This window comes from Dipteris shenzhenensis, chromosome 30 (assembly GCF_047967505.1).
Source record: "Dipteris shenzhenensis isolate YYH24624 ecotype China chromosome 30, Dip_SZ_1.0, whole genome shotgun sequence".
Classification (NCBI taxonomy): Eukaryota; Viridiplantae; Streptophyta; class Polypodiopsida; order Gleicheniales; family Dipteridaceae; genus Dipteris; species Dipteris shenzhenensis.
The window spans coordinates 39,824,914-39,897,002 of NC_141625.1; the positions used below are offsets into that span (position 1 = coordinate 39,824,914).

General features: G+C 43.3%; 1 protein-coding gene across 1 annotated transcript; it reads left to right on the top strand.

Annotated features, from left to right (window-relative positions):
* Positions 1 to 4,893: 4,893 nt before the first annotated feature.
* On the top strand, positions 4,894 to 44,411 carry PME31 (pectin methylesterase 31). Its single transcript, XM_087401558.1, has 6 exons — positions 4,894 to 5,384; positions 5,489 to 5,593; positions 26,464 to 26,541; positions 26,653 to 26,840; positions 43,399 to 43,575; positions 43,708 to 44,411. Exons 1-6 carry the CDS (start codon positions 5,124 to 5,126, stop codon positions 43,877 to 43,879), a joined length of 981 nt encoding a protein of 326 aa, XP_087257684.1. The 5' UTR covers positions 4,894 to 5,123; the 3' UTR covers positions 43,880 to 44,411.
* The last annotated feature ends 27,678 nt before the right edge of the window (positions 44,412 to 72,089 follow it).

Consider the following 72,089-nt stretch of genomic DNA (forward strand, 5'->3'; position numbering starts at 1 on the left):
TTTGATATCGTGCCATTGCTTTCCTCAACCCGCAATTTGTTCCTTGTGCCTTGACCAAGCTTTTCAGCTTTCCTGTCTTGCAGCCTCTGCCTTCTTGACTCAAATGGGCGTGCATCACTTTAGCACAACATTGGAGGCCCGTTGACCCATACCTAATGTTCTCATTTAGGTGTGTCCTTGGGTTGAAGAAAAGCTCACATAGTGTACTTTTGAATGATTACTTGGTTGCATGTATGTATAGAACAAAATTTTGATGTTTTTGAATAAATTGCTATATCCTATAGGCTTCACAGGATGCATGCAACATAGCACTTGTAATGCTTTAATGGTCTCATTCCTAATCGTTATTCCATAATTTTTTGCTCTCATGTTCAATTTGGAATGGGTACTACAACTTCGAGACAAAGTTTGCCGAATTTCGTTGAGCAATGCATAAGTTATGGGTCATGCAAGATACCTATCTATAGAAAATTCCCTAAACCTCACTAGAAGTGGCTACACCTAAGCAAACAATTACCCAAAATCATTCATGCACTGCCCTCACTCCACCCTCAACCATCATCTGTGCAAGATTTTGCGCATCGCTTTCACCATAGTTGAAAGCAGTCTCAATGACGTCTTGATCGACATTCATTAAGAAGTGCACGTTCTCGTTCTTCAGCACCTTCTTTTCAACTTTAGTGAGATTAGGCCTTATACTCTCTCCCATGTGAGCCATGAAGTGCAACAATGAAGCTGCGACATAGAATTCGAAATCGATTTAGTGCCAGTAATGACAAATAACAAAGCATGCAATTTCACAGTTGCTCAAGCTACATTTTGACTCATCTAAAAACACAATCAAATCACAACAAATCAATGTATGAGACCTTGTGAATGTGTTGACTAACTGTTCATGTACATCTAATACTAGGCTTTAATTGCAACACATAACTATCAAGGGACAATTGAGTGCTAGACCTATAGTATCTATGAACACATCGCATCATATCAAGCTTAGACTATAGCACACAACTCTCAAGAGAGACATGAGTGCCATACTAAACGTCTATGAAAACATCTCTAAACTTAGACTGCAACACACAACTCTAAAGATTAATAAGAGAGATGAGTGCCCGACTAAGCATCTATAAAAATTGATATTGCAACACACAACTCTAGCAAGAGAGATGAGGGCCGGTCTTAGATAAAATACAAAATTAAAATCAAAGCGGAGTACTACAACACACAACTCTTGCCGGCGGTCTTAGATAAAAAACAAATATTAAAATCAAAGCAGAGACTACAACACATAACTCTTGTAAAGAGATGAATGCTAGCACCAAATGCAAACATGAATATTGAAATCGAGACTGCAACACACAACTCTCGCAAGAGAGATGAGTGCCAGCCTTAGATAAACAACAAACATTAAAATCAAAGCAGACACTACAACACACAACTCTCATAAAAGAAATCAGTGCTAGCCCTGAACGCAAACATGAATATTGAACTCAAGACTGCAACACACAACTCTCAAAAGATAGATGAGTGCAAGCCTTAGATAAAAAACAAACATTAAAATCAAAGCAGAGACTGCAACACACAACTCTTGTAAAAGAGATGAGTGCTAGCCCCAAATACAAACATGCAAACATGAATATTGAAACCGAGGCTGCAACACACAACTGTCTTAAGAGAGATGAGTGCCAGTCTCAAACATGGGAGATGAGTTTACCTGTGTAAGAGCAAAGTTGGTGTAGTGGTAGGCAAGTGGAGGGCACTAGTAAAGGATAGGAGTATTCATCTGAATACAGGCTGCAAATGAAGGTCTATTTTCTTTATAGTGCTTGTATTTGTACGAAAAAATTGTGTTATCTGTACAAATCAATTTATTAACGAATACTGAGTTATTCACACGATTAATTCGTACGTATAAAACATGATAATTTGGTTACTGCGTTTTAAATCGGAAAGAACACATATTTGACCTGTTTTTTCAGGGGAAAAAATTTTGGAGGAATTAATGCAACTTAGATGAAGATTTTCTTAGATAATATTTTCTTAGTAGTTTTTCAGTTTCCAAGTTTTAAAAACTCAAAGCGTATATCTATGATTGCATCTCCACCTTGCATGAAAATGATGTTCACATATGTAAATAATGTAAAAAGCACTTGTGCTTACACAAAATGCAACCGTTGGATGAGACAAATACCATCCAATGATTTTTTAGCATATTTTCTTTACAATGATATGTTTGCAAAACATTTATCGAATTGCAACATTAAATTTAATGATACATATGTGATTAATTAATAGATACAAACCCTCTACAAACCATGATGACATGTTTGCCTTTCAAAAGCCCAAGATAAACAATTGATTTTGTTATGAGATAGCAATTAGCAGTCTAGAAGTCATGATAACCAAATGCAAATGTTTATTATGAGATAGCAACTAGCAATCTCCAAGGAATGATGACCAAATGAAAATATTTGATCCAAGTGAATGAGAACAATGACAAGGACAACTAGAAAAATGACAACAATCATATGAGAAAAGTGTCAAGAACCATGACAAAGGTATTCAAGCCTATCATTTAGGTTAGCCAAACTTTTCACTGTAAAAAATGTAGTATATACACTTCATTAATGATACAAACTCATTTTATGATGTTGATCTTTCAAGCAAGTGTTGATGATGACAATCTCAAAAAGTGATCATATGCAATTAGGCAATGCATTGTATGAAAGGCATAATTCCATGCAAGTAGTTCTATATACAAAAGGTCAACTCTACATGGCACGTATTGAAGAAAACCTATCTTGCATGCAAGAGAAAACCCTACTCATGCTTAAAGTAGCCTTGTCTATCCACCTCTCCAAGCATAATATCTTGGTACTAGTAGTGGCAGGCTATCATCCATGCAAGTTATCATTAGGAGGTCATGTACATTTAGTCTACGCTCGATGCCCTCTCACTCTCCGCCAACTACTTCCTATGTGCTTCATGAGTGCTTTGACATTTTGGTGGCCCCTATATGTAACGCCTTCAAGTGAAAAACTCATATTGAGAAAAGCTGAGGGGTGAAAAGGAAGAGGGCAAGTGCATGATTAAACTAAGGGGGAGGTGGAGTAAAGGGGAGGCATGCCAAGTTAAGGGGAAGAGGGAATAATGGAGGGGACATTAATAAACGGGGCATTAAGGAGGGAGGGGAGTGAGATTGGGAAAGAGGGGTAATTCTTTTATAACTTAGTGGTAGGGCTCACACGTGGGAAGGAGAAGATCAAGAGTTCAATTCTTTTCTTGAACTTTTGGGGAAGAGTTGCATACCCTTCTGCTCTTTCCCCTCTAGGCAAGAGATGTGTAAACCTTCTCCCCTCCCCCTGTCTAAGAGTAGTGTGAATTTCAAACCCAAAACTCAAAGACTCTTAAACATAGGATTACAAGAAACAATGCTTAGAATAAATTAACTTATGCACAAACATAGGTTTATTAGCCTCCATAGTGTAAAAAAAAATATGAGACCCATTATTTTCCCCCTATAACAACTCACGAAATATTTCTATCAAGAATCTTTTCATGTGCCATTGAGTAGGGGCACTTGGTGCAAGCTCTTCAGAAAATGTCCCTTATAAGGATTATTACGAATAACATTGACAAGTTTGATGATTCATGTATTATTTGGTGGTCCCTTATAAGGATTACTAGGAATAGCATGGACCCTTATAAGGATTATTAGGAATAACATGGACAAGCTCATCAAACCATGTATTAGTAGATTCTTGTCAATATATCACGAAACATTTTTATCATTACCAAAATTGAACTCTTAGTTACATTTTACAAAACCTTGTGAATCTAGACAAAAATAATGTTGATTTAAATCACGTGTACTATTTGTTTATGATGAAATTTCCTTCACGAGGCCCTTGATGTTGTGAAATTGAACGTGATGTGATGCAAATGTCCTCTCACTCTAGACAAAGGCACTTTATTTAGTGTGAATGGCATCTTCTCATCTTGGACAAGGATATTATGCCTTTGCTTTCCAAAAAATCTTAGTCCCTTTTTCTACCTTTGCTTTCGTCTCGTGCAATATGTTGATGGCATTTGGCTCTTAGTTTTTATCTTTATTGATTGTTTCATTTACTTTTTACCTCATGTCCTTTGTTTTTTTTCCTCAAGTGTTTTGTAAAGTGAATTTTCTTGAAACAAATGAATATAAATGCGAAACATAAAGTGCCAAATCTTTGAATGATTGAACAAAATCCAAGTTTTCTTGTAGCAACATGATAGTGGAAAGCATTGCATCATTTGCTTATTTGAATGCAAACAAAATAATGGGGAGGAGAAAGAAAGAAGATGCATGTGCAAAGGTTGTGTATAGTTTCTTTTGAAAGTCTCAATCTATAAACAATAATGCCATAACTCTTAAAATTTCTTCCTCTAAAAAGATACATGCTTTGGTTAGGTGGGATCATGCCGCCCATGCGTCCCCCTCCCTTCCCCCAACTCATGCGGCCTTCATTGACCAGACTAAATGACCATGTTGGATGCACCTAAAATCCTACGAAGCCATGTGGCACATTCTAAGCCGTTAGATCAAAAGGCTTATTATGAGCTACTTTCAATATACTGAGCAGTTGGCCAAGCATTCAAGTTCGGGTAATGTATTGCAGGGCCGCCAAGGGTTGAACTCACGCGCATGCGCGGTAAGCGTGCACAAGGCTAGGACTGCATAGGTAGGAAGACAACAAGGCTTGAAAATGGGAAGGCCAGGTCGTACCTAAGATGTGGCAACATGGGTTAGAGGACAGGTGGAGGCATGTGAGTCGTTGATGAGGTGGAAAGTTCCTAGGCCGGCTACTCACGAGGAGCATTCAACACTTAACCAAATCGACAGAAAAAAACCAGCACTGCACTTCATCCAATTCTTTATCAATACAGAGATCGTCTCTCTCCCTCCAAATTCCTTATATATTGCTACCACATTTCATTGTTTAGCTTGCCATCGATTTGTAGCTTCCACCCACCTCTCCTCTCCTCCTAGTTCAGTCTTTCTCTCTCTAGCCACTCTGGAGTCCCCATCCCTCTTGACCAAAGTGCAGCAGCTGCTTTCCTTCACCCGCCAGCCCAAATCAATGGCAGACGCTGCCCGTAAACCAACCAAGTCATTGAGAGTCTCCCAGGATGGATCCGCTGACTACAAGAGCGTGCAGGATGCTATCGATGCTGTGCCTCTCTGCAACAAAGAGCGCACCATAATTCATGTCCTGCCAGGTGTTTACAGGCAGCCCATTTACGTGCCCAAGTCCAAAAATATGATCACGCTTCATGGAGAGTGTGCTGAGACTACGGTGCTCACGTGGGGCAATACTGCCACGAGCATAGACCACCACCAAGTAAGGGACTCTCTTTTTAACAATTGAGCACCAGATTAAGACGTTTTACACAAGCATGCACTACATTTTAAGTTGACTCGTGCTAATTTATGAATTGCAAATAGGCACCACGTGTGATTGGGACCGGTACTTTTGGTTGCGGCACTGCTATAGTAGAAGGAGAGGATTTCATAGCTCAGGGTATTACTTTTGAAAACACCTCTCCAAAGGTATGGTCATGATATCTTTCAGTTCAGCGTCATTTGCCTTGATCCCCTATATATAATCCTATAAGTCTGTATAATACAGTCTATAGGATCGCGGCAATCTTGTGGACTTGAGTCAAGGATTTTCCTAGGTTATGATGCACGCACTGATCGCCTAGAAGTATCACCTGAGAATGAAGAGCTCCAATGGGATATCTGATCCTATTTTCAATGAGCTACGAAACTATGCTTAACCCTGAAAGCAGTTTTTCAAAAATTTTGTGTATGAATCATCGGTAAAGTCATTTACGGCTTGCTGTTAATATCTTGGTGGCAAAGGTTATATCGTCCAACCAGCACTTTTTGAGTTATACTTGATTACTAACTGCTTGATTATCACGTCCAGAACACAGGCAGTTAACCTTTATTAACCTTATTAGTGTTTACTGTTAGGAAAGAGCTAAACAGATGGTATTCCAACACCCACAGATCAGGTACTAAATTGAATTGATAAGCTTTGTATGCGGTCTTCCAACTTGAATAACAGCATATTGAAAAGGAGGGCTGCAGGTGAGAGGTCAGGGAGGCTTCTGTTATGAAGTAAATCCCCTGCATTGAGTCGGTTAACCAACAGTATTGTCTCTAGAGGGAGTGGAACTCAAGAAGCAGAGTGATTAGCTAGACACCAGGCGCTTCATGCCTTGTGGTAGTTGACTAGCGTTTATGGTTGGCCTTGGACTGCTGCTACGTCACACTCTCTTCCACCAAAACTGCAGCCATGATCTGCATGTGCCTCCTGATAGGCTCAAAGACGTCTGTTGTCATGCTTTCTGTACTTTGGGGGGTGCATCAAGTCTGTCTAAAGTATTCAGGCGGAGTCAGGATCAACAGCAGATCCTGGATGCGTGCATCCATCTTTTTTAGATGACTTCCTCCTCTTATGCATGATCATGGGATAGAGCTCCTTCATGAGGATATTCCACAATCTTCCAGATTGCATGACAAGGTACCAATTGACTGAACTCAGATGACAGATCCAGGAGTTCTTTTTCAAGTGTGGCATTCAATGATGATTCACTCCAGCCCTTTTCTGTGTGTAGTGAGTCTCAGATCTTGTTGTAGAGGAGGATGGAACTCATGTGTTGACCATGGGCATTTAGTTACATACTCCACTGAAGAACAAGTTTCCACTGTTGAGGCATGTTGACCTCCTGTCGAGTGTCACATGGGATACGCTGGGCCTTATGCCAATTAGGCTCCCTAGCCTCTCAACTAGCTCCTCCCATAGATGGTCCATTGATTAGGAACTAACAGAGCCTAGAAAATATATGGTAGCGTCTACCCATGTCCCTATTGTATATGGAACTAAGGCTTGTACACTTGTCATGAGAGGGTGAGGGGCATATTGTCCTCCCTCATTTTGAACACTCTTCCTTGACCTGAAGCCAAGGGGTGCAAGGAGGATTGGTCTACTTCCACACTGTCTGGGGTCTGTGCCTGCCTACAGCATACTTGCGGCCCTGTGGCCACCTATATGCTGCAATAGTGCATGCTGGGTCTCGTATTTCAGTTTAGCCAGTGTCAACCTCTCCAGGATGCACCCCTGATTATCCAGCACACACCTCGAAAACCCCCTTCTCCAACAGAGTCTCCACTGCTGACTTTGGAGATGCCTGCTAAGCACGACGGATGACTGTCTCAGCTGGCAGATCACCTAGATTGTCTTGTTCTGAGACACTTGTTGCACTATCTACATTTCTTCAGCACCCAGTGCCTCCTCTGCTGGACTTCCACGGTGGTTCCATCATGCTCTCACACTACCTGCTCCTTTCTTTCCTTCGTCCAGGATGATAGATATCAGAGAGCTGCGCACTATTGGAGGATGATGTGATGGACCAGAGTGCAGCTAGTCCATGCTCAACCCACAAGAGGCTAAACGATGTTATCATCCCTACACTCTTTGGCACAGCATTGACTTCTCTATCCACAAGAGATGTGGACTTATACCCACCAGTAGATCAGCAGATTTAGGAGAGTGTGTCAACTTTGTGTCTTAGCTCTAGCAGTTTCAGACATCCAGATCCAAAGCCAGTATGGTACAGGATGACATCATAGCTCCATTGGACATAACAGACAATACTTTCCTCTCTAGGGTAGAGAACTTTTGATTTTGTGTTCTTTATTCTCTTTGCAAGATTCAAAAAAATGACAATAAGAATGCAAGCCACGGAATGCATTATACAGGCTGAAATAGGGCACAGTACCAACGGATCAACAGCTATTTCTCGGAGATCAGTCTTTCTTACAGCCCATAGGAAGCCATTCTATACTTCTTTAGAGGGGTCAGAAGGATGATCATTATTTTCTCTGTGGATGATTTGATTATTGCTGTTGATCTTAAAGAGAAGATCTAGCAAGTTAAGATATTCTCAAGAAGCAGTTCAACATGATGGATTTGGGACAGGATTTTCATCTCTCATGAGAACTCTTGTTATGCAGTTCTGTAGAGATTCCAGATGGAGGGCTGTGTGGAGGCTGCGACTCCGACAGAGGTTGGGGCTAAACTGAGCCATAGGATTCAGAAATAAGAATTTGACTCAGTTGGTGGCTACTACAAAGTATAAGGGTTGGTGGGTAGCTTGTTTGCCTTGACTAATACTCAATCTGACATCAAGGTGTAGCAAAAGTGATATGCAATTGTTGTCCAAGTAAAGTGACGTTCAGTGCAAGACTCTTATAAGAGTACTAAGGTACCTTAAGGTTACATCTATTAGAATATAGAGGCTTGTTTGCTACAGCCAAACCCTTGCATGCAAAAATGTTGCTAGGGATTACAATCACTCGAGATAGAATTCAATATGTGTTTCAATGCAACCAAGTAGATTGTTCAAGAATAAGGAGGAGGGAGTAGCCATTTTGCAGCGAGAGAGGAAGTAGAAAAGCTGCCAAATTTTTTACAGGAATCACGTCGCAATTCTTTACATAGATATGTTTGGTACCAAAAATGGCAAGCGCTTTAACATCTATGTCCAGTCTGCAAATCACTACTTGGAGAAGAGGCAAGAGATACCTGAATCAAGGCAAATCTGCACTTTTCAATCGCAAATTTCCAACCAGTGTTATCCTGAAATTGGATTCTGATTCATGAAAACTAGCTCCAGTGTAAGGTCTTGGCCACCAGTAGAATCTACCATATGTAATATATGTTTGACTACGAAAGATATCTTCGGTCGTATATTGACAGATCGTCTAAGCAGAAGCATGTTCGTAGCTAAGTGTGGAAGTGTAAACAAAATTGAAAGACAAGTACTGACAGGGAAAGATATTGAAGTGAATGTGAGAATATTGCATAACAAAGGATTGGACTATGTGAAAGATGGAGGAGCTGCTCGGTGAGCTCCCCCCCTCTGCCTGCGGTGGCCTGTAGGCTGCCCGCAGCCTGTGTGCTCCCCCGCTGCCCGCCCTACCCTCCTCGCCTTGCCCTCGCCCTTGCCTTCGCTCCGCCTCCCCCCTCCTCCCTCTCCGCTCCCTGCCTCCCCCGCTCCACCTCCACCCACCTCCGCCCCCCGCTCTGCTTCCGCCCGCTCTACCTCCCCCGCTCCACCTCCGCCTTCCCCCCTACCCTCTGCCCTCTCTGCTTCCCCCCGCTCCACCTCCGCCCACCTCCGCCCCCCGCTCCTCCCTCTCCACCCCCGCCATCTACCCCGCTCCACCTCCGCCCCCCTGCCCTGCTCTCTCTGTTAGAAAATACCCAACAGAGGGTACACGCAGCGGAAGACTTATAGTAATGCCCAGGAGTTTACACAGTGTGCGGTGTGGGTGTGGAATCACAAACTCCTTTACTTATGTGCATACAATAGGTGTGCAGACTCATCAATAGACAATGAACCAACCAGATAGAGAAACCACCAAAATATATATTTCTGTCCACAACTATGGACACAATACAAAAGAGACAGATCCAGAGTCCCACCAATGATGTGGTCCTCTGATCTTACCACAAGGTCCTTCTCCTATCTGCTGGCTATCTCTAGACTCCAGCCCGCGTGCTCCACCTCGAGTGTAAGTAGACTTTCCGTCTAGAATGATCCTCTCCACCTTGCTGTCTAGAAACCAGCCTAGGTGGGCAGCCTCCTGCAAGCTAGGTCTGCAGCACAAGGTACTTCTTTCTCCTCCTGACTATAGGCCCAAAGGTAGCCCTGCTGGTGCTCCTACTGGTGGATTGGCTGCTTCAGATGATGTAGTGATCTCAGCACCTTGCTGCCCTAGATGACAGCCAAGGTCCCAGCCCTTTCCTGGCTAAGTCTGCAGCCCTTCAAGCACCTCTCTATCCTCCTGAATGTAGGTCCAGAGGGTGGCTGTCTGCTGCTCCTTTCTGCCCTGGATCTGCTGGAAGCTGGATGTGAAATGAGGCCTGAGGCCTCTCCTTTTATAGGGCCCAAGGCCCCCCTTGAACCAACCGACCAGCCAGCCCTAAATGGGCCGACTGGCTGGTCTGTAGCAGCCCTAACCAACCGACCAGTTGGTTGGCTGGTTGGCTGCCTTTCCAGCCCTATTTAGGGCCCTTTGCTGGCCCTTTGTTCCATGCAGGGTCCAGCCCCTTTGCTGCTGCTGTCCTGCCACCTGCCAGCCCTTCTGATCTGCCTACTTGCAGGTCCATCTGTACATGCCTTGCCACGTGGCATTGTGCCACTGGTCCAGGCCCTATGCGCCCTATTGCGGCCCTTCCTGCAGGCTCCAGCCTGCCCTCAAGGCATGCCTCTGCTCCTGCTATGCTGCGCCATGTGCCAGCTCTGCTTGCAGGTCGTGTCCCTGCCTGTAGACACCTGGCATGTTAGACGCCTGTACCCCGGGATACCCCGCCATCTTGTGCTGCTCCAGATATGTCTCTTCCAGGCCAGATCTATGCCATGTATGCATCGCCATCTGCCATGGTCTCGACGTCATGTGTTGCAGCCACTTTGATGCGTCCAGGTACTTTCCTTTTTCTCTCTGATCTCTGCCCCCATGGCAGCCATCTTGCTGCCCATGTGGCCATCCCTCAGAACCCAGGTCCACCTCCCCCATGCTCTCCTCATATGGGGGCTTACAGATGGGGAGGTGACCTTTCCAACACTCTCCCCCGCTTCACCTCCGCCCCCCGCTCGCTGCCTTCCCCGCTCTGCCCCACCTCCCCTCCTCCTCCCCCCTCCTTCTGCCTCCTCGCCTCCCCTCCTTTCCGCCTCTCACCTCTTCCCGCCCTCCTGCCCTCCCGCCAGCGTGCCCCCCCGCCATTCCGCCTCCTCCCACCTTTTTCTCCTCCTCTCCCGCTTCTCCTGCCTCCTTCCTTTTCTTCATTCCTTCCTCCTTCTCCTCCCCTTGCTCCCTCCTTCCTCCCCTGCCCTCTCCTCTCTCCTTTGCCTCTCCGCCCCTTTTTCATTTGCCTCCCTGCAGCGGGAGCACTCGTGTTTGTTATGGTGAAAGAAAATCTTGGTGGTGACCTTTGGTCTGGCCAGAGGGGCTCTATGGCGGCACCCTCGACTCCCATAGCCGTTAAGGTTCTTCTTTCCCCAGCTGACAAGCAATAGGTACAACAGGCAGTCCAGTCCCTCCAAGACAAGGCGCTTGTGGGCAGAATTGTGGGCCTCACGCCTACACGGAGACAGGTACGAGAGTGGATCCAGGCGAGCTTGACATTAGAGGGCGACCACATCTAGGAGGTCACCATCTATGGACGAGGTGTTTTCCTCATCCAGTTGAGCTCCCCTGACACCGCCTCGACACTTGTGGAGTAGAGCCCCATTCTCCTTAGCCTGCACCTTGTCTACCTCTTTCCTTGTATCATGGGTTCACTGTGGAGGACATGTATACCACACACCATGTTCCACAGTTTCCGATTACACTCCGCTTTCCAGGGCTTCCTAAATATATCGAGCCATTCTCCCTTCCATTGGCCGGGCATTTGGCACAGTGCTCGAGTCCTCGCCAGAGACGGCCGCCTCCGTCCTAGCAGATGATGGAATCCCCAGGATCAGACTGGTGGTGGAGAGCCCGGAGTCCCTCCCAGAGCTGATCCTTCTCAAGACCTTGGAAGGGGGCACACTTCGCCAAAGGGTGGAGATCTTTGGGCTACCAAGCGAGTGTCTTTTTGCAGACAGATGGGTCACCTCGCCAGAGATTGCCCCCGTGGCCACCCTTGTGCGCCTCTCCCTCCTCCTCCACAAAGTAGGCAGAGTCAACAGGCCCGAGTTCAGCGCCCTCTCAAGCAGGAGTAGTAGGAGTCCCAGACTCCATGGGTTATCTCCTCAGAAGGGAAGTGGACATAGGTTAAAAAGAAAAAGAAACTAAGCAAGCAGGCGCACAAACGCCGCAGAGAGAGGGCCAACCGCAAGGAGAGGAACAAGGTTGACCGAGAGGCCTTGAAAGAGGAACAGCAGGAGTCACCTCCCCTAGCAGCAAAGGCCACTGCCCATCCAGTCGATCCTCCAGCTTCGGAAGGTCAGCCTCCGCACCCACCCTTGCAGCGGCAGAGAGCCCCAGGAGCTCCAGATGTGGCATTGGCGGAAGATGCAGACGCTAGCTCAACGAAGGCCGTGAAGGAGCCGATACAGAGCCCCGGCAAGCTTGATCAGCAGGGGGGCCTGTGGTCGTCCTTTTCCCTCCTCCTCCCCCTTCCCCCCCTCCCCCCTCCCCCTTCCCCTCCTCCTCTTCACCCCCTCCCTCCCCAGGGTTCCCCCCGCCCCCTCCCCCCCCCTCAGCCCCCCCTTCTATGGTCACCCTCACTACCCGTCCCTCGTCCCCTGTCCCCCGCGTCCCTACCTCTCACTCTCCTCTCCTCTCCCACCGCCCCCCTCTCTGCTTCAGTAGCAGCCTCTTCCACTTTGACACCCCTGCCATCCGGCAAGGGAACGATGACGCCCCCTTCTGCTTCCTCATCGCAGCAGCAGGTCCGCTCAAAGAGGGATCTTGAGGGACGAGGCTCGTCTTCCCGACCAGTAGCTCCCAACTTCCAGCCCGGGCGTCCCTTACCGCGGGACTTCTGGAGTTTAGGACCGTGGAACTATCTAGAGATTCCAGATGCATACCCTTTACCATTGGAGGTCATGCTCATGGTCCTCTAGCACCGAAAGGGGGATTTGATCGGTGCAATGGGATCTCAGACACACCCTGTTTGGAGATTTCCGTTTGTCTCCACAAGGTTGGAGAAGTGGTCCGCTGAGGTGTTTGACGCTATTTTGGGTAATCACATTATGCTCATGATGGACGAGTGGATGGGACCACAGGGACTAGATCTTTGGTACGCCCATGGTGCGGAGGTGAACTTTTAGTTGAGCTTCACGCGCGAGAAGCCGGTGTGTGGTTTGGCGACAGGAGTTATCAGATTGCCGATGGAGGCAAAGGTGGAGCAGGCACACTTATGGCCCCTCTAGACGTGCGCCGAGTTGCTCGGGGTGGAAGCCTCCTTCATAATTGAGTGGGCACGGAAGATCGATATTGAGCCGGTGTCCACCCTAGTAAGACGCCGCACAGACATTGACTACTCGCCCTCCAAACCCCCGGCAAAATCACATAAGGCAATCTTTTTAGGACATGCACCCACTCACAGGAGAGCCTTGTTCCCGACTCCCCCGTCCTCATGAGTTGGACCATAGTGAGCTAGAACGTACATGGGCTCCACGACCGTGTTCGTAGTCAGCCGTAGTACATGTTGCTCCGGCGGGAGTTACAAAGGGTAGTGGTAGGGTGGGTAGTGGACATCCTTATGATTCAGGAGCACATGTTTTCAGCAGCAGACATCAGATGACGCCATCACCTTCTCCCAGGGAGAGGTCCGGAGGAGTGGTCTCCCGCAGTAGGACGGAGCGGAGGGGTCTGCATCTCAATCTCACAAACTTTGGCTCCAGAGGTCTACGATTAGGGCGAGGTCATTCCAGGACGGGCAGTTTGGATGGGAGTTCAGACGGGAGAGTCTAGGATTGGATTCCTGAACGTGTATGCCTTAGCGTGTAGACAGCACCGCTCGGCTTTTTGGAGGAGGCTGTCAGAGTGTCTTCTGGATGTTGATTCCTGGATTGTTGGAGGGGACTTCAACAACCTGGAGTTTGGGGAGAACAAGCAGGGCAGTGCCTCGTTTTAAGAGATGCCAGTAGCAGAGCGTAGCACCTGGGAGCAGTTCATTTTCATGATCAGTGGCAGAGACCCGTCGAGAGAGCCAGAGTTTAGCAGGACTCCTGGCAGCCTTCTCTTCTCCTTTGGACAGAGGAGACACGATGGATTGCTCGAGAGATTAGACTGCTTCTATGTTGGGGACTGGGCATTACACAGAGGCGGTTCTACTGGGACTTTGGTAGGTACCACGATGTCCGACCACTCTCTAGTGGTACTTCACTTGGATCAGCCCCGCCAAGGTTTGCTCCAGAAGGGGGTCCGCATTCTAGAGGACCTCTTGCAGGATGAGGAGATTCAACAGGTTATGGCAGAGATCTGGGAGCACTCAGAGATGGCACCGAGTGAGGGCTGGGCTGTGTGGGTGGCCGATGTGATTACAGAAAGGACATATGTAAAAAGTGGATGGGACACAAGGTGTTTAGGAGCACATCATACACATGGCTGTTAGCCCCAGTTCCCGAGATCCCCTAGGCAGTGAGCTGGGCTTCTCTGGAACAGGCCGGTTTTTCTTTCAGCCTTTTCCGGTTTTTTCATACTCAGCACCTTTGGGGCTGTTGTATCTTTCAAGCATTAATAGAAGGTTCCTTTCTTTGGAAAAAAAAAACACAGGATTGGGTTGGAATGCTCCCTTGTGAAGAGAGTTCACTTTACTTTTGGCACAATGTGGGCAGAACATGGAAGCTGCTTGTCAATGGGTGCCTCCTGTTGGAAGAACAAGGATGCTTAACGTGCCCACATGAAGCGTGCAGCTGGAAAGGACTTTGGGATGTTGTTTTTCTGTCGTGTGGCAATGAAAGACACCTCTTGGACTAAGATGGAGAGGAGTTTGCGCTTTGGTACTGGCCGTACTGAAGTTTGTTGCTGCAGTCCTTGCTGCTGTGCAAAACTGAGATAGTGTCCCACCCTATGAGCGTGAATTGCTGACCATGGGGAACACTAGATTGTTATAGATTTGCTGAATCTTTTTTTGTGTGTGCAAAGAAAGGAACCTTCTATTAATGCTTGAAAGACTTCATACAAAACAGCAGCCCCGAAGGTGCTGAGTATAGAAAAAAACCAGAAAAAGGCTGAAAGAAAAACCAGCCTGTTCCAAAGAAACCCAGCTCACTACCTAGGGGATCTCTGGTATAGGGGCTAACTGCCAGGTGGGGGGACTATACAACTAGTGAATCCCTCACGAGTGAAGATGTAGAAAACTTATGCAGGCCAAGCCTTGCAGAAATGAGCACGCCTCTCGATAGTCGCTCTAGAGCCTAGAGTCCCATGCTTCCAGGTGGAGTGTAGAGTGTAGATGATATCCTGCCAGATGGCAACCAGGGTAGCCGAGGGTGGAACTGGATGCTCACCCATAAGGAGATTGCAGTGAGCCACCCAAATGTTCCACGTAGTGATACTGGCTACCACCTCCCAAACGCTGTCTTCCGGAGGTGAAGGGGGAGCTAGGCTATCAGGAGGGACTGCCTCATGGAGCGCTATCCTCTGAATGCTCTAACCCTGTATCCACTAGGCTGGGGAGATCTCATCAATCTAGAACGCGTGTCCTCCCTCTGTCAACTAGGCCACCATCCCCCAGATGTAGTCCCTCTAAAGACTCTGCATACGGGTCATGATCCCGAGGGCTCCCATCCTGATCCTCGCTGCTCTACGACAGCTCCAAAGGCAATGTGGGATCGTCTCCAGGAAACCAGCAGAGCAACAATGGCACTGCCCCTCCACTCGCATCTGCTCCAACCACGATCCGATGGGCAAGCCTCCATGGGCAGCTAGCCAGAAGAAGCAGGATATCTTCCTCGGCCGCAAACTGGGACCATGTGTCCAAAACCTGGAACAGACGTTCCGGGGCACTCTCTAGGTCACCCAATGCTGCTCCCTCGAGGGGGTCCACCTCAAAGAGTCCATCTAAAGCCTCCTGCCAAAACGTGTGGTGTAGGAAAAGAAGGGCACCTCGTCCATCTGCTCGGCAAGGCCGCCTAGAATTTGTTGAATCTTGCAGAGGCTGGTGCTGGTCTATCTTCAAACTTTACAGAGGATAGACTGAACTGCTACTGAACTGCCACTGAAGGCTGATGGATGGATTGACGCCCAGGGCCTCCTTTTGGCAGGCATTAGACTGGGCCGACCTTGCCTGTGACAGCCCGATTAGGTCTACAGATCTGCGACCTGCTATAGGGCCTGTAAATGGCCCGGACCTTCCTTAGACTGCTCTTACCTCTGCCTGCCCTGTTGCAAACTACTCCTGCAGTCAGCCAACTGCTCCGAAGACAACCAAGCTTCTCCAAAGGGCTGCTGCGTACTGATCTGGTCTGCTCTAGGTGCTTGCTATACTGTCCTAGGCTGCTTCAGGTGCTGCCGTAGTGCTCTGTACCTGACAATGCAAGTCTGCCGTCCATGCTCAGCCTGACTGGTGGCCCTAATCTACTTTCCTAATCAAACGGCAAAGACCAACCTTTGTCCCATTAATGAGGGCTGACAACCGGTGGTCTGCCCTACTTCCGTAGCCATGCCCTAACTTGACACCCTAGCTTAGGTTATGAGACAAATCCATGATACACCCAAAACATGCATTTTCTCCATCTTTTTCGAGGTGACTCATGGACTGAATGACGTTGCCAGCCCTTGAACCGACACAATCACTTGTCTAAAGCAAAAATGAAATTAAGAATCACACAATTGAAACGATGCTTTCATCTTCAGCTTTCTCCAAAGGGTGGCTCTACCTCTGATAGAATACCCGGTTAAACAAAGCACAAGGTTAGATGACAAATTGTAAGCTCACCTCCCAATAGTAGCCCTAGAATACACTGAAGGTCTAAGCCTCTCAAGTCTTGGATTGCAATAGGATGCAATGTGACACGAACTCTAACTAATCCGTCAGTTTTTTTCGTCAATCACAGGCAAGCCAGATTCACACATCTCTCTTTCATTTCGTCGATCACAGGTAAAAACATAGTCACAGGCGTAGGCATCCGTATTTCCTCCCAGCCTATCTCATGGATGGCATGCTCACAAAACATACGTAACTTTATTTCCTTCATGCTTATCCACAAGCCCTCAGTTCCCTAGATGGTTCCCTCTGCCATATGTCATCATTCTAGACCTTTAGCTTGGTACACCATTTACCCCTCTCTTGGGGCACAATTAAAACATTTGCCCCTTGGCATTATTACACATTTAGGTGCACCTAGGCCTGAGCACTTAGAACCGCCTAGTCGATGCCAATACACCCTCACCTAGGACCTTGGCAGTTACTTCCCTTGACCATTTTATTTACGCACATAAAATATTACAAAAGTCGGTCGTCTAAGAGAAATGGCCCACCGATCTTCCCGAGGTCATGCTATCTCGGCTAGAGCATAACATTCCTTTCCTCTTCAAGCATCATCGTCCTCGATGATGAAATCTGGGAATACTCTCCGTAGCTGGTATACGGATTCCCAAGTAGCTTCTGATAGAGGTAAACGATGCCATGTAACCAACAATGTGGGTATCTTCCGATTTCGCACTTGCATTGTTCCTCGGTCCAGGATTCTTGTTGGTTTGCGTCTTGCATTATCCTCTATCTCTTGAAACAAAACAACACCTTCGATTAGTGAGTCACCAGTATGCAAAAATTTCTTTAAACGAGAAACATGAAACATTGGGTGCACCTTACACCCCGGTGGTAATTCTAATTTATAGGCTACCTTGCCTATTCTTTTTAGAATTAACCATGGCCCACAATATCAAGGTGATAGCTTAGCACACTCTCCTACAATCAAAGACTTAGAGTGCGAAGGAACTCTGAGAAAAACTTTTTCTCCTTACTTAAATTCTCTAGCGGATTGGTTTTCATCCGCATACGCCTTAGCTCTATCCATAGCTTGGCGGATGTTAGCTCTCGCAAGTGCTAGCATCTCCCGCATTTGAACCACAAAGTTCGCGGCACTAGGCACTTTCTGAGGTATTTCAACTATAGCTGGATTCGTTGGTCTATAACCATAGTTCAGCTCAAACGGACTGAACCCTGTAGAGGAATGTTTTCTATCATTGTAGGCAAACTCCAACAATGGCAACCACTTGTCCCATGTATGTTGCCTCAATGACACATATGCTCTAAGCATATTCTCTAAAATCTGGTTGATTCTTTCTGTCTGACCATCCGTCTCTGGATGATCCCACTACTCATTCCCAACTCAGTCCTTAGTGTCTCAAATACCGCAGTCCAAAAGTGACCGATAAATTTGACATCTCTGTCTGACATTATGGATCTGGGTAATCCATGCAGACGAAATATATGTCTAATAAACAAATTCGCCACTTGCGGGGCACTAACAGACTCTCTAGTTGGAATGAGGTGAGCCATCTTGGTAAGACGATCAACCACCACAAGGATAGAATCATAACCACCTTGTGTCGTAGGCAGTCCTACAATAAAGTCCATGGAAATGCTCTCCCACTTACTTAGTGGTATCTCCAAGCGCTGTAAAAGTCCGGGTGGCTTCATTCGCTCGGCCTTACTTACCTGACACGAAAAACAACGTCACATATTCATGAGTATGCTTTTTCATCTTTGGCCAAAAGAAATCTCGCTTCACGAGATCACGTGTCTTCTCGACTCCTAGATGTCCCGCACATGGGCTATCATGGCACTGTTGAATGACTCTCTGCCTGAGATCATTCTGATTAGGTACTACTACCTTGCCATTTCTTTTCAGCATACCATCCCTTATGGTATATCTTGCATAAGTTTGGCCTTTTCTAGATGCCAGGTCATCCTTTTCGTTTTCCCCGAGTTTTAACATATGAGCTTTAGGCCATAGACTCTAGACAAACTTGTCCACCTTTTGAGTTTCTCTAATTTCAGCCATTAGAGCACTCTCTAATACCGTGAAACTCATGTTATGCATAATGCGTGACAACGCATCAGCAACTTTATTATCTTTTCCATTTCGGTACCGAATTGTCAAATTAAACTCCTGCATGAGTTCTGCCCACCTAGCTTGGCGGCCTCTCAAGTCAGGTTGTTTAAAAAAATGTTTCAGAGTATCATGATCAACATCCACATAAAACTCTGATCCATACAAATAATGTCACCATGTTTTCAAAGCATGGACAACAGCATACAACTCTAATTCATGAGTTGGCCAATTTCTTTGAGAGGGAGAAAGCTTCTTGCTTTCAAAGGCTACTGGCCTTCCCTCTTGGAGGAGAACTGCTCCTACCGCAATGGCACTTGCATCGATTTCCAGGAACAACGGTTTCTGGGGATCAACTATTTTTAACACCGGTCCTGTGACCACAGCTTGTTTTATGGTGTTAAAACTTTCTTGTTGATTCTGTCCCCATATAAAAGGTACTTTATCTGAGGTCAGATCAGTCAATGGCGATACTATTTCGGAATATCCTTTGATATGCCTTCGATAAAATTGGACAAATCCCAAGAATGATTGCAAAGTGGTCAGACTCTGAGGGATTGGCCAAGTCAGTATCGCAGCCACTTTCTTTGGATCCATTTCTACCCCCTCTGGAGTAATTATGAATCCTAAGTATTCAAGTCTAACCATACACAGTATAGTTTTCTTCTTATTTACATAAAGATTGGCTTTCCTCAAAGTATTGAACACTATTCTTAAGTGTTCGCGATGCTCAGTAATACTTTTACTGAATACCAGAATATCGTCAATAAAATGTACTACAAACTTTCCGATATACGGACGTAGTAAATCGTTCATAAGCATGACGAATGTAGCTGGAGCATTGGTAAGTCCAAAGGGCATTACCAAAAACTCATAATGACCAAACCTACTTCTAAAAGCGGTTTTATGCACATCCTCGGCTCTAATGCGGATGTGATGGTACCCACACTTCAGATCTATCTTATTGAAAATTACGGCCCCGTGCAATTCATCTAGCAAATCATCGATCCGAGCCATCGGATACTTGTGCTTAACAGTGATATTATTCAATGCTCTGTAATCTATACAGAGACGAAAAGTATAATCTTTCTTCCTCTTTAATATCACTGGCGAAGCAAAAGGTGAAAAACTGGGTTGAATCTGCCCTAGCTCGAGGCATTCTTCCAGTTGTCTTCACACCTCAGCTTCTTCTGTAAAGCTCAATCTATAGGGAGGTCTATTTACAGGTTCTGCCCCTGGGATAAGCTCAATTTTATGTTAAACATTCCGCTCTGGAGGTAACCCATAAGGTAACTCATCCCTAAAACAATCAGAGAACTTCTCCAATATCTCTTTAGCGAACTCGGCCATTTCCCCATCTTGGGTAGCCTCAGTGCTAGCCGATGCATCATCAATCGACTCTACCGATGCTATACACAGACACAGAAACTCTTTCGGAGTCTTCTGAATTTTCATGGCTGAAATCAATGGTCCTCGAGGTAAATCCTTTTCACCTCGCAAAACATATTCTACCCCGTTCATCTTGAACTAGTAAATATGCTTTTTCCAATCAATGGCTGGATTTTTCCAAAAATGCCAAGCCATACCTAGGGCTATATCTGCGTGAGCAAGCTTGGTCAGTTCAAAGTCCAGCTTCTCAACATAGTCCTGAATTCGAAGTTCCAAGTGGGTAACCCTTTGGTCCCATACTTCAGTTGAACTTACGTCCGCCATCCTGACCGTATAAGCATAGTCAGACGGACTAGTTTTCAACTTGAGCCTCTTAATAAGCTTCGAGTTAATTACATTGTGCGTTGACGTTGAGTCAAACAACACAATCACATCATGATTGGCTACTTGCCCTTTCATTTTAATCAACTCGGGCTCATTGAAAACCGTATACCCCGTTGCTGCGGGCTTTGAAAGGATGTTATCAGGTGCACCGCTTACTAACTTAGTAACAGACACACTTAACAACACTGGTACTGACCTCTGAGAAGGTCCCGCCAATTGCATCTGCATATGTTCCGCATTGGGACTCTCCTGCATTTCCGCGTCGCATTCAGATATTATCATATTGGCCATGCGACGGTCTTTGTTCAGTGGGACAATCTTTCCACTGATGTCGCTGAAGGTAGCCGAAGCATAATCCTTCTTTTCTAGCTTTCTCTTTTTGCTCAGGGGTCAACGAGGACTTTGACCAAGCTCGGGCTGCCATTGGAGTTACTTTTCTTTTCACCCCAACGGTGGTACTTGTCTTTGCTTGTCCCTCAACCGGCTTCACCTGCTTGGTTTGGCCACTTGGCTGCGAGACACTTGTCTTTGAATTCCATTTCCTCTGAAATCCCCCTTTTCTTGGGTACTCATGCTGAGTCCCTGCCTGCACAAACCCAGTAGGTCTGCCTCTGGCATCCTCATAGTTTAGGGCTACTGCAATAGATTCATCTAATGTAGTCACATATTTAGCCCGAACTTCCATTTTAATCTTGTTGTTCAGTCCATAGATATAGTCTTTCAACTGAACCGACGTAGGGAGAGGGTCTGTTTTTTTCATAACACATTCCCTGTACTTGTCAATGTGCTCTGCCACCGACAAATTCCTCTGGCGAAGGTTTCTATAAGCATCCCAAGCTCGGGACTCTTCGTCAGGTGGAAGAAAGTGTTTCTTAAATTCAGCCTTAAACCCTTCCCAGGTGGTAGGGGCAACTTGATCCTTCTGTTGCTTTATCCACCATCTATCCGCTGCCTCAATGAACAGGTGAGTGGTTTTGCAGATTTTCTTTAGATCAGATCTGATTTCACAAATGGCAAAGGCTTCTTCCCACTTGTGTAACCAAACGTCGATCACATCAGAACTGCGCTCAATCATTCGACCAGCGTACTTCTCCGGTCTATAGTTGGCAATATTAGGTACCTTGACCTTTGCACGCTCTAATGAGTGTATATTGGGCTCTGGCTCTGCTGGAGCTTTGCCCTTTTCATTTCTAGATGGTCTAGCCGACAAGGCTTGCACCATCTCCCTAATTTCATTTTGACCAGTGTTCACTTGAAGCTGCTGGTTCATGATCTGCTGTAAAGCATCTTCTAATACAGAAATCCTACCCACCAGAGTAGGTGTTGTGTGATGGGACACTTCTTGCGTAGATCACGCTCTAGATTCACCAGGATTTACCGTGGAATCTTGTCCTTCTGCCTCCATTCTTTCAAAAGGGAAAATAGTTTTGTTCAACTTCTTTCCGTACGTCAAAACCCCAAAAGTATATCACACTTCGAATTCCCCTTTTGCTGTATAGGAATGATAAACTGCAAATTGAAAATTTGTATAGAAGAGAAAAGAACTGCTCCCTGGAAGCTCCACGTAATTCGAGTTCGTACGCTCTTCTTTCTTAGACGTAGTCCCACTCTTTCGGAATCAGCCTGGTCTTCTTCAACGGTGATGATGTTCAAAACCTCAAACGGCTGTCCCTTTTCTGGTTATTGCAAATGGCATTCAAAATGCATCTGACACCCTTTTTCTCTATGTTTCTGCAAAACTCTGTTTTTCTGACAGGAAATCAACTGACAGCAGATAAGTGGAAACTGGTGGCCAAAAAACTCTCCTTTTTTTTTTTTTTCATAGTAATTGGATGGATAACTATCTGGTTACACTAACTGGACCAACTGGCTCTGGTTTGGTGAACAGGTTGGTACCAGATGAATTATCTGCAGTTAGCTAGACCGGGTTACACTAACCAAAGGTCTGCCACACCAGCACTTGCACGTGAGGCGCGTCGTCAACTTCCCTAGTGCAGAATTTTTAGGAAATGGCGAAGGGGATGACGACCTTCTTCCTGTAATTTTTCTGCTAGCCCCTTCCGGAATAGTTAACTCTTATTCTGTTTCGTCAGACGTGCGCCTGCGTGAAGGTAATATGTGCCTTCATCAAATACGATCAATGCCTACAGCTTCTCAGAGCACCTCATATCATCCATCAGGTGCCTTTCAGGTCTACCCCGTCGCATGGAGGCCACGAGCCCCTGGAGTCGCCATCACGTCTCTCATGAGCCCTTTGTTCACAAACACCCCCTGACGTGCCTTCGACAATACCGTCTGTCACCCATCTCATTGCCTGGCAAATTCAGCCGTCTGTGCGCTCTTGCTGCCCGTCGTCAGCCTCATGCGCCACCGTTTCTGGCTCCAAATCCTTTGCCAGCGGCAAGCGGAAGCAATCCGTGGCAAGGACTCGATGCGATTGCTCTTGTGTATCGTCACAAATCCCGCGCTCCCTTCTCTCGTTAGCCGCTGTGATACCAAATGACACGAACTCTAACTAATCCGTTTTTCGTCAATCATAGGCAAGCGAGATTCACACATCTCTCTTTCGTTCCGTCGATCACGGGTAAAAACATAGTCATAGGCGTAGGCATCTGTATTTCCTCCCAGCCTATCTCATGGATGGCATGCTCACAAAACATACGTAACTTTATTTCCTTCATGCTTATCCACAAGCCCTTGGCTCCCTAGATGGTTCCCTCTGCCACATGTCATCATTCTAGACCTTTAGCTTGGTACACCATTTACCCCTCTTGGGGCACAATTAAAACATTTGCCCCTTGGCATTATTACACATTTAGGTGCACCTAGGCCTTAGCACTCAGAACCACCTAGTCAATGCCAATACACCCTCACCTAGGACCTTGGCAGTTACTTCCCTTGACCATTTTATTTACGCACATAAAATATTACAAAAGCCGGTCATCTAAGAGAAATTGCCCACTGATCTTTCCGAGGTCATGCTATCTCGGCTAGAGCATAACACAATGGCATCCCGAACCAGCGTGACACCTAGCGGATCTCGTGCTGGCACTATGTTTCACAGGGTAATCTGAGCAGTCCAGGAAACACAATGATCGATAGGCCAATAATGAGAGCTATAGCCACATGACCTCATATTTAGAGAGGGTTGAATCAATCATCTATACATCCCCTTTAATAAGCATGCCCCTATGTACCGTGGCTCATATATTACACTAGGCGAATTCGTCACCTAGGCTAGGTATGAATTAACTAGGGTTAGTTCAAGATATAAGACCTCCCTGCTCACTAATGATGTTATGTTACTTGGCTTTCGTATAGGGACATCTTCAAAGAATGGTGTAGCACAAAAGACTAGCAAAAATTTAACAATGAATGGTGAATGAAAGGCCTTTACCAAATCAATATAATTCAGAAACAGTCAGTACAACATATTATCTCATCGGCTGAGTGCCAAGGTTGAAATAATCAAAGATAAAAGATCAGAAGCAATCACAAGATGAAAGCTCAGAGTCACCCATTTGAGATTATTTGATACAATGCATTATTGATGACCATAGAAGAAACTGGGTTCCAAATGCCTTGCTTGGGATGCCCTTTAGTTTAACAAATGCTCTTGCTACTTTTTAGATGGATGATGTCTCTGATTTTCCACTTACAATTGGGGTGGTTTGTGCTTTTTTCTTGGAGGATGTTCTCATTCACAGCAAGACCTATAGCAAATCGCAAGGTGCACGCAGTATAGGATGTGGATTGACCCTGTGTGCTTGAGATGTTTTTCTATGAAGGTGTCACAGCAAGACTTAAAGTAATCGCAAAGTGCACTGGCCGAGTACAGGGCGTGGACTGATCTTGGGTTCTTGAGATGTTTTTGGACTAAGATGTAAGCAGACGTATCACCCTCAGAACTTCATGGTGACAAAAGTCTCAGACAGTTGTTGAATGCTGACTTCGTACCCAGAAAGAGAGAATGTGATGACTGTTTCTCTAAGTGTATTCCATTGAATCAGTCCAGTCATGTTTTATGCGGACACATGAACGATGAAAGTGTCATACGGACTTGATTTTGAGCTGGCTGAAGCGTTTTGCAAGTCGCTGTAAGGACTTACCCCTTGAAATGATTTGCACTTTTTCAAAGGCTGGCTTTGTGTAGCCAGAGACTGCAAGTTTTGTACAAACTCTGTTAGTAGAGGTTGATGACGACTCTACCCAAGATCGGATGGAGAAACTCTTTAGGTGTTTCATTTTGCCCGATTGCAGTTAGAGTTTGTTGTTATGTGTCTGATTCCGTAGTATCTGTCAGCAGATGAAGTTCGAATCTCAGCAGAAGACAAGAGGGCACCCTGAAAAACACCTGGGAAAGATTTTGATGGACTCGGTTGTTAGTGTGTTGAATTTCACCAATTCCAGAATGACTGTATTATGATGATGATTGACTGACTTAGTGTTGCATGGAATGACAGGCTGTTTATGACCTGGTAGAGATTTCCTGTTTGTTTATCAGAGGCATCTTCTGGCTTCAGGAGCTGCTGAATGGATTTCTTTACATTAGGGACATCAATCTTGCATCCAGTTCTAGAAGCCATTGTTTACGACCTTCAAAGCAAATTTTTTTCTTGACTCCATTCTACCTGTAGATTGATTGTAGATAAAACAAATACATGAATAGTCTATTGCTATGTTCCGTTGTTTTGCGCTGGAATACCTAAATATGAGGAAGGAGATCTATTGTCTCTGATAGAATGTCCCTTCTGAAAGTTGCAGAATCTTCCACATCAGTTATGGTGATGGTGTCTAGATCTAATATGATTTTTTGGAATATCGGCCCTATTGGGAATCTTCTCCTTTAGTGCTAGCCTTCATCATGGCTGAGTCTTCCATTCACTTCTGGAGTGCCGATGGAAACTCAGTATGAAGACTTTGTATAAATGGATGCTCAAGTATGTGTGGGTGTGTGGATCTGTATGTTTGAGAGCATATGTTTATACTATGGTCTACACCCACTGTTGGGCGCTGATGATATCACTGGGGATGTCATAGTAGCTAGTCCCTGCTATGTGTGATGGAGTTTATGGTTTTCAACCTTATGAGTGACTATCATGAGATGGCCACCACTAAGGCCTCAATTAAAGTTTAAAGGTGAGAAGTCCTCTCAAACTACTACTATTTATAATTCAACTATGAAGAGGAAACAATTAATGGGGACTTGACGAATCAAGTGGTCAGCTAGCTAGTTGAACAGCCAACTGATTAGCGGGACAGATATGGCCTAGTAACAATGAGCAAGTACTGTCTTCTTACGGTTCAATTGTTTTAATTTGAAAAAAAATGATATTGATATAGTTTGGTCTGGGAAATGCCCTGGCTTACAAACATAAAACAAATAGAAATGAACGCTTTTTAGAAATATCAGAAACATGCAAACCTCTGTTTCTTACAGATTTTTATACATGGTAGGATAGAGAGGAGGAGGATATTTTCAAGGATTGAAGGGGTAGCATATGCCTTTAAATTGTCTTTTATATCCATATTGCTCAATCACAACATGATACTTGAATGCACGACGAAAAATGCCCATTTAACACTGGTGTAAGATGGCTGTTTTGGTTCCCATGACTTCTTTTTGCTCATAGGGCATGTCAACCTAGGTCATTATGAGTTTACTTATCCAATTGGAAGGCCCATTTTTCCAAGGCACTAAATCACGAAATTTTCTTACTTGCTTCCAATTCTGGGCAGGATTCGGGCTGTTAATTCCCTTCAGTTGTTTGGAAAACTGTACTTATTTCAAAGTTTTAAAAGAGTCTAAAAAGGAATTGTTTCAGCAGGCTTTAGATGTTCAATTCATCTCTTTAATATACTTTTGTGCTGATGCTGTTCTCAAGATGCAATTTACTGGCCAGATACTGTCCTAAGCTTGTTCTAGTATACTTTCTGTCCTTTGCCATTTATGTATTGTAGGTCATAGGCGACAAATTTTGTTTTTATACTTCTTGTAATGACTACCTTTATGGGATAACCTGGTTAGCGTATTTAAGAGAGTATCAGAAACTGAAATAGTAAACAGAAAATTTGCAGGGTTCAGGCCAGGCTGTGGCAATACGAGTAACGGCAGATCGGTGTGCCTTCTATGACTGCCGGTTCCTAGGGTGGCAGGTATTATATTTTGCGGTATATAGTGCTTAAATGAATTTTTCTAAAATTTTCCTCCAAAATGACAGTTTTGTAGTATCACATGTTACTTGGTGCTGTTTTGCTGGTTCACAGGATACAGCTTATTTGCATTATGGAAGACATTATTTCAGAGACTGTTATATAGAAGGTAGTGTTGATTTCATTTTTGGAAACGGCACAACCTTGCTGGAGTATTGTCACATCCATTGCAAGTCCTCTGGTTATATTACTGCACAGCAACGCAAAAGTGCATTCGAGTCAACGGGCTATGTGTTTCTCCGGTGAGCATTCCCTAAAGCATTCTCCACCTAACTTCTGGATTGAAAGATTAGCAGTCACAAAATTGCAATGGCTGGCTGGGAGCTAAAATAGCATTTAGCTTCAGTTATTCTGATAAAAACACAGTCTTATTACATGCATAATGTCAGAGCCAAACCACCCCTGGGCGAGAAAAGAGCTTCTATTAACTCTTGAAAATGTCAAAGCCACTGGAACAGACAGGCATTTAGTGAGAAACTTCACACATCCTGGGAGAGAAGCAGTCTCCTACTTTCCATAGCCCTGCACAGAGAAGAGCACAACATGAACACCTGCCAGTAAGAGCATATGTCCTATATGACAGGGGTTGAGATTACAGCCAGCATTGAAAGACTAGATCACATTGGAAGATGTCTAGATCACCTTGTTCACATTTCTTTTGGTTCATGTCCAACACTCACACGAGAAGGTTCCATCGATTGGAAGACGTGCACATTTGTGCAGGCAACTACTTGGGGAACATCTCTCCTCCCAAGAGATCTACATTGTTTATTCCTTTATTTACTTTTTGTGAATGGTTACTTTGCCCTGGGGGTGTTTCCCTAAAATAAATGAAATAAATCAAGTGTGTTGTGTCAATAAAGGTACTTTGCCTTGGATAGTCCTCCTCAAATGATGTATTTCTTTTCTATTTTTGGTATGTGGCTCCATGTTTCTCATTAGTCTTTGGAGCCATGAGGGAATGTACTGTGGGAGCCACATGTTTTTGGCTTTGATAGGTCTATTTGTTGGTGCATTGGTCTCCTAGACCTTTGAGTTGATCATGATGCATCCATGCATGATGAGCCTCTGAGCCATGCTAGATGAGATTTCTATGTTATGCTCACTAGCCTCTGAGCCATGCTCACTTGCCTCTGAGATCGTGTGGGAGCCATGTCTAGTTCTAAACCGGCATGCACAGTTTTCATGACCGTCATTGTCATGACTTTGGCTCCATTCCAGTAGTCTCTCACCTTTCCTTCATGGGCGGGTGTTAGAACATGAAGTCAAGTGTGAGTGTATCCTAGAGTCCTAGGGTATCCTACAGTTGTGTGGGTGTGAATGTGTCTAGTAGGTGAGCAATTAGTGCCACCTCCTAGGCTGCCCAGCCTATATATGAGGCATCTTGTACTTGCTTTGCACAACAGAATGAATATCTTGCCTCAGATTTGTGCTTCATGTATCTCTCGCTTTCTCCCTAGTTCCTTATGCTCACTAGCCTTTGAGCCATGCTCACTTGCCTCTGAGATTGTGTCGGAGCCATGTCTAGTTTTAGACCGGCATGCACAGTTTTCATGACTGTCATTATCATGACTTTGGCTCCATTCCAGTAGTCTCTCACCTTTCCTTCATGGGGGGGTGTTAGAACATGAAGTCAAGTGTGAGTGTGCCCTAGAGTCCTAGGGTATCCTATAGTGGTGTGAGTGTGAATGTGTCTAGTACGTGAGCAATTAGTGCCACCTCCTAGTGTTAGGGGTGTGTGAAGATAAGGCTGACCAGCCTATAAATGAGGCATCTTGTACTTGCTTTGCACAACAGAATGAATATCTTGCCTCAGATTTGTGCTTCATGTATCTCTCGCTTTCTCCCTAGTTCCTTAAGGCCTATCATCTCTTGCTTCCATAGTCATGGATCTAGCAGCATGGGAATCTTTTTCGCATCTTGACAAGTCTCTTACTTGGTGGAAGGCTTGTCTTCGATGCATTTTGAGCAATACGCTTCCTTTCAAACAAAGGGTTTCCTTGTGGCACTGTTTGGTAGGGGCATTACCAGCGGGATCTTTATTGGCTTCTTGGCATATTGCTTCCTTGGCTTGCCGTACTTCTTCGCATCCGAGGGAGATTGTGCTGCATCTTTTCTGGACCTGTCCTACCGCTTGTGATTTTCTTTCCAAGCTCAAGATGGATCTTTATGCTTGTTTTTCTGGGATTACTTTTGGCAGGCAGTTCTGGTTGTTTGCTCGATATCCCTCTTGGCCACACTATGCTTACTTCTTTTCCTGGTGTTGCTTTCGGGCTCTGTGGTCATTATATCGTGCTTGTAACATTTGATGTACGGGCACTCTTTGGTGGATGTTTATCATTTCTTTTGTTCATCTTTGCTTCTGTCTCTCCAAGATGCACATTCTCTTGGAGACCTTCCTTTGGCCCAGTTAGAAGTGTTTTATCAGCGTTTTCTAGTTTACGAGTAGTACCTGTTCCACTTTGAGATAGCTGAATGCATATTCTTCTTAACGAAATAGTTTCTTACAAAAAGTGTGTTTGTGTGGAGTTGGTCGAGACAGAGCTGCAAGTCGGTGGCCTCCCCCCCTACCGCTCTGCGTGTAGCAGGTCAGCTTGGCCCTTTGGTGATTTCATGGCCTCGTTGTAGCCTTCCCTTACCCCTCTGGTGGTCTGTTTGTTGATTGTCAGTCGTGACAGTTCAGCTTCCCGTCTACTTCGTCAGCCCTCTCGGGGTCTCTGTTTGGGTTGTGTATATGCTCCTATTCGTTCTGCTTCTGTCCTGCCTCGTCCTCTCTCCTATACATCTCCTTTCATTTGGGTTTTTTTTTCCTATGGCATGTGTGTGTGTGTGTTTCCATGAATCTACGTCTTGTGGGGGTGGTTTCCTCGGCCTATGTGTACCTTTTTTTTAAACCCAGGGTTTTCCCTTTTTCTGTTTTTTCTTACTGGCAGTTAAGGTTCCTTCATGCATTCGCATTTGTGTGGAGGTCATTCCACCTATCTTTTCCTTTCACGATACATATGCCTTCTCCTAGCTATTGTGGCTTTTGTTCTTGCACATAACTTTTGTGAGAGGTCTCATTTTCTTTGCATGCTTTTCCTTTCTCGTAGCCCGTTTATCCTCTCCCCTCCTTGCTTTTTCAGAAGTTATCTACTTCTTTCAAATGGACACTCCAGTACCATCGAGGCGATCTTAAGCACCATCAAGTGCCCGCCCACTTCTGATGCTCCAGAGCATTGCCTCAATCCTGACCTTCAGTCTTTTGCAGATACTTATGCATGAAGGTTTTCTGAAATTAATATGCTTGGGCCGAGGAGTCAGCTCCAAAATTTTGTGTCTCTGTTCCGGGTCATGTTCTCTATGCTCTTGTTATGAGTCTGGTTCAAAAGGCAGTGGTTTTGTTTTTCCCTAGAAGAATGCCTAATGCAGCAGATGTCGCTCAATGGTTGGAATCTCTCTTGAAAGGATGCTTTGTTGCGGGATGCTATAAGGCTGCTAGAGGATTTTATGAGGTTATATTTACAGATGCTCAGTTCAAATAACAGTTATTGGAAAAATCTCCTTTGGGAATCAGTTAGTGCATGTGTATCCATGGATGCCTACACAGGATTATCAGAGTCTTATTCAACATAAATGCCTTGTGTGGGTGGAGGTGGTTGATCTGACTGCAGGCCAGGGTCGCCTTATGTAGCTAAGCATTAGGGAAAGTTGTATGCCCTCCACGCTCACCTGGAAATGCTAATCGCTTCTGTGTTCTTTGGGATACTGATAGACCCACACCCTCATGTTGCCTTACAGGTGGAGATGCAGGGTATGCCTTCTCAACAAGTGTTTTTTAAGTAGAAATGGGGTAACTTTGCCGATGCATGTTTTGAATGTGGCAAGTTTGGCCATATGCAATTTAGTCATGGTTAGGGTCTCATTACCAGGCTCACCTTGCACTCTTTGGTGGATCTAGATTGGGCATGGAATCAATTTTCTTCAGGAATGTAGATTTTGATTAAGGAGTATGGTAAGCATTATCTTGGTGATTTACAGTGGCTGATACGAATCTTCAGATTCAACTCTTTCTACCGTGATGCAACAACACAGATTGTCTTCCAATGAGCAAGCTGATTTTCATGCTGGTCTTACTCGCATGACTCAAAATGATCAAGGGAAATTAAGGAAATGGCAGCTTCACTCCTGCCAAAAAGCCATGCCGGATATAGGTTTAAAGCCTCCATGCTTCTCGTAGAATGCATTCCCTTTATCGTGTTTTGCGTCCAGATGGTTCTTGGACAACAAATAATCACCAGCTTGATGAGGTGTTTTACCATTATTTTGCGGATTTATTTGCCGCTCCTCTACCCTCTTCATCTGCTGAGCTTGCTGCTCGCAATGTTTTTTATCAACATGTCCATCCGATTCTCTCTTGTGTAAGGAGGCAGATTCACTAAAATTTCCATTTACAGATCCTGAACTTAAAGGGGCTTTGGCTAAATTGGGGCCTCACAGTGGAATTCTTTGCTGAATTTTGGGAGTCCTCTTCTCTTATGCATGATCAATGATGCTTGGTTATCTGGTCCCTTGCCCTCTTCTTGTTGGAAGAAAGGTGTGCTGCGCTATGTCAGCATCTATCTAATTGGAGGCCGATCACCTTGATGCCTGTGATTTACAAGATCATATCTAAAATGTTGGTGCTACGTATCTCCCATATCTTATATAGAGACTTGCATCTTGCGCAATATGGATTTGTGCCTCGCAGGCAAATCTTGGATAATATTGCAAATTCTTACGTTGGTATTGAATATGTCAAATACACACATCAGGATGTTTTGATCATATTGATAGACATTGAAAAAGCATTTGATATGGTTAGATGGGATTTCATTGCATATGTCATGGAGAGATTGGGTTTTGGATGTAAGGTGCAAAGGGTCGTTTATTGGTTTTATGTGGTGGCACAAAATCCTGCGTTTTGTCTGATGCTCATTCCTCTCCATGGCCATTAGGATGGTTTGTTTGTCAGGGCTGTCCACTTAGCACTCTATTTTTTGCCATTGCTACACATCCACTCCTGATGCATATGGATGATTTGGTTTCTCGCCAGTGTGTGCATGGTATTAATATTCATGGAGCTCTTCCTTTTGTTAGTCAGGCCTATGCCGATAATTCCTTCTTTTTTCTTAGAAACTCTTGCTCGGATGTTCACCGTATTATGTAAGAGCTTCACTCATTTGGCCTTACAGTTGGATTGAAAGTGAACTTTGCTAAATCCAAACTCCATGCAACTGATGGGCACCGCATTTTATGGTCTGGTTGTTTGTCATTTGGGTTATCCCATTGGTTGGCATATTTCTCTGCTACAAGCAAGACTATGGGTTTTGCAGAAGCTCTTTCATAAAATAGATTATTGGAAGCTTTCCACATGGCCATTATATATTCGCCTTCAAATAGTGCAATCTATTAGAATGGCCTATCTGCAATTTCACTTGCCTTTGATTCCTTGGTCTTTCACAGACATTGAGAAATTCATATCGAGGGCAATGGAATGCCTTTGGCGCACTAAAACGGATCATGAGGCGGTTCGCCGACTGAAGTACAACTATGTCTGTTCACCCAAGATGCATGGGGGTTTATATATTTTGAATATTCACATTCATGTGATAGCTCGCAATGCTACACTTTTGCTTACTTTCCTAGAGTAGCATCAGCCATGGACTCTTGTGCTCTCTTGTATGCTTGCTTTTCTTCGTACTGATGCTTTTCGACAGTGGATTCCACCTCTATCGGATGCTATCTTTGGGCATCTACATGGTACTATTCTTGGCTGTCCATCTCCGTCTGGGCAGAGTATTCATTGGAGAAGGGTCTTTGACTCGCCGTTGGCTCATCTTCAGCCTAGGAAGGCCTACTTTCTACATCGATTGGGTATCTGCACAGTGGCCAATGTGGTCGATTACAGCGGTCTTACTCTTGCCTTTCCACAAGACAGGGCACGCTTCTCTTTGGGTATGCATCACAGGCCTATTTGCCGTATTCTCACTTCCATGCTACCTCCTTTCCAACCAATTCCCCATTTGTTTACAGATTTTTCTCTTCTGGATTCGAGATTTGATCAAGGAATTGTTTAGACCCGGGATACGTCCCACGGGAGTCACGGTGGCTCTGGTCTTGCGTCGAGCCTCGTCCAGGAGACTGAGACGCACCGCATCCCTTGACGGGCGCTAGCGTCCCATCACTGGCTATGCACCAGCCAGGGTGACATGACATACGGAGGATTTCGCTCTACTCCAGTCCTTTTCTTTTCATTGTTACATCCATATGTATTTGATTATGTATGATCGGACTTAGGATTCAGCACGGGTGATGATGCTCGTTTCAGTAGCTCCACCCTTACTATGATTTGTACAAGGTTTTCTTTCAGTCTCATAGACCCATCAGTCTTCCGAAGACTCTAATAAGATTTCTTTCTTTCTTTCTCCTTTGCGGATCTCATTGCCAAGAAATCTTATCATCTTCTTCTACCACAGCCATGAATTCATGAGCAGGGTCTTTCTATTTGGCATCTTGACAAACCACTTGCTTGGTGGAAGGTTTGCCTTGGCCGTATTTGGAACAGTAAGCTCCCGCTTAAGACAATGGCTTTTCTTATGGTTGTGTTTGGTTGGTGCTTTACCATTGGGTTCCTTCATGGCTTCCAAGTGCGTTAGTTCTTCGTAGTGTCCATCTTGTTTGCATCCGAGGGAGATAGTCCTTCATCTACTCTGGACCTGCTCGGTTTCCCGTGACTTTCCTCCAAGATTGGGGAATCTCTGTGTTTGTTTCCTTGTATTGCTTTTGGCAAGCATTTTTGGTTGTTTGGGAGGTATGCCACCACCCCCAAATACATTCAGTTTTTGTGTGGGCTCTTGATCATTATATCATGCCTGTACTTCTCGGCTCTATGGACACTTTGTCGTGGAAGTTTATGTTCCTCCCTGCTTCGCTCTTTGCAGGATGCACATTGCATGGGAGATCTATAGGCGGTCCAATTAGAAGTATTTTTTGAGTATTTTAAGCTCTTTTGTACTGGCTGTTCTTTACTGGAGTAGCATTTACTACTTTTAGTTGTCAATATTTTGTTCTGAGTAGTAGCTGTCCCACTCTAGGACAGCTATGAATGTAAATGTTTTTTTAATGCAAAAATAAAGTGTGTGTGTGTGTGTGTGTGTGTGTGTGGTGAGAGCTTCGAGCTATGGCGCCTTTGCCCTCTTGCCTCCTTGTCTAAGGTTCCTAGCCTCCATTCAAGCCCCTGTCAGCCCACAGTGCAGTCCCGTACAGCCTTGAACTGCCTCGTACGGCCATCCATACACTCTCTCTCTGCTGTTGTGCCGTCCGTACACTCTTTACGGTTCCCGTACAATTCTGTTGTCCTCTCGTTTCTGCCATCTGTACTCTCTGCCGTCCGTACACTTGGTACGCTCTGCCATCCATACTCTTGCGTGTCCTCTCGTTCTGACGTCCATACTCTCTGTACGCTTCTTGTACAATTTCCTTCCGACATTCAGTTTCTATGCACAGGTCGTCCGTAGAGTCTCTATTAGTCATTCAGTTTTTGCTTACAGGTTTTCCGTACACAGTTTGTCTGTACATAGGTTGTATGTATACAAGTTGCCTGCACAGGTCGTCCATACGTTTGTACTGTTTTTTTTCTCTTGCAATTTGGGGGGTTTTGTAGCTGTTGCTCATTAGCTTTTTTGCTTCCTCTTCAACACTTTTTGGGTTTGTCTATACTCAAGATGGCTGCTTATGAATATGACAAAATGTTTCACAAAGAAAGATTGGGACAAAACAAAAAGCAGAAACAGGTTGAGGGTCAGGATGACCCTGTTCATGATTCATTTGAAGCTATGTTGGTATATGATGCGATGCATGAAGACTTTGAGGACATGCGAAAAGCCTAGAAAGATTCAATTCCTACAATTGGCCTTAGGGTCAGGTGGATGACATAGTTGATCCTGTGCGGGACTATGCAAGTGTTATCATTTTCTTTCTAGGTCGTATGCTTGTTGCTGTAGATCTTGGAAATTGGTTGACCAGGACACTTGGTGGTTCTTTTGTTCGCAAGGTCCATTATGCAGCCAGGGGTTTTTTTGAGGTCATCATGACAGACGAGGAGCATAAGCAAATGCTATTGGGGCACTCTCCTCTTTTCTTTGGGCAGAAAATGGTACATGTCCTTCCATGGTCACCCACTAGGGATTATCAAGCCCTCATCAGACATCGTTGTCCGGTTTGTGTAGAGGTGGTGGATTTTCCACAGTGTTTGGCTTCCCTTTTGCCTAAAATTGCATCCTCTTTGGGCAAAGTGGTCTGTCCTCCCAGGCCAAATGGAATTCAAATAGATTTTGCATCTTATGGGAGGTAAAGCACAGATTGTTTCTAATGGGAATGCTCTTGTCTTGCTGCCCTCCACTTCTCAATCAAAAGGAAAAGGGAAAACTTTACAGGAAGCTTGGCAGACTCCTAGGAAAAGTGTCACAGGAGGCGTTTACCTCCCCGCACATGGAATGGTACTTCCTCTAATGGTCATACTGCTGAAGAAAATTCAGGTCTTGGCATTACTTGGGCTGCTGTCACAGCCAGTTGTACACTCTTCCCTGAAGAAGACATTGTGGCTTTGCTGTCCTCTCAACAGAAGTCTTTGTCATCTCAGGATAGAGGCCCTGATTCAGAGGTGGATATGCAGATTTGACTCAATCTTGCTTTAGCTGTATATATATTGTAAGTATGCTGTCACAAATCAAATGTTTGACACTTAATGTACAGGGTTTGTGTGATGCTAGGAAATGGAAGTTAGTTTGGGTGTATCTCAATAATTTGCAGCCTGATATAGTGGCTCTACAAGAGCACAATCAGTATATGTATACGGGCCAACATGGATACTTTCATGGCTATGACATTTTCTATGCTGGACAGCATTCTTTTTCAGGTGTGGTCTTCTTGGTGAAGCATGATCTTCAGCCCACTGTTGCCTTTAATGGTATTCAAGGTCGATGGATTGTTACATAGTGTCTTGTTCAAGGAGAGATTTTTGATATTGCTTCAGTTTATGCCCCACAATCATCTCATGGTAGAGGTATAATTTGGGATGATATGCAGCGATATCCTTGGCGACATCATGCTTTTCTCTGTGGGGACTTTAATAATGCCCCTCAACTGGAGATAATACATCTGGTCAAACTCGTATGCTGGCCTTTGAAAGGGATCATTGGTCTCAACTATTGCTACAGCTCAGTCTGGCTGATCTCTGGAAGGAATTGCAACCTGGTTTGCCATGCTATACATTTCAACATAATGCACAATCCTCTTATCAGGCACGCTTGGATTGTTGGTATAGGGTTAACCCGCAACATTATGATAATCTTACTACAAAAATATGGGTGGATTATGCTTTCACGCATTGTGACCATGCCCCTTTATGGCTGGGGATTTCTTTGCATGAAATGCTAGATGATAGACTCTCACAAAGAAGGCTGCTCATTGTAAACAATAGTTATTTACAGCATGATGCCTACAAGGCCATGGTTTATGATGCTTGTCAGCCTCTTTTATCTTAGAGTCTCATTGATAAGGAATATGCTTGGGATGCTTTTGTTGCTAGAATGCAATCTGTCATTCGGGATTGTGGCAAAAACTACATGAAGACGTTGAGAGACACTGTTGCTCGGGCAAAAATTACTTGCCAATTTTTGACTGAGCTTAGTCATTTTTTGTCTCTCTCTAGGGAAGAAACCACATCTCTATGTCAGGCCAGATATTGTTTGCAAAGCAATGATCACATAAAAATACCTAAATGGGAGACAAGGGCAAGACAGAGAGCTTTTCCAGACAAAGGTTGTTCATCCAAAGAATTCTTTAAAAGCTTGCATTCCAAGAGGCAATCTGCAATATTTGCTGAGCTCTTGTGCCTAATGGGGCTTGGACTTCATCTAGAGAATAACTTGCTATAGCATGTGTTGCTCATTTTTCTAGACAGTTCGGGTTAGCATATTCACCCACACAAGCAGTTCTTGCAGGAAGGAGCTAACTCTTATAGTATGTCTTTCCCATTGCTACTTCTGCACAGGCTCTAGAGCTAGAAGGCCCTTTCATTGAAATAGAATTGTTTGATGCAATAAAATCTTGTGGCAAATGGAAATCTCTAGGATGGGATGGCCTCACAGTTGAGTTTTTTGTTGCACACTAGGATATTCTAAAGTTGACTCTGCTGTGCATGATTAATTATGCTTGGGAAAATTAGCATATGCCGCCTTCATGCAAAAAAGGGATCGTAAAACTTTTTCCCAAGAAACAAATATGTGAATCCCTAGCTGATTGGAGGCCTATCACTCTCATGCGTGTCATTTACAAGATCATCACCAAAATGCTGGTTGATCACATTAAAGGGTATCTACATGATGACCTTCATCTTGCACAATATGGTTTTGTTCCTTGACGGCATATCACAAATAACACTGCAAATGCTTATGTTGGAATAGAGTATGCCAAATACACAGAGCAGGATGTTTTATTATTGCAGGTTGACATTGCCAAGGCTTTTGACACGATCCAATGGGATTTTATTTCACAGACTATGCATGCATTAGGATAATTGCAGCACGTTATTTACTGGCTATACAGTGACAGTAAAGTTGCCTACATACTATCTGGGGATATTTTTGAAGACTGGACTCTTCGTTGTTCAGTTCGTTAAGGTTGTCCACTTAGTGTGCTTCTATATGCTATTGCCACCCACCCCATGCTTCAATACATGGATCATCTACTAGCAACTGACATGTTGCATGGTTTAGGGATTCCTAGAAGCAGCACTATGATTGCTCAAGCTTATGCTGATGATTCATTTTTTACTCCTCAGAATACACAGCAGGATCTATCTTCTCTGATGCACACATTATCATTATATGGTCTTGCTGCTAGTTTCAGAAATCCAAGTTGCTGCCCTTGCATTCCATCTTATGGCTGGGGGAAATTGTCCAATCTACTCAGTTGGTTCGCACTTGGTTATCCTTTAGGTTGGACTGTTACTCGTTGCCAACAGTGTCACTGGGTACTTGCCAAGCTAAAGAAAAAGCTTGAATACTGGAAGTTAGCTACTTGGCCTTTGCATGTCAGGCTACGGATTGTTCAATCCATTTTGATGGCATACATGCAATTTTATTTGCTTTTGATTATGTTCAGCAAGGGAGACATTACTTCTTTCATGTCTATAGTTATGGAAACCTTTTGGTGCTCTAAACATGGCAAGAAAAGTTTGCGATTGCTTTCGGTGCAACATCTCTGTTCGCCAAAAATGCATGGGGGTCTCAATATTCTAAATATCCACGTGCATATTCTTGCTCATAAAGGTAAATTGATGCTGCAATCAAAGGTTCTCAGCCTTGGGCTGCCATGATGTGCCATTTAATTTCACATCTCACCACTTTTGCCTTTGGATACTGGCAGCCTACTCACTGGGATTTCCTTCTTGCTTGTATTCATGGTAAGATCAAAGGCTGTCCACTAGTATCCCGTATGTTGATGGACTAGAAACATATACTCTCGTACTTGGAATGACATGGTAGGAATTCATTGTAGGGCAATTCTCTACGAGTCAAGAGCATACATTGGTCAAGGGATTTTGCCCATCCGCTTGCTTTGCAGGAGCCTCGATGTTCATATTATCTTAGTTTGAAAGGGATGCACTTGTTTGCAGATGTCATACATTGTCAAAGAGGAATTTGGGAATGCCAAATCCCTTGTAGTCGCTTTCGCCACCACTTTGCAGGACGATTCATTTGCCAAAGAGATTCGCCCTCTGCGAAACCTAAGGCAAGGGCAGAAGGACTTTATACAATGAAGAGACGGTAATGTGGGACAGCCGCAAAAGATGGCATGTCGACCCTAGCAAGTGAAGAGTCCAATCCTGAAGACGATCCTCAATCTGTAGTGGGGGTGCTGGCTGAAAATATGAGTCCTCATTTACTTTGGCATTGCTCCCACACCTGTGATTGTCTGGGATTCCTTGCGCAGTTATTGAGAACTAGATTTCCGAATGCTACTTTGGAAAATCTTTCTAGTTTTTTGGGCTTCACCCACATAGATGGGAGTTTGATTTATTTCAACTGGGTTCGCTACTGGGCTCTTTGAACTCAATGGAAGGATAGAAATCATAGTCTTTGCTGATTCAACTTTTTCTCTTTTCTCTTTTTTCAGGCACTCTTTGCAGCAATCATTTTATGATTGTTTGCAAACTAAGTACATAGACTATGATGTATACTAGTCATATATTGAGATCTTCTCTTGATGTATTTAAGCACTTTCCCTTTTTTTTTTGGGGGGGGGGGGGATAGTGTCTCCCGTGATATAATGCAAAATAAATTTCATTTAAAAAAAAGTGTGTGTGTGCGTGTGTGTGTGTGTGTGTGCATATACCATCCCAATGGTAACTCGATGTTTGACTATTTCAGTGGATGGAATCATTTTTCCAGGCCATAGAATACGGTGCCAGTCTGCATCCTTCAAGGCCAACAATTTTGTTTTTTTGGATTTTATAAACAGGTGTGCAGGCTGAATGAAAAGCCAACATGGTATTAGAGCACAATTCCTAGTCCAAGACGCTCTCACATTGAAGGAAGGAGTTCTTCTATTCGAAAGCGAGTCCGATCTGAAATAGGTTTCTAGAGTTCTATTCTATGTACCGCACGCAAACATGTCAAAGTTAGAAACCTTTTCAGCCACTGCTCTTCCTTCCTCCTCCTCCAGTCGTGTTCCTTCTTATACAATCCCTAACTTTGGAGAGTTCGAGAAGTTGTGGAAGCTCACAACAGGAATGGAGGCAAAGCCGAAGGATGTTTTAGACAACAAGGGGAGGATTCTTGAGCTGGTAGATGCAAACGAACTCGAACCATGGGAGGATAGAGATGCCCAAGCCTTGGTTTCAACAGTGGGCTTTGTGATTCCTTGCATCTAGATGGAAGATACATCACTGGAGGCCTGGGCCACTCCGAAGGACTTGTATGAGACGTATAACTCTTCTTGTATATTGACTCTAGAGCACCAGCTATTCAATATGAGCATGGATGAGGGAGAGTTCGACACATGACCACTTGACAAAAGTCAAATTGGTGAGAGCCCCTGACATTCGAAGAGCTTGGGTCTTTGTTACTACAAGAGGAGGCCCGGGAGAAGGTGTACAACAATGATGACGGTAAGGCAATTGTGGCGAAGGACAAGCCCGGTAAGGGCAAGCCCAAGGACTCCAAAGGCAAGGCTGAAGATGAAGAAGGTAAAATGTTTCTACTGTGAGAAGCTTGATCATTATGCAAAGGACTACCGGAAGAAGGCGGCAAATCAAAAGCGGAAGGAGTCCAAGAGCAGAGGGGGGACAAAGGCTGGTTCTGATCCTATATGTGGATGATCTTATCCTTACCAGTGACCACATCAGGAAGATCTCTCATGTCAAGGGCTACTCATGAAGGAGTTCGAGATCACAGACTTGGAATATCTACACTACTTCCTTGGGATTGAGGTCAAGCAGAACAAGGACAGCATTTTCATCTCGTGGGAGAAGTACTCTCAGGAGATACTGAAGCGGTTTGAGATGGAGGATTACAAGGAGGCTGTGACACTGATGGAGGTCGAGCAGAAGTTGAGCATTCATGACTCTTCAGATCTAATAGATGCTAGCATGTATTGACGGTTGGTGAGCAGTTTGCTTTATCTAACCAACACCAGGCCGGACGTCTTTGTTGCCATTGGTCTCTTGTGTCAGTTTTTTGCGAAACCCAAGGAAAATCACTGGAAGGCAGGTCTACGAGTGCTGAGGTATCTGAAGGATACTTGCATGTATGGAATTACATACACCACATGGAATGAGTTAGGCAGATTTTGTGAATCAGATTGGGCAGGTGATAGCGACACCAAGCGTTCAACAACAGGATATTGTTTTGTGCTTGCATCAGGGGCATCTCTTGGCTAAGGAAAACCAATCCTTAGTTGCCCTTTCTTCTACAGAGGCGGAGTACCAAGCTGCTTGTACTGTAGCATGTGAGATGTGGTGGCTCAGGTGGATCCTCGAGGATAGGACGTGACTCAGGAGGAGGCGACGGTGGTCATGTGCAACAACCAGAGTTGGCTATGTTGCATAGCCATCCCGAAGAACCGAGTGTTTCATGCACAAACGAAGCACATTGAAGTCCACTACCACTTCGTACGGGAGCTCATCGTCGATGACATTATGGAGCTGATGTATTGTCCGACTACCGACAATCTGTCAAAGGCTCTCTCATGGGACCAGATGGAACACCTCATTGGACACATGTGGATCGACCCACAGTGGCGTCATTGAGAGGGGGTGTTGGAAGTGAATGTCCACCACCTGTGAGCCCCATATGAGTAGTACATGGGGGAGCATATGACTAGGGGGAGGGATCATGAGGGACTGTCATGGTCTGCAGCATGCAGCAAAGGCTCCAGGGCGGGCTGGAAGGGCGCGGCAGCAAGAACAACAGCACCCTCTGGAAAGCCCTAGTTATAGGCTGCCCAGGGGGTCAGCCTTCTCTGACCAGGCTGGTCGGCCAGCCACCCAAGGGTTGGTTGGTCCAGCCCCGGTAAAGGGTCAGCCACCTCTAGGGGCTGCCAGCCCCCTATAAAAAGGCCCCTTCCCCCCTCACGTCTCCATCAGCCACAGAAGCCAAACACAGGCAGCGCAGACCAGGAGAAGTCTTAAAGAGTTCTCAGTTTTGGCAGTCCCGGCCCTTGCTGGTCCTTTCATGCTCACCTTGAGCTGTGTTGTGCCCACCACTTCGTGGAGGAATGATATCTGAGTTCTCTCTTTCTTGTGTAGTGAGGTATTCAAGTGTGGTCTGCATAATTGGGTGTGAGACAGAGCTGTTCCTATTCGGCATAGCTTGTAAGGTTAGAGACATTCTTTCCTTCATTTCCAACATTACAGACCTGTTTGGTAGCAAATAAGAACTCAAATGCAGCCCTTTCCAGCTATACTGCAGGACCCCCAGCAGGGTAGATTGGGAGATTGGATATTATGTAGAGAGGATCCCCATGCCAGCCTTGAAGTCATTTTATCTCAAATTACATCAGCAAAGGTGTACACATTAATTATCCCTCCCTTGTGGTTTAAGGAGCATGCTAATTGTTTGTGGAAAATAGACAGGTCAACAAAATGGTGGAAGCGGAACTTGCAATCGATATGGAAATGTAAGCTACCACTTAAAAGGAGAGTATTCCTATGAAGATGCATTCCTTGGATTCTCCCTTCTGGCAACCTTTTGACAAAGAGAAGCAGCTGCTAGATGTGTTAGGTGCTCATGCTTAAATGAGACTGTATCGATGGCTTCGGCCCTCCACTGTCATCATGATAGAATACAGGTGCAGATGGAGCTTATACTACACCATGGTGGTCTATTTAGAAATTTGAATCCTTGCGGTGCAGGATGCATGTGACATTCCTTCCTATTGAAGTTGAGGTGAAATTGAGAATCAATCGAGTCTGTTGGGGGTTCTTGAAAATCTTTACAGACTTTTTGCTTGAGCATCTTGCCCAAGGTGTAGAGCAATCCTGTCTTCTTCTTCTTGGGTCGAGGCAAGAATTACATTCCTATTTGTTTCTAGCTTCTTTGAATTTAAGTCTTTGAAAGTTCATTGGTGAGGTAGGCATCCCTCAATGAGGGATTGAGGTTGCCCAAGAGTCATACAAAGACTCAACTCTTTGGTCATATAGACCATTCTCCACCCATCATAATATCAACCTGCACACTAGATTGGAAGGACTACTTACTGGAATTTTATGTCTTCATTCTTCAGTGGCTTGGAGAGTGAGCCTTGGTGATGCTAGAGGAGATACAAAGTCTATGAGGCATATTGAGACCATTAGTGTATGGTGAGATCTAATGAACATGATCTCCAAGACGTTTTACAAGGTGAAATCTTAATCAGCAGTACACTGTAGGCTTTGTCTAGAGCACAAGCTCATGATAGGATTTAATTGGGAACTTTTGGGACATTGCGAGAAGCCTTAGTAAGTCTATTTAACCCTTGAATTCGATTCACTAAAACTAAATAATTATATGCAAGGGTAAGGGATTCATGGGGCACATTTTTATTGTCCAACTTAATTACCCAACAGAGAATTACATGTAAAGATTATTCTATTCAATTAAGCCACACAATTTAATCGAGATAATCACGTCTAAATTCAACAAGATTATCTTGCGTAGTGAAAAGATTAACTTGCATTGTTTCACTTTTTGGAGTAGATTTGTAGGTTTTTTCTTTATTTGCTTTATTGCTAACCTTGAGAGGTAACGTGCCTTCCACCTCCTATCTTATCCTCAATTTTTATTCTTGGCGTTCTGGTTGTCTCATGCTCCATTTAAGCTGCATTTTATTTTCTTACAGACTCCCTCATCTCGACTCTGTTTTCCAAATCCATATGGCTTCAAACCCATTATCATCTTACATAATGTTGCTAATTGTCTTCAATTCTAGGATGAAATTGCAGGTCACCTGGTTGCTGTTCCGAGCATCCTTGAGCAAAATGTTGCTTGTTATAGACCAAGGTTCTTTGCTAGGCTGTCCTTCCTTTTTTGGGTTGCATATGTACCCCTCCATGCCTAAAGCATGCAAACGCTCATTGTTAACTCCCCTTATATTCACGATTTTGCTACCGTGCATCCACACTACGCTTAAAATGAGGATAAACATTTTAAATGAGTTATAAATAAAATATGGAGTTGAGCTTGCAAAGGTGTTTTACATGTGGCTGATGGCTTATCGATTCTTGTGGATTGTCAGCTGTGTTATTACAGGTATAGGAACAGGTGCCCCTTACATGCAACTAGGACGTCCATGGGCACCACATGCAAGAGTCATATTTGCTTATACATGGATGGATGCATGCATTTTGCCAGTTGGATGGAATAACTGGGGTAACGTTGAAAATGAGAAGACAGCCTGCTTTTATGAATACAGGTTCTTGTCTGCCTTCTGAGAAGATTTGAACTTTCTTCCGATTTGCTAGCATACACAATTTCCATGATATGTACAACGTTCTTTGCTATTCTTGACTTACACATTTATGTATTAATGTTTTTTTGATTACAGGTGCTCAGGTCCAGGAAGCAACACTTCAAAGCGTGTTCGCTGGGCCAAGCAACTCACAGATGAGGAAAGCAAGCAGTTCTTATCCTCCAGATTCATTGATCCGCAACAGGCTTGGCTGGGCAGTGCCAACTTAAAACAAGTGCCTTTTTTACCAATGCCATTATCAGCATAGTGCCAACTTCAAATATTTAGTGGCGTCTAGCATCCTGCAGTGGCATCGCTTGTTATGCAATTTCTGGGAGCATGACAATGCAATGTATGTTTGAGTCTTGGGTTTTCTTGTGTGGAGCTATGAAGAAGCTAGAAAAAAATGAGAGGATGACTAAGAAAGCTTATAGGAGTATGACAGAGATGAGACGGAGTTTTGAAAGTAGCACTTGGGGCAGGGGTCTTCAGAAGTCCGACCTAGCGAGCCCATTGCCACAGCCAAACCATTGTGATTGTGCGTGGACATGTAGAGGAAACATTCAATCATGTAATCAAAATGTAATCAGCATGTGGCAGTCAACTGTAGCTCATGTATTTACAAAACAACCCCCGCCCCTATAGATTGAAGGGCTAATGATACTGGGCAGCATGTTTTACCTGATCGGTGCTGGTGTCAAGAGGCAGTGTATGGCTGTCCCATTACTTCCTGTGTTGACATATTCGTTTCCATCTTGCAAGGATTGTTCTCCAATAATTTTTAAAACACGATTTTAAAGTAGAACCCACCAATCAAAATCATTGTTTCTCTCCTTTGATGTTTCAATGTGGCCATTTGTTCATGGCCTTGCAGGTTTTAACAGTACACAAGCATGTATCTTGAATCATGGCTAGCTTCATGTGTGCGAAACCAGATCCTTTTATATTGTAAGTCTGTAAATTCACAAGTTTCACACTTTTTCGTTTATGCGGACACGTCACTAACAAAAGAAGGGATCATAATGAGCAAGATGTACATCCATCTAAAGAATTTTTCTATAGCAACCCTACCAATGTTATTGTGACCTTGGCATTTCACATTTTGCAAACTTAGACCATAGAAAGAAAAGGACTAGAGAAGAGCTCCTTGGCCTATTTCCCTAGTGGAATAGGCTTTTATTGTGGATTTGGTATAATATCTTCTACTTTACTAGTGAATATGGTGCTGTGATTCCTTATAGTGTTGAGGTTGTATGTGTATCCCCTCCACTTCCCTTTTAAATGCCCCCAAAAAAATTCCCTCTCAAAATGGATACTGCTAGCCCCCTAAATCCTTCTCCAAATAATGGTGACTTTCAAGGATCTAGACCCATCTCCCCCACCAAACTTTCTCTAGGTGTGGATCACATGCAAGATTATTCCTCAACACACCCTCATCGCTAGATTCTCTCTCTCAAAAGAAAAAAAATTAAATTGTCTTGAGGCAAGGCTTTGTGAATATATCTATTGCCTAGTCCAAGAAAATGTGAATTGGTTTAGCAATCTTTCCTTCCAATTGATGTCATATGAAATATTAGTGGATGTTGATGTGCTTTTCTTGTTCTTTGACCTATTTCGATCTCTTGGTTGTTGGCCGATGCAATGGGACTCTAATTGTTACAAAATATGATTATGGAATTAGCTTGGTCATTGCACAAGATCCTCTAGCAACCATCTCCATCGTATAGCCTTGCATGCACATCAGGGGAAGTTTTGTCTTTGCTTAGATAAAGCACAGTTGCTTGCTTCTTGTTGGACCAAGTTCATCATAGAACCCAACTCTGGTTCTATGTCTATAATAACTTATGGTTTGCATTCTTGATGGTATAAACCCACATTCAGGAGAATGGACGTCAACAATACCATCCAATTCTATATATACCATAATTGTAATCTATATCACCATTATGTCTTAATGTCACAATGTTTATCATTTGTATAATAATGGTAACTATAACCGAGTCCTAGTAATTATAAAGGGTTAGACTTGTTCATTGCATGCTGAGGGTAAATATAAAAATGTCATATTTAAGTACCAAAGGTCATATATGCCACTGGGAGGCAAACTGAATAGCCCCCATTGGGTTAGTATCAAATCCTTGTTCTTTAGAGGTGTACTATCGATCTGCTCAGGGGGGAAATTTTCAAAACTTAAGATCATCTATATATTAATTTATTGGGGATAACTTAAAACCTTCCCTTATCCTCCCTCTCTCATGTGAAGGGTCCTATGTCAAAAGCTCATCCCGCTTCCCTTTTTGGGTGTCATTTAATCCCTATAACAATACGGTCTATGGAATGAATGTTATTGACAAAAAAGTGTATTAAAGTTAGAGTTGGCTTCTTGTCCCCTTCTTGCAGCCCATAGACTATATTCTGATGCAAATTCTTTTCCTTCATTCTGCACACAACGTTCATCTCCCGCAGGAGGGATTGTGTGAAATCCAAGCTTCTATGAGATCTTCAAGAAGCTTTTCCCTTGGTTGCTTTACTCCCTTTCTTGGTCAACTAGATTTGTTTCAAGTATTGGCTTTTTTTACACACCTTGTTGGCTAATGTAATACCCTTGAACTCTCCTTGGGTGTGTATGCTCTACTAGAATGGAGCTCTCTTTGGACACCCTTGGCTCTTTTAAGCTATTTTGTTTCTCTTTCTTTAGTGGAACTATGTAGTCCCTTACAAGTACTTGTGCATGCTTTGATAAATGCCACTAGCATTTCTAGATCTATTACTTACCTTTTCAGTTTATTATGTGTTGGCTACTTTTGATGCAAATGTGATCACTACTCAAGATTGAATTTCGCTTCTTTGTTGCCTCACACAATGTAGCTGTTACATTGTGCTCCTTCAAGCTTATTATAGCTTGTCATGTTGCTTAAGATTTTTATATCGGGCTACCAATTGGTATCCAACTTCCAATCCCCTTCTAGATTCGACCAACCATGTGACAACGAGATCTACAATCGATTTACCAGTTTCTCACCTTGCCTTATTCCTTAGTGCTCTAACACACTTTTTCCTGGGTTCTTTTTGTTGATAGGTTCTATGTGCCTTTGAAGCCTTTGAAAAGTTTTAAGCTTTAAAAAGAAACCTTTGCAATTCCTCCCTCTTTTATAAAGTTGATCTAGTAGCCACATTCTTGAGCTAAGAATAGAAGAAGAGGGGGGTGGGCTTGCTCATCACCCTTCTCAAAATTGAGACACACATTCTCCAAGAATGACCTACATGAACCCACTTATCTAAGTCTCCACATGAACCAACATGCAATCCCATAAGATGAACATAAAGGAGGGGGAGGAGAAAGGAGGTGGGGGAGATTCGGATTGATGCAAGTTCTCTAGGCCTCACATTCTAAAAGTTGATAGCTACAATCTAAGAATATTTATGAATGGAAGACTACTCAAGCTCCTCTATCTCATCCAAAAAACCTTGGATACACCATGAGATCTGATATCAAGTAGAAATTAGGATAGCAAGTCAGACAAGCACACAAGCACACAAGAGAGGAGACACAACATCAAGATAAAAACTCATACTAGCACACAAGAGAGAGACACAATTTCCATGGTATCTGGCAAAACAAGGACATGAAATCATATATACAGACCTAATTATGGGTTTCCCTAAGTCCATATGCACTATTCACACCATGACATAGTTTCCATTAATGTTTCTATAGTTCTAACCCTCTACCATATTTGTTGCATGTATGACTCTATATACATGGGTTTGGGCGATATTAATGACCATACCTCAACAAACAATCGTGTTAAAAGATTTTCAAAACGAGGGTTAGTGAATGTACACACACACACACGCACGCGTGCACACGTACACACACACACACGTTGCACACCATTTGAGAGGTTTATTCATTCTCCAAAGCTCATTGGCATGGTGTTGTATGCATGGCGGTGGGATTAGTAAGCCGATAGGCTCTCGAAGTAGTCAATTTTGTCATTGGAAGGGTTTGGCTTCTAATCACTTGGCTTTCAGGTTTCCAATAGTCCATTTGACCTTGCACCTAAAGATGAGGAATCGGGAGGAGTGGCTGAATCAAGTCTCATAGCATTTGCCATATAGGTCTTGAGTGCATGCCAAGACCATAACACCTACTCAGAGGAAAGGACATGAAAGTGCCATCATTTTGAAGGATGCATTTGCACATATTTGACACCTTTGCACATAAAAAATACATCTTGTAGGCCTCCATCACAACAAGAGGTGTAGGAAAGATTCTACTCCAATGTATACTTTCCAATGCTATACTACTTCCCATAGATGACCACACTAGGAAATGTATCGTAGCAGTACTTGCCAATCAACAATAAATCGACTGGAGAAAGGACTACGAGGTATGTTTCCTTGAAAAGATCCTGCAATAAAATCCCAAAAAGTGGTCTCCCAATTCTTGAAGGCATGTGTATAAACCTTGGTGCACATTCTAGCCAGCACCTATGTCCATGGCTTCTTTTGAGCTACAAAAGTAAGAATCATGGTAGCTTTTCGAACAATCATATGAAAGTGTATGTTTAGAATATTAAGCCCTCCATGAATTTTTGGAGAACAAACTAGCTCAGCTTCCAGGAGTCGAAGAGTTTTCTTGTCTTTATTTGTTTTCTAGAGGTACTCCATTGCTTGTGACATGAAAGCATCCAAGGTTTTCTTATCTCATTCTTTGAGTAGCAAGTGGAACTATATATAATCCTTGATAATTGCCTGTATGATGCATAGATGCACACGCAACAACCAAGTTGAGAGCTTCCAGTAATCTAGATTTTGTTGGATATGTTGCATCACCCAGAAGGTTTCCTCCTTAAAGATATACACAAGCCAATTGGATATCTCAAGTGCCACACAATTTTCCCTACTTCCAGAATGTGACCAGGCCACAATAGCTCACGGCAATCTTTGGCAGTCAGAGGCAAAACCTTTAACTTTTGAAAAGTTATATATAACCCAATAGCCATCACATATAATTCCAAAGTCTGGACCACAATGGAGCGCGTGTCTGACTAAGTGTTGCATGGAAAGAAAAAAATCCATCTTCATATGCTTGGGCCACAAAATATTTCCCATGTGGGAGTTGTAGCCAATGTAATCTGCCGTCATTTGTAAGTTTTTCCATGTATAACGACAATGGATGAGAAGCAATGTCATAAAGCAAAGCACTGAGAGGACATCCTTGCCGCATTGATCTACCCAACATCTATGGATGAGAGAGATCACCACTAATCATATCACACAATACTATTTTTATACAACCAATAGATAACATTGCACATTCTAGAACCAAAACCGAATCTGTGCGTTACTTGAGCAATGTAATTCCATTCAATAGTATCAAAAGCTTAAGCAATATCAACCTGCATTATTAGCACATCTTGATTATTATATTTGGCATATTTGATGTGGATATATGTATTGGCAATATTGTCATGTATCTTTCTTCTATACTGGGCTGGATGCAAACATGCATGAAGAACCCCTTTTAGTCGATTGACTAACATTTTTATAATGAGCTTGTAGATAATAGGAATTGAAGTGATGGGTCTCCAATCCGCAAGTGTTTTAGACATTTGTTTTTTTGGGACCAACCTAAGTAGTCCCTCTTTCCATGAGGATGGAAGCACTTGAATCTCCCAACAATGATTAACCATCTAGAGGATCACGCCCTTGAGTTGGCTCCAATATGCATGAAATAATTCCACTGCCAGTCCATCCCTTCCATGCACCCAAAGAATTTAAAGCATCATCAAGCTCACTCTGGAGGAGGAAAGGCAAATCCATAGTGAAAGCATGTTGTGGAAGCACAACATGCATTACCATATCCAAAAATAGATTTCTAATTGAAATTTGAGGTGGAGTGAGTTGCGATGGTGTTGCAAAAAATTGGTTGAAATGGGCTAGGCATTTTGTTTCAAGCTCAAAAGTATCCATTGCTCAAGTTCCATCCAAATTTCAACCCGAGAAATGGATTGTTTTTGTCTAGATGCATGTAAACTTCTGAAAAATCCTTATGATGAGAAACCTTTATTCTCAAAAGCTTTTTGTCTTGCATGAATCTACGATTTCTGAAGATTACGCTAGTCATGTTGTCTTATACATGTCCTTGCCTCCAGATACTCAAGCATCTCGACATCATGTAATGGTCTTAGTTGACACAGTTGTGAGTAGTTTTGTATTTTTTATTTTGCCAATTTGACACAAAGCATTTTATCCCCTAAATATTGATGGTGTCCATTCTACTTAAATGACATAGTTTATCGTTGTGGCAAAAGAGTACAAATCCATATCCATATCCTCATGGGCTTGCATTAGCAAAGGCCAAAGAGCCTATTGTATTATTTTTGTAAACTGTCTATGTGCCAGATAACTTTTATTGATAATAATAAATATTTGCAAAGGAAGCCTCAAAGAATGAGTATGCATACCAAAATAGAGACTCATCCAAATTGGGGAATGATCAGAAAGAAAAAGCAAGTGGTCCACCCACATGTCACATGAAATCATTCTTCAAGCTAGCATGGATCAAGTACAACCTATCCAGTTGGCCCCAATATTGTGCATTGTGATGAAATGTGAACCCTTTCTCAGAGGGCTTCAATAAAACCAAAGTTCAGAAGCATGTAGACTCGAAAGCATAGTAGCCCAAGAGGCACGTTCCATAGTTAGCATACCAGATTGATGTGTTGTGTTGTCATCAGAATTGAGAGCATTATTAAGATCTTTGCAAAGAAAAGAATTTCGCCACATGGATAAGATGCAATCTTTGACCAAACACTTGCACAAAGAGAAAAATTTGGTGAGGCATAAACATATCCAAATTCATATACTTCTCCATTAATTGGGCGATGTATTACTAATAACCAATCAACCACTTGGATGATTGAAATCAAGGCATGGATTGAGATTATATTTGCACATAAGCAATGTGCCATAATATTCATCAGAACTAGAATATAATATACATAACTTGCAAAATGTCCATTTTCTCCAACAAGCATGTGTTGATTATGCTCTTGCACGAGCAAACTATATGCGAATGTGTTTTATTAACATAATGCCAAAATAGCCTCCATTTTTTGGGATCATATAGGCCTTGTACATTGTAAGAAAAGCACTTTAGAGGTATATACATGAAAGAAATATTATTTGCAAGAAAGGAAAAAAGCAAATCAACAACAAGCATCATGTGCCATGACATCAATGCTATCAACCATATCATTTCCAAGGCGCATAAAGGGAGCTATACTATGTTTCCCTTTGACAATGTCAGTCTAGAAAGGTCTAACCATAGTAACATCGTCGGAGGTAGAAGTGGAACTAGATGCACCCTCACACTCATCCCATGCTTTTGATATTGGAGGCCTCATAGAGGTTCAAGGGTTGTGCCCTCGATCTCGCTGTACCTTTTCCTTGCGCTTTGCTTGATTATTTTCTTTCACATTGTGTGTGAGTGGAGTAGTGAGAGATGAAATACGCATTTTACCTTTTCCTTTCCCATCCTGCACTACAATAGGCACTTTGTTGGCTAGGGGCAAGTTAGGCTGCAAAACTGCCACCTGGGGAGGTTGATGCAATAGAAGAGGGCATTTTTCAGAGACATGACCAAATTTGTGACATTTGGAAAATGAACCTACAAATACTTCCCATTTAAGCTCAAAATATTTAGCTCCCATATTCACGTTTTCAACCTAAATAGCAATAGAAGCTATAGTAGGCTTATTTGTGTCCTATAAAATGGAAAATCTATTATGACTCCCTATCAGACAAGGAGGGAAAACCACTTTACCAAGAGAGGCAGCAATGAATGGAAGATCTTTTCACATATATTTTATTAGGTTGACCACCTCCACCCACATTGGGCAGCTATGCCAAGTAAGGCCTTGATAATCTTTGGTAGGAGACCATGGTAAAACATATACTATCTACATGCCAAACATCAATGGAGATGCTTCAAGCAAAACATTATGATGTTTAGGATCAGTTCATAAAATCTAAGTGTAGCAAAATACCTCTGTCCACCACATGCCCCTGTAGTAGAGATTCAATCCATTTTGCAACATCATCCACTAAATGCATATTTCCTAGGAAGAATATGATAATTGCGTTCTCTAAATACTTTCAAATTGGCGATACACTAGATGGTATTATAGGCGAAAGAAGATACTGGCTTGTCCCAAGTCGGACGACGTTGAAAATGTTCATCCAGTACATCATAAACATATTGTGCATTAGAGCTTTGATGAGAGGTCGGATTCTTCATTTCCATAGTGAATCATCGATATGTCAATGTTTGGGATCCTGAGAAAAATCCTGTCAAAAAGTAGAGGTGGCCATAGTTTCTTGCTGAGATTGGAAAATTGTGCTGAATAAAGAGGGGGCAGCAAGATGAAAGAAAACAGGGCAAAGAAGAAAAACCTCAGGAAAAGGAAAAAAGAACCCATGATCCAAGGTAAAAGTACAGAAAATCTTGCCGGCTGCGGCTTTGATGGAAGCATCTTTCTCAGCTATTTTGGTGGTGATGACGTGAGAGGCTCAATTTGGTGACGTGAAAAGGAGGGCCTGCTAAACATAGTGGTTACCGCTAGATATAGTGGTGCCTACATGGAGCCCACTCAGATTTGCTGATAAAAGACAGTAGGACAAACACACGCATGCCTGCTGTCGTGTCCAAGACATGGCTCCTGTCAAAGGTGGGTCCCACGTCGAGCTGTACGTACACGTGGACGTGTTGTACAGGGGATGTGGTTGAAAGCGGGGCCCTTTTATATTCCACACCTACTTTCGTGTTGTTGACATGGTACGATCATGTTCGGGACAGCGTCAAAGGGTTCGTGGAGCCCCTTCTTATGGGTCCACGTAACGCTGTGCATTAGCGTCATTTTGGACCTTTTTATTATTTAATTGTGAATGGCGGGTGGGGCAAGCAATGAGCAAGTGTAGCGTGGTAGCGTGGCACGTGTGGGTGGGGTCCATGTGGCAGAGAATCCAAGTCAGCATGCACCTTGAAGCAATCATGCAAAATTGAGCTGAATGAAGCGTACAAATGACAAATTGTTTTTTTTAAAGACATTATATCCAAATAAAAAATGCTCTTCGACATGCTGAAATTTCAAGGTGGGGTGGAACTATTTTTCTTTTGTCTTGAGTCTCTCTTTTTTAACCTCATGGTCTTAGTGAGTGTTCATTTTGAAAAGCTAAAATGATTTTGTGGGATTTTATTAGGGGAAAACTAAAATAGGGGGCTCCTTTAAATGCCTCTCACATTTACACGTCATGCCTAATGAATGTTATTCATCTTTTTCCCCCAAGGTGGGCATAACACTTAACATAGCAATCATTCCCCTTTTGGAGCTATTGGTGAGGTCTGATTTTGTATCTGAGTTGAGGCTGAGAGAGAGAGATTAACGTCGACAAAAGCTAGTACAATGAGCTAGGTGGGTGTGGCCTCAACAAGGACCCACAATCCCACATCATAACAAAACATGAAAGATATAATAAAAACATATACATCCATATATGAGGTATCCTCAAAGCATCAAGGCATCAACTCGGGTAATTAGTCATCTTGAGTCGAGGTCGGACAAGAAAACCAATGAGGGAAGACTGTCCTTTGTCAGTCTATCGTCAAGAGCTTGGAGAAATGACCCGGCATCGAACAAGTGCTATCGTGACCCCGTCGAACGAGTATCTGAGCTAATAAACATAGACTGCAGGTCCCGGACCCAAATATGTGAGTCCACTTGTTCGACGTCGGGTCATTTCCCGAAGCTCTCGACGACAGACTGACAAAGGACAGTCTTCCCTCATTAGTTTTCTCATCCGACCTCTACTTAGGATGGCTGATTACCCGAGTTGATGCCTTGATGCTTTGAGGATACCTCATATATGGATGTATATGTTTTTATTATATCTTTCATGTTTTGTTATGATGTGGGATTGTGGGTCCTTGTTGAGGCCACACCCACCTAGCTCATTGTACTAGCTTTTGTCGACGTTAATCTCTCTCTCAGTCTCAACTCAGATACAAAATCAAACCTCATCCTGATGGTGCTGGTACCTTTTGATGGACTGACTCCTCTTGATGAGCCCGTTATTGTTGCTAATTTTATCCACGACATGGGGAAAGAAAAACAAGAGGTAGAGGACTCACACGAGGTAGAGCTTCTTGCTATTGAGGACTTACAGGCTACGATGCAGGATGGTCTAATGAGCAAAGAGCCAGGGAATGAAGCCCCTCTATGAGCCAATGACTCTGAGAGGGGGAACAATGATGCTCCATGCGATTTTGTGGATTGTCTCTACAGGTTCAAGCAATCTATTTGACCCTGCAAGATGGCCCATTGAAGCACTAATGTTAATTTTCAGCCGAGGAAGAGAAGGCATCTGGTTGTGAAACATTCAGCGAAGAAGGCTTTCAGGTCGAAGGATTGGAGAGCTTGTCTTCTAATGGAGCAAATGCGATGGATCTTCTCAGGTTGGCATATGATGTTAGCCCTATCTCTATTCCTGAAGCTTCAGATCTTGTGGTTGAATCACAAGGAACGGGACTCTCTGTCTCCTCCAGATATGCTGTTATCAACCAATGTAGCTTCCTTGAAGGCATCCTCTGGAAGGGATCACCCATTAGTAGGCAACAGGAGATGAAAGAATAACAACACAACTAACAGCCCTCTTGAGAAAAATAGCCTCCAGGGTTTAGGGTTTTAGCTCAGGGTTTACCCACTCCTTTGGCCAAAGGTAGAGAGTCTAAGCAAGTAAAAGACTCCTCTTTGCTCTCTCTCTCTCTCTCTACAATCGGCTCCCCACTCTCTTCCCACCGCTCTGACTCCCGCTTTGAGATGATGCCAGGCCAGCATTCTACTATGAGGAAGGCAATGAACATAAGAGGAATATTGCCTTAGTCTCCACATCAAAATTCAGTTGAAAATCCTGATTTGGTGCATTCAGATGTATATGGTCCCATGCCTACATGGTCATTAGGTGGGGCTGAATACTATCTGACATTAATTGATGATGCAACTAGGAAAGTGTGGGCTTATGCTATATCTTGAAAGAGCGATGTGTTCCAGGTATTTCAAAAATGGCTGGCTTTAACTAAAAATTAGTTAGGTAGAACGCTTAAATGCCTACGGAATGATAATGGTGGAGAGTATATCTCTCATGACTTTCAGCATTTCTGTGATACATGTGGGATCAAGAAGGAGCTCACATCTCATACTCTAGAGCAGATTCCAGTTGCATAAAAGATGAACCACACCATTTAGGAAAGGTTGCAATGTATGCTTTCCAAAGCAAGTCCTTATAGTGGTTTTTGGGCTGAAGCAATGAATACTGTAGTGCATGTGATCAATAGATCACCTAGTAAGAGTTTTGATGGTGGTATTCCTGAAGAGGCATGGAGTGGCAAGAAGCCCTCTTACTCTCATTTGCCTATATTTGGGTGTGAGGCATATACACATGTGCCAAAAGAGCTTCGTAAGAAGCTAGATCCTAAGTCTAGGGAATGCATCTTTATGGGTTATGGTAAAAGTGGAGAGATAGGCTATTGTCTTTGGGATCCAGAAGTAAAGAAGATCATACAAAGCCATGATGTGGCCTTCAGTGAGAACAAGATGCATAAGACACTCATGAGGGATGTGGAAATGAGGAGAATCACTTTCCAGGATGTAATCCACCAAAACTTGTGTGGCTCTCTCGTCTGGCTCCCTTTCTCTCACCCTCTTTTGTTCCATTTCCGTTGTTGAGATCTCTCACTATGCCTATAGAGCACTGCTGAGATAGCACTATTTGGGTGCACATGTAAGGTGCTAAGTGATCATGTGAAGAGACAAGAGTGCCTAGTAAGGGACTTTGCCACATGCAGATGATGTGACACAATGGCATGGCCCTAATGAGATGGCTATTGAGTTGGCACTACTGATGTGGTTGCTGATGTGTCTTGATGATGTGGTAACTAACTTGGATGTACAATGTGTCATGGTGAGTAGTTGGGATTGGATGATGATGTACGATGTGTCATGGTGATGTGGTAGTTGGGAATGGATGATGATGTGGTAGGATAGGGTGAAGGTGTGCCACATGTCAAAAGTATGTCCAAGCCAAAATTGTGGGTGAACACACTCGTTGTAGGTCTCCATAGTCGATATCTTGTGTTGTTGTGTAGTCAATTGATGAGGGACCTGCTTGGAAATTGAAGACATAATGGTTAAAGGTGGTTGCTAGGTCCATCGACTATGTAGTTGTGAGAGGTGTTCTCATAGGATTTTTGCATGGGCATTGCTGTAGATAGGCTGCTTCTTGTAGAAGGCACCTAGTGTGTAGGTTGTGTGTCAGCCACCTCACTTTGGCATTGGTTGTGGGTGATGCTCTTGCAAGATGCTACTAGTCGACGATGCACTATCATTGAAGGCATTGAAGATGTTGCATCCTACTATGAGTTGATGAGTTCCTCTTTGTTGTGTGTGCTAGAGGTGTGTGGTTGTGGCTACTCGTTTGTGCACTGTGAGCACTATTGTGTGGTTTTTGTCTGAGGCCATATGTCTTAGTTTTCCTGTAGGACTATCATGGGTGATGCACTTGCAAGGTGCTACTAGTCACGATGCACTATAGGCATTGAAGGTGTTGCAACTTGATGAGTTCCTCTTTGTTGTGTGTGCTAGAGTTGTGTGGCTGTGGTAGCTTGTTTGTGGTTGCATGAGTGTTGTTGTGTGGTTGCTAGAGGCCGTATGTCTTAGTTTTCTTGTAGGACTAGTCGTTCGAGGTTGTGAATTGCCATGATATTGCATTGAAAGTCATAGAAGTCATAGGAGTATGTAGGTATGAGTCACTTGTAGGAATGAGTGGATCATTGTAGCTTTAGTTGTGGAGTCGCTTGTGATGCTACCGGCTGCTCCCTTGGGTCACTTGTGCTTGCTATCTATTGAGCTGCCCAGATGGCCATTTACCTTAGGATTAGAGTTTGCCTTTGTTGTTGGAGTGGTCTTAGACTGCCTCTTCGGTGCCTTAGAGCTGATTGCTCTTAGCCTCCTCTTAGCATTGAGTTGAATCTTGGGTTGTCTTTCTCAAAAAAATAGGACTCATTCAACAGAGATGAGACTCTTTCTATCTCACAAGAGAACTTATCTTTTTCACATAAAATTTCTCTCCCTATGCAAAAAGGGAAGAACTTCTCTAAGGTTTCTCTCACAATAGTGAAAAATGTAGGGAATGAAATGAACTAAAATCTCTCTAGCAAATGCAGTAGAAACCACTCACTCTCACAAAAGAATGAAAGAAAACCTCTCATTCTCACCTAGATTTAATTGAATGGAAATCTCTCAATAGAAGCGCTCTGAATCTCTCGATCTCTCACACTCTAAGAATGGTGCCTCAGCATAAGGCAAAACCATAAGCTCTGATACCATGAACAAATATGAAAAAGGAGAGGCAAAGAGTGAAGATGAGGAGAGAGGGCACAACTAGAGAGCATACCACAAACTAGATTTAATTGAAAATAATGAATATGTACAAAGCCCTTAGGGTTAGGGTTAGAATTTCCAACCCTTGTGCCGTTTAGCACCCTATCCGTTAGTGCTCTTTTCTTGTATACTTTTGTTAGCCTCTTTCCTCGTCATCTTCATCACCTCCTCTAGTTCTCTCTATAAAATTTCACCCTCTCTCACACTCTCCCCCTCCCCCTCCTCTCTCTCTCTCTCTCTCTCTCTCTCTCTCCCCTACCTGTGATGTGCCATCCATCAACCTCCATACCCCCTCTCTCCACTATCTCAAACTTCCCAATTCCATTTGTTGCCATGCGATAGTGCAATCCTCATTGTCATGCAAAGTCATTGATCCCATTCACTTTCACTGAGCCCACCCACTATTGAATGCCCATTATTTGGCTTTTCATGCCCTCCTTGAACATGCTCTTTGGCACACAATCCCAAAATCCCCTAATTGCATTGTCGCTCTCTCCTTAATCCACCCAGTCTCACCACTATCTCCCTACCCTCACACTCCTTTCCCCACTCTAAATCCTTTACCATGTCCCCATAGCACACATTTGATTACATGGTGGTGACGAGAACAATATACAAAAAAATAATGAGACCTAGTACAACAAGATATGAAGAGTCTGACACATGTTAGCCCCACAAGTGGTCACATAAACACCATAGGATGACACGGGGTAGCCATTATTGGATACGTGGAAAACGTTCAAGAGACTTAACATTCAAGTGATTTCTTAAAAACCAAGGGGTCCCATGAGTTTTTTAAAAGATGTGTAGCTCCCTCTTTGAAAGGAATTTGGATGTGTAGTCAAAGGGAGAGATCTATAGTTTTTAAAGCTTGTGAGCATTCAAAAACAAATTAAATAGATATGGGTATGATTTCAGGTTGTGCAAATTAAAAACTAACATCTCAACAATAATTTAGGGGATCACCTTGATATTTCAACATTTTGTAACTGTCGATGGAAGTGTTGGCTATAAAAAGTCAAAATATGTGGCTTTGTAAGCTCTATCTCATGATGACCCCAAAATTTCACAAAGTGTACTAGAGCATCCCATTTCTTTTGCATAGGAATTGATGGTGTGCCTTTGTTAGCATCAAGCAATAAAGGTAGAGCATCCTTCTTTGAGGTTGATAGAGAAGACCCACAACTCTTACAGCGGTTTTGAATCTTTATTTTCTCTTTTACTTCATACTTCTCTATTAAGGGGGAAAAATATAGTAGAGATCCCAGTTTTCTATGGTAGGATAGATTAATTCAAGTGGGATTATCTTGTATTATTTAAGTGCCATTGTATTCCTCTTGATTTGTTAACAGAATTAAGATGATCATTGTTTTCATATGGGGTATTAATAAGTTTGGGTTGAGAAGCAAGCCAAGTAAGCTAAGCAAAGTTGGTCATTGTTAACTGCATGTGTATATTTGCCAATGCCCTGGTAAGGAAAGAGGTAGGAGTAATAGCACATTGATATGTGGATCAAGCGATTATTCTGAATCTAGAGAGACTTTAGGGAATGCATACTAAAAATGAAGGTTTCACCTCAAGAATGGCCAAGTAAGTCCTGAGACGGATGATCAATGGAACAGGTGATGATTTTACATTGAAGTTAAAGGCACCCACCACCATGAAGTAGAAGGCACCCACTAGGTCATTGTTGACTGCATGTGTATATTTGCCAATGCCCTGGTAAGGAAAGAGGTAGGAGTAATAGCACATTGATATGTGGATCAAGTGATTATTCTGAATCTAGAGAGACTTTAGGGAATGCATACTAAAAATGAAGGTTTCACCTCAAGAATGGCCAAGTAAGTCCTGAGTCAGATGATCAATGGAACAGGTGATGAGTTTACATTGAAGTAAAAGGCACCCACCACCATGAAGTAAAAGGCACCCACCACCATGAAGTAGGAAAAGGTTTTGGGATCGTGTGACGGCACTTTCTCTTTCTCCTCCTCGATTCCTAGCACACATGTCTCTACCCACCCTATTATTGCTAGCAATTTAGTCCAAGATCTTGTAAAGGTGATCGGTGGGCTCTAACAAGAATGGTAGATTTGAAGACTAAGGCAACAAGAGTTTTTATTATATTAGCATAAGTTTGTTTGGAATGATCAATTGTAGGACAGCTTGTCAGCAAAGTGAAGTGAAGATGCTTTTTTTAAATGCTTTTTGGGGTTCATTTCAAATGGTCAGTGAATTCTAGAAGGTGCAAGTGTCAGTATGAGGCATCTATGGATGGTCTTTGTGTGGCTTGATAAGAGGTGGGAACACTTGTAGTAGTTGAGTGACTTGTCTAGAAGTCTAAGAGGGGCTTCACAAGATGAACACTCTTCTAGGGGTTGAGTGAAGAAGATAGAAATCTACAATGGACTAAAGTAGGTGTGGAAATGGCAACCTCTCAAGAGCTCACTATGCTTGATGATCATGCTACATGAGAGTATATCTAGGAGATTATGGAATTGACCTAAGCATAAAAATGCTACAAATTCGCTACACATTCCATGCTATGAATGGTAAAAACTCACCAAAGCAATTATGATTATTTGCAAGATGTGTAATATGAAGTGGCATGAATAATATAGAATAGGAAGGCTATGGACCCATGGTTGAGGTGATATTGTCTCTTATTCCAACCCATCCATGTGGATGGTCCCATGTGTGTGGAGTGCTGTGTGCATAGTCCAAGGGATAATAGGTTTCTAATGGAAAAGTAGGATTAGGTGGCATGGCAAGCATCTTTGTGCCAAACTTGCACTTACCTTCATAGAGGCTTTTGTGCATATTAAAATATGGGAAGGGTCCAAGGAGAAGTATCATTCACTCTTGACTTAGGAGATAAGATCTTGATTTATGTGGAAAGTGGGGCTAAGGGTTATTAGATCCGAGTGAGAGATATAAGGCAAAGATGCCCACATGGAAGATAACCCTTCCACCCTGTGCATGTGGGATGCTAATTACTGAGGGAAGGATTGGATAAGAGATATTAGGTAAACACACCCACATGGAAGATACCCCCTACCACCTTGTATGCCAATGGATAAGGGAAGAATTGACTATAAATGGGGATTTCTTGCTTGATTTGAGATGCTCTCACATTTAGAGCATCAGCAAGAGCATTTTCATCTATATATTTGCATGTCTACTGTGAGTCTCGGTTGTGCCATGACCCATGATGATTAAATCTGGAGTATATACATGCGGGAAGAGGCTAAATGGGAGAAAGAGCAGGTAGGGAAAAGGGAGATTATTGCACAAAGGAAGGGGGAGGTAGCATGGTGGCATGGAGAAAGAGAGGATGAGGAAGGCATGAAGAGCTCATGGTGAAGAGAAAGGGGGGATCTATTTTACATGGAAATGATAGAAGAGACACTAATGGCGGAGGAAGTAACCGCCAAGCTCTTAATAAGCTCTTGCTAGGATGATACCCAAGTAGAAATCATATATAGTTCAACTAAGCCAAGGAGACTCATTTTAGTTTTGAAAACACAAACAATAATATAAAAGAACTTCAACATCACTTGATTCTCACAATAAAGTTTGTTGGCTCGTAGTTGAGCTCCCGACGGATTCATAAAGAAAACTTATGATATCACATGAGTGTGCAATAGGGTGTTTTGAGGTGAGACATAAGCTTATACATCATGGGTGGAGGCGTTTTTAACTTTTTCCCAATCTTATGTTTGAGTTAGGGTGGTCATGCCATCCCTTCGAGAGAGGGAGGAATTGTAGGAAACTACTAGTTTTTACCCTAAACATTCAAAAAACACACACATAGCATTTGACTAGTTAAAATTGGTGATGCCATCTCTTGGGGGGAGGGAGGGAGTTGTGGGGAACTACAAATTTTTACCCTAAACATTAAAAAAAGACACATACCATTTGACTAGTTACAATTAGTGATGTATGATTGTATGCATGAACTAAGCCCAAACTATGGCTATTTTTAGGCCATGGTAGGGAAAAAAATAAGGGCAAATATTTGGCCATTGGAAAATATTTCAGGCGGGAACATAGTAAACTTTAGGTGGTATCCTTATAAGCTTAAATAAGGGTGCTTTATCATTCTACATGGACTGTAGATAGGGGTTTTCTTGAAGTTCATGCACACAGGTGACATCCTCCTTTAATTAAGAGTGATTCCCTCGGGGTTGTGCTTAATCTTTACCTCAATCACAATGAACTTCACTCTGAAACTCCCTACTTACAACTCTTCCTCGCACATTTATCACCCATAAGGCAACATCATTGTTATTAATAGCAATAGTAAGCTATTTGAAGTAACATGCTAGGTGAAGGTGGTATTGTTTAATTGCTTTCCTCCTTTCCTACTACGAGTAGTCACACCCGTCTACGATGGGTTTGTTTCCCATTAGACCACAAAATGTCAAATGCAATCGAAAAATAGCAAGATGACATAGAGAGAGGAGGGAACCCTTAAACAAAACGTCGTTTTTCCTCACCTTCATGATCCGTATTAATCCACAGAAATCACCACGACACCCATCTGAAGGAGCACTTCGAATATGTCTCTAATATTCTTGGGATGGCATTGAATACCTTGAATCTCTCAGCACAAACCCTGTCCTGCATTGAATACCTTGAATCTCAGCACAAACTCCACAGAAAGGTTGCCTGAGAGCTGCCTCTACCAACTTCTCTTCAAGGAATCGGGATGCTTATGCAACACAAACTCAGCATAGCGAACACGAAGCATAAATCGATTCAAGAGTTGGTTCATATCAAGCATGGCAGCATAACAAATATTAGCATTTCAGGCACCGATTGCAAGAATCCTTGCTAATCTGTTGCTTTAGTAGCAACTACTAATAGATGAAAATTCTCCAAGATATTTTTAGTCGGGCAGTTGCGAAGCCTTCTTGACAGTCTAGTTTGTGAGGGATCAGTTCAAGATGCCTGGAGACAGGCTGGGGCTAGGGAAGTCTCCCAATCGGTCTTCCATGCAATGGCCTTCCAAAGTGTTAGAAGACAATAACTCTCAAAGACATATTATTACTAAGTTAATATTAAGCTAATAATCTGTGCGCTGTGCGCGTTGTTCTGTTACTACAACTGCACTGTTCTGTTACTACAACTGCAATTTTTCAATTCAATAAAGGACGATCTTCTTGATCGTATGGGTCAGTCGACTCATTCTTCTCTCCATCGTCTGTGCACAAGACTGTCTTCCGTTCCTGTTTTCTTTTCATCTAATCTTCGTCTTCTACAGCTTCACATGGTATCAGTTTAGCCCTCGAAATCTGCTACTCATTCAGTCTCACTCTGTCGCCATCTTCCATTGCTTCCCTTCCCCTTCCTACAGCAATCCAATGGCGTCAATTTCTCGCACCTACAAACTTGACAAGTTGTCAAATACAAACTATCGCATATGGTCTATCAAGATGCAGATGCTGCTTCTTCGGGCTGAGACCTGGGATATAGTCAATGGCACTAATGTCGATCCTGGGGCTGATCCAACCGTCGCTGCTCAGCATGCTGCCTGGCTCTTATCCCACTCCAAGGCCCAATCTGATATAATCCTCAATTGTGGGGACCTGCAAATCCAATTAATCCATCTGCTTCCTTCTGCAAAGGCCATGTGGGACACATTCAAAGCTTCCTATGATCACGTTGATGTGGCTACCCAAATTCACTCACAGAAACGCCTCATCACAATGCAGATGCAGGAGGAGGAACGTGTTCCGGATTTCCTGGATCGATGGCAATCTGTTCTTGAACGTGTTCTTGCGGGCCTAGCAATTCCAGCCCTCCAACAAGTAACTCTGTTACTCACAGCCCTACCCTCCTCTTGGCGATCATTCATGACAACACAGAGCTCCTTGGCAGGTCTCACCCTTCCGGCCCTTCTTGGCAAGATCCTGCAGGAGGATGCCATGCACAATACTACTGTGCCTCGTGAGACATTTGCACCATCCGCACTCTATGTTGCAAGTCGAGGTGCACGAGGAGGCCGACGTGGTGGAGGAGGTGGTCGCTACAGCCCAACCGACCCATGCAACCCCCACTACTGCCCAACCCTCCTCCCCCACAGCCTGGCCCCAATCAAAGACGGTTCTTCCGCCGTTCACCTTCCCAACGTGGTCGAAGATCCTCGTACCAGAACCCCCCACGTCAAATCAGGCAAACTCTGCCACCACTGAACCACCATTCCACCTGTTCTGTGCATTCACTTCCCCACCATCGGATACAACTCAAAGTACCTGGTACTTGGACACAGGGGCATCTCAACATATGACCTCCAACCGCCAATGGTTCACTGAGTACACTCCTCTGCTCACACCCGTCTTTGTATTCCTGGGAGATCATTCCAAGCTTGAGGCCATGGGCACGGGCTCTGTCGTCATCAATCTAATCAATGGCCAAAGGCTCGTGGTGCATGATGTTTACTATGTTCCCCAAATTCGGAAGAACCTCTATTCGGCTTTTGCTGCAGCACATCTTGGGGCTGACATCCACATAAGAGGAAATACCTGCAAATTTACCCTTGGCGGAATAGCTCTCACCTTTAATCAAAGCAATCGTCTCTACCCATTAGGGACATCTTCCCCACCAGTAGCTTTGACTGCCTCCGGAAGCTTTGATGCTGCTCACCTATGGCACAATCGATTGGGCCATATCAACTTTGAACACCTGAGGTGGCTCTCCTCCAACCAGCCGATTGATGTAACTCCCCCACCACTGCAAATATTGCGTGATCCCAACCGAGGACCTAAAAGGAGCACCAGAGGAGTTCGCCCTGCCCGGCTCAACCCTGATGAGTACTCTCTCTTTGCTGCATCATCGGCCCATCTGCAGGATATACCTTTGTTGGATAACACCATACTGAATGATTCAATTCCCCTTGACAATTCGAAGTCTGTGGATGACCATATCCCAATTCGTCAAGCACTATCATCACCTGAATCTGAATTTTGGTGGGCAGCCACGCAAGAGAAATTCTCCTCCCTTCAATCTAATCGTGCCTGGGTATTAGTTGATCCTCCTCCAGGATGCAAGATAATAGGATCGAAGTGGTTACTGAAGCGCAAATATAGAGCTGATGGCACACTTGATCGATATAAGGCAAGACTGGTAGCTCGTGGATTTAGCCAAATACAGGGTGTCGATTATGTGGAAACATATGCTCCTGTCATTAAGATGCAGTCTCTTCGCACCCTGATTGCACTAGCCGCACAAAATGGTTCCCAAATGGACGTGAAGACCGCCTTCCTAAATGGGGTCCTGCACGAGCATGAAAGAGTCTATATGCAGCAGCCTCAATGCTTTGAAGCTCCTGGAGAAGAAGGCAAAGTATGTTTACTCCTCAAAAGTCTCTATGGACTGAAGCAGTCCCCCCGTGTGGGGTATCATCGACTTACCACATACCTTGAAGGTCTCCAATTTCATCGCACCCAGTCTGATGCCATTGTCTTCATCAAGCGTACCACAGGTTCATTCTCTGTAATCGGCTTATATGTAGATGATCTGCTATTTGTTTGCAATAACCTTGATCTTCTAGTTCAAACTAAAGCTCAGTTAAGTGAAGAATTCCAGATGACTGATCTCGGGCCTGCTGAGTATTGCCTGGGTATCCAGATTTCAAGAGATGCACCAACAGGAGATATCAAGATCTTTCAGACAGCCTATGTCCAGGAGATCCTCAAGCGATTCAACATGGATAAAGCTACTCCGATCAACACCCCAATGAAGATCAACACTCGGCTACGAAAATTTCATTCACCATCTAATTCAGAGGCTCGAGCAGAAATGGCTAAAGTCTCCTATCGACAGGCTGTGGGGTCTATTCGGTATTTGGTAACGTGCACACGTCCAGATCTCACATTCTCTGCCTCCCAAGTATCCCAGTTCCTTCAAGATCCTGGCCAAACTCATTGGCAAGCTGTCAAGAGAATATTTCGCTATTTGGTTGGTACTTCCGATCTGGGTATTACTTACAGAGGAGCTCCTTCATCACCTCTAATCTCTTGGTGTGACTCTGATTGGGCCAGTGACCTCGACACTCGTAGATCTACAACTGGCTTCACTTACCTGATGGCAAATGGACCACTCACTTGGTACAGCAAGAAACAGGCCACAGTGGCTCTCTCCACAGCTGAAGCGGAATACGTTTCTATTTCTCCAGCCACATGTGATGGTCTCTGGCTTCGAGGTCTCTTAGCACAATTGGGTTTTCCTATTCAGGATCCTATGGTCATGTGCTGTGACAATCAGTCAGCCATTGCTCTGGCAAACAGTAATTCCCAAAGTGAACGCTTGAAGCATGTTGATATTCGCTATCATTTCATCAAGCATGAAGTGGACGCAGGTCATCTCAAGTTGCAGTTTATTCCTTCCAAGGATATGGTAGCAGACATCCTCAGTAAGCCCCTTCCAGGCCTCGCACACTGGAACTGCTGCTCTGGTTTAGGATTATCTAAATCTGTTAAAGAGTAGTTCATTAGCTTTCTCTCTCTTTGGGAGTTAAGGGGGGGTGTTAGAAGACAATAACTCTCAAAGACATATTATTACTAAGTTAATATTAAGCTAATAATCTGCGCGCTGTGCGAGCTGTTTTGTTACTACAACTGCACTGTTCTGTTACTACAACTGCAATTTTTCAATTCAATAAAGGACGATCTTCTTGATCGTATGGGTCAGTCGACTCATTCTTCTCTCCATCGTCTGTGCACAAGACTGTCTTCCGTTCCTGTTTTCTTTTCATCTAATCTTGGTCTTCTACAGCTTCACACAAAGACCCTTGTGACTTCATGAATCATCCTGTAGGCATGGAATGACGGACACGTTCCTTTTCTTGCAATCAAAGAACACCTTGCAGCATAGATTATGGCTTTAGACATTTCGAAAAGCCGTCTGTGCACAAGACTGTCTTCCGTTCCTGTTTTCTTTTCATCTAATCTTGGTCTTCTACAGCTTCACACAAAGACCCTTGTGACTTCATGAATCATCCTGTAGGCATGGAATGACGGACACGTTCCTTTTCTTGCAATCAAAGAACACCTTGCAGCATAGATTATGGCTTTAGACATTTCGAAAAGCTTATCATTAGCAGGCTCCTCTGAAGCTCCGTCAATCTAAAAGCTGTGAATGCTCTTGTCCTTCCCAAAAGCTGCAACCCAATGATTGATCGTCAATACAAACTCATGCCAAGGCTAGCAATGAGCATGTGATCGCTTCCTATCTAACGCCCCATTTACGTTTTGATAGCATTGAAAAGCATGGCCTTCTCCTAGCAAGCTACATGTCTTCTAGAACTGTCTTGATAGCATTGAAAAGCCTAGCTTTCTCCTTTTGATCTGGGTTTCAAGGAGCAAGCTACACACCTCCCATAGAACTAATTACAGATACAGGCAAATTTTAGAATCGCGCAACACAACGATTTTAACCATAAACAGGCCCAATGGCTATGTGGAATCATAAAAAATTTTGGGCCTGTAAGATGAAACACCCTTCGTAAAGGGACATTTTCTTCAAAACGTAAGCATACCTCCTAAAAGAGAACTCGCTTAACTTAGAAACTTCAATCTGCTTCATGAACCCGACTCCGAGGCTCTTTAGGGTTATCCCATCAGACTCGTCAAAGAATGCTAGCACATGAGATGCAAAATGCTTTTCATCGTTGTTCCCAAGGTTGCTGATCGAAATACAGATCGACTTCCTGAACTGCAGCGGTGGAAACAGGAGAAACTGCAACTAAGACAAAGAGGGAAAAGGGGGTATCCAGCGCATAATATCATAATTTCTCAGAGCGAGTCTCCGTGACAGTTATGAGAATCGTTGTGCGTGAGTTATGCTACATTGATTCTATGAAGGATGCCTGGCTCGTCCCTTGATCGACATAGCAAATGTTTCTGATTCAGCTAAATTGTATTAAATTTCTCTTCTATCCTATACATAAAAATTTTAAATGGACCCACTATGCTCACATGTAAAAGAAAGATACGCAATGCAAAGAATTAGGGGAAATATGGAACCAAAAGGGGCCTCATAAGGGAGAGATTAAGAAAAAATTTAACTCCTCAATCTCTAGGGGAAAAGGCTGGGAATTTGATCTATCATAATGAAATTCACACGTTGAAGATGGTGCCATTTCTTCATTGTCAATCAAGATCTTAATCTAATGGCTCACATGGCGTGCTTTTTTTGGGACATTGATCTATTTTTCATCTAATGACTCACCATTGACTATGGGCCACATGTATGCACCGTAAAGTAACATGTGATCCAAGGATCATAGATTGCCCCTTTTGTGGATCGTTGGATCTATATTCCCATCCAAGGTAGTACGTATTATGCCACTTGTGGACGGTTGGATCCAAGAGCCCATCCAAGGTCTCTCTATAAAACAAGGGCATGCCTATAGCCAACCATTATTATAGGCAATCGCACATCTACCACGTGGCACCAAGGTCCAGTTTGTCATTACTACATGTTGCCATGCATCTTTGAGTGGCTAGTCTATCGCCACGATAGTCCTCTCATGCCGTTGGATCAAGCCACAATCCAATGTCAATAATTTGATTTTCTTGTACTTTAATTTTACCCATTAGATTGTCCACGATCCAATGGATGTGATTGAATAGATGAAAGGGCTTGCCAACCATTAAATCAATCATGATTCAGCCATCCCAATTAAAACCATGATTTTTGCTAAGGCCCTTTACGTTGGCAATCGCAGTAAGTCGTTCATTCCCATCAAGGAGGAGGAGGAAAGAAACCTCCATTGTTTTAATTTGTTTTAATGCTTGAGCCTCCTCATTGGCCAATAGATTAATCCATATTTTTAAGCCCCTAATTGAAGAGGCCTTTTGAGTCCATATTTCCTCTAATGGACTTACAATGTGACGATATCCACACTTGATTGAAAACTAGGCATGTACATGTCCTTTCCCATGTAGACATGCTACATAATGCACTCCATATGTAGGCCATCTTTTGTTTTAAACTTGAACTTTAAGATGGGGCCCTTCCACTCATGTGTAATATCCACTTTCCTACTCTTGGGTAGCTATGTACCCTTTGTTGATCCTTTCATTGAACATATAGGAGCATGGGATCAACTCCCCCAATGAATTTTTGGTGTTGTGGAACACACAAGAGGTCTCAATATTTCATGGTTGTGTATACACATTTCTTACCATGCTTACAAGAGGGCTTGGGGTGGTCACTATGTTAAAATCCCAAATACATGTGTGAGCAAGCAGACATTTAAAATACCTCTATATTTGACATTTTTTTGGCATAATTTTTTATCCCTCTGCATTACATATACATGTTCTAATTTTGAATTTTGAATTCCTCTTCTTACGTGTACATGTATATATAGTTATATTAGATGACTAATTATTAAATCCCCTTTTATGGATAAATGGTGCTTAAGTACCTTAAATTTAAATATCCCCATCCTTGAAAGAACCTCCTACCTTACATGTTTGCAGAGTGACTGCCATGCATATGAGGGCAATGAATCGGCCAATACGGGATGGATAAAGGTGTTTGCTAATGTAGGGTACCTCAAGAGGACAAAAAATTCAAGGAGATATTGCTGGAGAGAGAGAGAGAGAGAGGGTTTGGTAGCATGTACAAAATATCCCATCCATGAACAAACCTACTACCTTACATGTTTATAGATTGGACTGCTGTGCATAGGAGGGAAATGATGGGATGGATAAAGGTTTTTGCTAACGAATGGTGCCTCAAGAGGATGGACAATTCAAGGAGAGAGAGAGAGAGAGAGAGAGAGAGAGAGAGAGAGAGAGAGAGAAAGAGAGAGAGAGAGAGAGAGAGAGGGAGAAGCATGTATGATGTCACTCCATACTTGTGGAGCTACTGCATTGGTGGATAAAGGTTTTTGCTAATGAATGGTACCTCAAGAGGATGGACAATTCAAGGAGAGAGAGAGAGAGAGAGAGAGAGAGAGAGAGAGAGAGAGAGAGAGAGAGAAGCATGTATGATGTCACTCCATACTTGTGGAGCTATTGCATTGGCGGTCATACTTTGATATTTGGTGATACTTATAGCTTAATTCACCCATAAATGGATACATTAGAAAAAAATCAATCAATATATGTGCAATGGTCTTTAAATAAATCCAACATTATTTATCATTTTACATTGAATCCTTTTTGAGTCACTACCTCACAACTGAAGATGGTTCCATTAATCCATAGCATCAAAGTGGCTAGTGAGCCATGTTGACTTTTAATTTTTAAAGCCATTTTGAGCCCCTTTATGCTTATTTAGAGGACACGAGTTGCTAACATGTACACCCAGAGGCAACAAATCACAGTTGCTAGTTTTTTTCAAAATTTTACATCTCTCTCTTTTGCATTCAAAATTTCACTTCTCTTGCATTGGTAAATCATGAATAAAGTACATAGTGCATGCTTGACCCATGCAATACATTATTGTGGCATTCTATGACCTATCATTTTCAAGCTTTCTACTTTTTCTAAATAAGTGTTTTTGTTGTTGTATCTAGCTTGGCTTCTTCCCATCTATGCATCTCTCTCTGTGTTCCTTAAATTCCTTAGACTCTCTTGGAATCTGTACAAGTTTTGATTCCTATTGCGAAGCTTCATACAAGTCCTTGCTTCTCCTCACAAGCTACCTTGTTTAACATAAATATCTTCTCACTTCTTAGTTCTCTTTCTTTATTTAAAATAAGGTACCACATGGTGTGATGTAGTTTGTCATGGGTTTCAAGAGAACTAGAGAGAGGCTATGAGATGGAAATGTTGATAAATCCAATCAAGATATGACAAGGACGTTGAAGGCCATGGAAACCAATGATACATTATCCCAACAACAATAGAAGACACGTGTGCAACAAACGTAGAGGGAGAGACAATGCCAGCAAAAACTCCTCCACAATGAGCAACTAGCCTCAAATCAAGCAGTAGATGCACCAATTTGCATAGTGCCACTAGAATGAGATCATAAGATTTGGTCTCAAAACAGGTCGGAGCATACAAGGTAGCAACATCAAGCCATTTCAGGGACTACTAGGTTCATGTCCTCAGAAACTTTATCGTACACCCAAGGATTCATTGAGTGTCCACTCTTCCAATGCTCTAGGAGTTGCACACCCAAGAGGCCATTCTCTCTAGGTTGAGAAGTGTCCTCAACAATGTGAAAGGCATGTATAGCTTATATTAACTAGTTGCAAAGTGGATGACATCATCTATGATATTTTCCTTTGAAACAAACACAAAATGGTTTGGACCATGCAAAATGTCGAAGATCTCGTCCATTAGGAGGACCAACGTGATTCTAGCAATTGGATGTCAAGTGGAAGTGCTATAGCCCGATGCAAGAAGCATGTGGGCATTGACTCAACGAAAGAAAAAGATCGACAGTCTAAGTCGGGAACTCATCTCTGCACTGACATTAACACAAGAGTTTCTCCAAATAAGAAAGACATGAGTAGGTTGTGGATGAGACATAAGCAACATGACGAGCACATAATACACATGCTTGACACCTTGAGGGACTCATCTTAGGAAATGTAAGTATACCATGAGAGTTAGGCATCAGGGGTATTTGTTTTCTTTAAACTTACAGAAATATATCTATAGTAGCAGTAATGTTATGCATTGCCTTAAAATTAACAGGTAGGGTTCATTGTTCCTAAAATTCTTTTAGTTTTTTCAAAAATTGTATCTCTTCTTATGCAAGAAAACTCACAATTTTTTCATGGGTAGCTTGAAGTTTTGGCATGTTGACTAGCCCCTATCGCTTCACTCCACACCACACATGAGCACCCTATTAGTGCTTTGAGAGTGCATGCTTGACCATTTGATATAACACCCCATTGGACCTGCCCATTGAAGGTGTAGTGTGTTCTTGAGATTTGGAAAAAATCACCTAGTAATGCCCATTCTGGGCATTTTTGGTAGATTGGATCACTTAGAGGGAGACCAATCAATAGGGATTTTAGCACCATGCATAAAGCTACATGTAAAGTAGCTTACCGACTTTGATTAGATAGAGGTTTAGTTACTGGTGCAATGGTAGGTCTTGTCATGGATCCTTAATGAAAATTGTGTGGCGCATGTTAAGAGGTACAACTTTACTTTTTATGGCTCTTATATCTAAAGTATGGTGTGAGAGATGCAGCTGAATTTGTCACATGTAAGCATTTGGCTAGTTTTGGTAGCTTGGATGGTGGATTTTTAGATATTGAGATGCACAACATTTGGTCTACATGTTGCTACAGAGGTTTTGGTGGTGTGTCAAATTTGCCTTCAATCAGATCTACCACTTTCTTGAGTACTTTTGTATTTTCCTAGAAAAAAAATTAAAACCCTCTTTTAGGTGTTTTAAGGGAAGGGGGAAAACCCCTTGTCTTTAGTTCAAAGGAAAAAAGAGAGTAGAAAAATATATGATGAAAAAAGAAGGGGAATTTTTTTCGAGAAAAGGGGAAAAAAAAAGAGGTTGAGAAAAAATAAGGAGAAAAGTTTGAGGGAAAGGGGGCCCGGGGAGGAGGGGGGGAGATGATTTTGACCCTTCCCTCATAAATGCCCCCACTCCTCCCTCTTACACCCCCTGCCCCCCCGCCCCTAATCCCCCCTCACCATCTCCCCTTGTGCCATGTGGTGCAAGGGGGAGCCACCTTCCTACCCCCTACCACCACCTCTTCCCTACCCAGTCTCAATACTGCTTTTTACTCTAGCTTGATTCGAGCTATTGCAGCAGAGATATGTTGGATTTTGTGTTGTAGTGGACATGACATATCTTTTTTGTGGCTCGATTAGTGGTATGAGGTTGTATGAGTGAGATGTGACTAGATCTGTGTCGTGTGCAAATAACTCAATGGTGGTTTTGTAGCAGCTTTTTTCATGTGGATTGGTGTGCATATCATTGTGGATCTTGTGGCAATGTTAGGGTTTCGCTAGATTGAATCACTTGCAAATCACCCAC

What these genes read in the sequence shown, in the direction of transcription:
- PME31 (XM_087401558.1), top strand. Translation starts at nt 5,124, where the DNA reads ATGGCAGACGCTGCCCGTAAACCAACCAAGTCATTGAGAGTCTCCCAG. An exon ending in TTGAAAACACCTCTCCAAAG is followed by an intron (nt 5,594 to 26,463) that starts GTATGGTCATGA and finishes GAAAATTTGCAG; the next exon opens with GGTTCAGGCCAGGCTGTGGC. An exon ending in ACGGGCTATGTGTTTCTCCG is followed by an intron (nt 26,841 to 43,398) that starts GTGAGCATTCCC and finishes GTGGATTGTCAG; the next exon opens with CTGTGTTATTACAGGTATAG.